Source organism: Ambystoma mexicanum, chromosome 6q (genome assembly GCF_040938575.1).
Source record: "Ambystoma mexicanum isolate Mex_15411 chromosome 6q, UKY_AmexF1_1, whole genome shotgun sequence".
Lineage (NCBI taxonomy): Eukaryota > Metazoa > Chordata > Amphibia > Caudata > Ambystomatidae > Ambystoma > Ambystoma mexicanum.
The window spans coordinates 912,463,926-912,536,014 of NC_090937.1; positions in this window are offsets into that span (position 1 = coordinate 912,463,926).

The following is a 72,089-nucleotide window of genomic DNA, read 5'->3' on the forward strand; positions in this document are numbered from 1 at the left end:
AGCCAACTTGTCATCACAATCTAGATCCCTGGTCAGCCTCCAAATGCAAAACACCCACCCGAGTATTGCATCCACCCACTCATAATTTGCAATTACATCACAGAACACCAATTGGATGTTCCGAAATAAACACATTTCCCTCACATACACCCAATGGGTGTCAGTGAATCTCAAAACCCATATCATGAAATGCATGAAACCAATGAGATACCACACATTGAAGTTCACCAAAAAAAATATGTATTAAAGGAAACATAAATAGAATCAAAAATGAAGAAACAGAAATGTGAATGTACAAAATTTAAAAGAAGCATGTCCGTGAAAAAAAGCAAAACCAAAAATAAAATTCCAAAGTAATGTTGTCCAAAGTCAATGTCCACAAAACAAAATCCAATGGGAAATAAAACAGAAAGCGTTTGCTCCATGGTTAAAATGTGAAAAAAAATACAATCCAACAGTGAACTATGTACATGGGAACAAGCCAGGGTCCATTATCCCAACAAAAGAAAGGAAACCTATCTAACTACACTAACTAATAAAATAAACTATATACAAAATGTGGCCAATGTCCGAAAGGTCCAAATAAAATCAAAACAAAAATGAAACCTAACGCTACCTACATAACTATGTACAAGGGCAGCGGGCTAGTTTCACGGCTCACTTGTGGATGTCCCGGGCCAGGGCATCATCGAACTCCTCCTCAATGTCCCGGAGGTGGTCATCTTCCATGGCCCCGAGGGTCCGCAGGGCCAGCGACGTGTCCACCTCCAAACCCCTGCGGATTGCCTCCAGGCACTCGGCCCGCCTCAAGGCCCTCCACATGGGGTTCTCCGCCCTGACCATTGTGAGCCATGCCTCTTCTGCACGCTGCCGCTCCGCATCTATGGCGTGGCCCAACCGCTGCCACACGGAAGACACTCTCTGTCCTGGGTCCTCCTGCCCTCCGGCCGATGCCTGCCCCTCCGATGTTGAAGGCCCCGAGCCTTCATGGCTCCCACCATGTTGCTGCTGCTGCTGTGCCTCTGCCCGTGCACTGCCTCCTGCTGCCTGCACATCCTCCACCGGCTGGGGTGCAGTCGTAGATGTGGCCACCCCTGCTGGACGTCTGACTCCCGACTGTGGCAGGGATGCCTCCTCCACCAGCCTGGCCGCACCGTCAGAGGCAGCTCCACAGGGCACCCAGGTGACTGATGGGTGGGAAGATGGCACGGAGGACGACTGGCGCGTAGGGGGACCAGTTGAGGAGGGGGTCGTAGCAAGCCCCATCAGACGGAGGAATCCGGCCTGGGTGACCTGTCCCAGCAGGCTGACGTGGTCAACGAGCCATTCGAGATGACGTGCAGTCTCCTCATGAAAAGACTGCAGGTCACCTCGCATGGCCCGTTGACGCAACGCCACACAAGCCAGGACAGGCTCAACCCGGACCCGGATAGCCACGTCCGCAGGCAGAGGAAGGCCAGTTGATGTGAGCTCATCCCCTGCCTGAAAACTGGTCTGGACGTAGGCATCCCTGCTGGTGCAAGATGATGCAGGGACAGGATCAGGGACAGGATTGCACACAGGCACCTCTGCGGCGGTCCTGCACTACTCCACTAGCACCAGTGGGATCCCCACCTCCAGACCCCGTCTCTGGTGCTTGCACGGCCTCCTCCTCCACCAAACCCCCCACCAACCTGGATGACTCTGTGCCATCTTCCCCTGTTGGGCCCTGTGGGGTCCCAGCTGCCCCTTCTGCTGCCGAGGAGTCCAACTCCAACCTCCGCCTCTTGGACCGCCCCCCCGGCAGCTGCGGCCTGGGACGCGGCACCGGACTCCTCCCTCCCCGACGAGATCACAACATGGGAGGGGAGCCGGGCCTTGCGTCTCCGGCTGGCGGTGGGATCCCCACCGCTGTGCTCCACAGCACCTTCTCCGCCCTCTTCATCAGTTGACGCTGCAGACAGGGAGAAACAAAACACAGGCATCAGGGCACTGTACAATGGACACATACACACATGACAGTTGTACATGAGTGGCATTGGCAAACCTCAGACATGTCATCACAATCCCCAACACACATGTCATTTCAACTCGCACACATGAGCCATACCACAGCCATATCGCAACTGCCAGCACCATCCATACACATACAACAGCATGAGCAGCCAAAGGTGAGCCAGACATCACATGCAACACAGGAAGTGCACCACACATGTACACACACCACCACACTTGCATGCATGTGTACACCTCTGCTAAGTGTCGCAGTGTTCAGACGGGCATCCATGTCACATCTGCCAATCAGGCTTCCACATACCGCTGTCACATGCATCCATGTTGCATCACTGTTGCACCCTTGTCAAATACACACACATGCACATGTACACAGTGCTGCTACATGCAGCCGAAAAAAACATACATGCGTGACATCACGGACATGTCTACTTACATACACATTCATCCAAACATCTGTGCCCACACAACTGTATTTGACATGCAAGCCTACACACACAAGCACCATCCATGTCTCACACATTCCAGCCCTTGCATGTGTTAGCCCCACGGCCCTGTACACCCCCACCCATACTCGACCCCATTCAAACAGATGTGCAACCTGCACACTACTGAAAAATCACCACACGCACTGCTCACAATCAGGATGCATGTACACTTACCGCTCGACTCCAGACGGGTTTGCCTCTCAAGGACCTGGACGTGGAGCGCTGGGGATATGCGTTCCAGGACCCTTATCTGTTCTTCCGACAAGTGGCCCCGGCGCCCCTTGGCATCCGCTGCCTTCAAGAGGCGCCGGGCCTTGTTCAGGGTCCTGGACCTGAAGTCCTCCCAGCGCTTCTTGACATGTTGTAAGTCGCGGACTGCCACCCCCTCCGCGTTGATGGCAGTCACGATGTCAGTCCAGATCCGAGTACGTCCTTCCTTGTCGGCGCGGGAACTTCCGAAGAGGGCATCATACTGCCCCAGGACTTGCTCCACCAGGACACCAACTTCGGTGGCACTGAAGCTGGTGCCCCTCTGCCTCTCTGGCCGGGGGTTGTCAGTGGTCTCAGATGGTGTTTGCCCCGACATGACAACCCTAGAGGCAGGAGTGGATGGGCAACTGGGTCCTGGGGCTGGGCTGTGGAGCGATGGAATCCCAGTCGGGAGTCTTCGGTTCCAGCAGGGGTGGTCACAGCAACAGCACCCCTGGCTGATGTGGAGGCAGCAAATGGCAGGGCACGTGGGCAGCAGGCAGTCAGGCAGCAGCAGATGGCAGGTGGGAGCGTGCTCGGGGCTCTGGGGGGCAGTAGTTCGGCCTTCTGGGCAGGAGCGTGGTCTTCCGTGTGCTTACGCGTGGCCAGCTTGATACGGAGTGATTTGGCACGTGAAAAATCTGCACGTCAGCGTGTAATTCGAGGAAAGGCCCTTAGCGCGTAAGCGCGTTGGCACACATACGCATTTTCATTGGACAGAAGGACCCTCAAGCGCAAGCGCTCCTGTGACGTGACGCGTACAGACGTGCATGGGCATTTCAGCGCGCGTGAAAAACTGCACGTCCGCGTGTAATACGAGGAAAGGCCCTTAGCGCGTATGCACGGCAGCATGCATATGCGATTTCATTGGACCAAAGGCCCTTAGCGCGTGAGCGCGTCTGTGACGTGACGCGCGCGGGTGTTTCCCTCATTGCACGTGATGACAGAACACACGTGGATTTCCACCAAACGCGTGTGAAAGTTCCCAGCACCCCGGAACACACGTACCCAGGCTAATCGCGTGTGGAACTTCCCGCGCACCCCGAAACACACGTACCCAGGCCAATCGCGTGTACGCTCACTCCCTTCCGATCACACGCGATGACACTCGGACGTACAGTCTTACCACGTATCCGAATACGGGAAACCCGCGCACGGCAAAAGACGTGCACAAGCGTCAACGCGTCCGCCCACACGAAGGCAGGCGGAGGCGTCCCCGCACACAGCATAAAAGTGCGCGCAAACAACAAACGCGTATATACAGCTAAGATGAATGCCCCATTTGTCGCTGCACTGATCGTGGGACACCGCAGGAGGAGGAGAATAGCCAGGGCACCATTTTCGCACCACGGACAAGTCTTTTTGGGATGCCTGACGACCAGGTCTACGGCAGGTATAGGTTTCCACCCCATATCATCCTAGACCTGGTCAGGGAGTGGGAAGACCTCACATCCCCCACCCTTTGCTCCCAAGCATTGAGCCCCTTGGAGAAGCTGCTCAATGTCCTGCATTTTTTGGCCCCTGGGTCATTTCAGCGGACCACTGCCATAGTGGGGGGGGTCTCACAGGCCACGCAGTCACGCTGCCTACACCAGGTACTGGCAATCATGACAGCACGCCCCTCAGTACGCAGGCACATATACATGCCCAGAACACCCGTAGAAAGGCAGGCCGTTGTCCTGGATTTTTTCAGGGTAGCACACTTCCCCAAAGTGCTCGGTGCCATAGATTGCACCCATGTGGCCCTACGTCCACCTAGGGCCACTGAGCACATCTACCGAAACCGCAAGCACTGGCATTCCATCAATGTACAGGTGGTATGTGATGCAAAGGGAATCATCACCTCTGTCTATGCAAACTAACCTGGCTCCACCCATGACAGTTTCATATACAGAATGTCCGCCCTGAGCTGGGCCCTGGAAGCTGGGCAGCATGGCGACACATGGCTCCTAGGTCAGTACAAATGCCCTTGCACATGCATGCAAGTCACACACAGACAAATATTCAAACCCTAATAATCTCAACTATTATCACCTCCCCAGGGGACAGTGCCTACCCTCTGAGCAACCACATGATGACACCAATCCGGAACCCCACCACACCACCCCAGGTAAGATACAACGCCGCCCATATTGCAACCAGGGGCATAGTGGAGCGCACATTCGGAGTGCTCAAGTCACGTTTCCGCTCCCTTGACCGCTCTGGTGGGCAACTACTCTATGCACCACCAGTAGTGTGCAGGATCATTGTGGCAGCATGTGTCCTGCACAATGTTGCAACACGGCAGGGCGTCCCGGTGGACATGGTGGTGCCCCCACATCCCCAACCACAGGCACAGGCCCTGCCCATGGGAGGGGACAGGGCACGTGGCGAGGAAGCCCGGACCCAGCTTGTGGCCACATTTTTCACCTAAACTCCCACCCCTGCGGAGTGCACACAGGCCTGGCACATACCAGGTGACAATCGATGATGACAAAGAGACAGTCAACTGTCACAACCCTACCACCCTGAGATAGTTGCCATGGAAGTGCCACATCGTCTGCATCCCTAGCTACTTAAACACAAGCTATCCTGTGTGACCAAAAGGCACACATATGACATATGACATGATATGGCCCATACACAAGTATTCCAAGGCGCAATGAGGCAGGGAGGGGGAAGAAGGGAACACAGAGAACGGTACTACTAGGCCAGGTGTCATTGAGATCGTGCAAGTGCAGGGGTAGGGGGAAGGGAAAAGTGCAAGGGGAAGGGTGGGGGGGAGTCCAGTACAGGGGAAGTAGCCCAAAAAAATAATACATAGGTCGGCTGGTGGCAACTGCAAAGGTAAGTGCAGACAAGTGCTGGGAAGGGAGGGCTGTAGGGATAGAGAGACAGTACTGCAGTGCAGGGGTTGCCAGGGAGGCAGTGCACGTGGAGAGTGGCTGGGCCAGGGACTGAGGTCGGTGAGAGTGGCCCAGTTGCAGCTCCTGTGCAGTTCCAGTGAAGAATTCTGCAAGGGAGAGGCAGAGAGTAAGCAGAAGCAAAGAGGAAGGTCTTGAGGTGCTTCCAGAATTGGAGATGGTTCCCCTCAAGTTCAAGTCAGGCAGGAAGTCTGTTCCAGGGGGAGGGCCCTGCTGCGGAGAGAAATCTACCCCCAGCTAGTTGCTCTGAGAAGCGGATGACCCTGACATGCAAGGTGTGCATCACACACACCTGCAAAACAGGCCATGGCCATCACTGTCATGTCACTCAAACCCCCCCAAACATCAACATGACATGGCAAGCAATACCCATACACCAACACAGTAACGATAAGGTACACATTGCCATGTCCTAAATGTACAGTGGCATCGGACAATGATGCCTGACCCGGAATCAGATGAAATGACAGACCAACAAAATCTCACACCCAAAATAAGTCATTTCCAAATGCATTACAACAGTCGTAGACGTAACATAACAATGAATGCCTGTCTACATGCACATTATGCATTGCAAAATCAACACTGCAGCTCATGTGTGCAGTGTCCTACTCCTGCATCACACTGCTCAGCGCACAGCACAGTGAACAGCCAATGTGTATGATGCACACCCTGAGCATCACATCTAAGTGACAGACCACATCAAACATCAAATTAGGCATGTACTGGATCCATAATCGGTCACAGAACATGTGCTGCAGGGACACAGTGGGCACCAGAAGGCAAACAGTGTACACGTGGATATGCAAGGGTGGGAGTACATGTAGTGCATCAGAGTGCAAGTGTGTGGTTCTGCAAGGACATGCACTCCACATATGCATGTGCACTCAAGTGACCATCAGTGTTCCCTACACATCACATGTGAACATTCACCATGTGTACACCCCAGCATGTCAAACCACAACTATCCCCTCGCACCTGAAAGGAATACACAACACATGAACAGGCATTGATCAGCAGAACACAACATGTACATAGGATACCACCATTACTATGTCAGAGTTCCCATCACACTGCAGGGCAAGGCAACTATCAACAACAACGCCCCCCCTCCCTCACAAATGACCATGACCCACTGAACAACTGCACCTGGGTCATGGAGCCTCCAACCCTCAATTCCACCTGGCCACAGGATCACCTTTACCCTTCATCACCATCTCCCACCTTGTGTGCAAAAAGATGCCTGAACCCTCAGAATCCACACTCATTTCCAAAATCACAAAATCCAGGGGATAAAAACGAACCCGAACACCCTCCAGTAGATGACTTGACGTAGCAGTACCTCACAAAGGCCAAGTACTACCACAATGATGCAACAACCAAGGTAGCACAGCAAAACAAAGTCACGACAGGATGTGAGACATATGTGGTACATGACATAGGATGATGCACCATGAATGGATGTGTACTGTAACAGGTCCCCTGTACAGGTGCGGGAGTGTCACGAAACAACCACCCCCACCATGTCCCAGGTGCCTGCAAGGTCAAACTCACACAGGCCCCTGAGACCTTGGTGGGGAAGGAGGTTCAGGGATATGCAGTCGGGACAGGTGTTGACACACTGGATGACTGGAATGAGTGGCAGGAGAGGGGAGGAGGAATGACACATGAAACTAGGGAATGCACGAAAATGTACAACCGGCATGAACACATACGCAATCCAAACAAACTTGGACATCATTGTCATGGCCTTCTGTAGTCCAGGCTCAGGAGTGGTACGAACCAACCACCCCCTCTAGGGTTTTGGCGCCTGCAGGTTCGGGGCTTACACAGGCATCCGCAACTCCAGCGGGGAAAGAGGGTCAGGGAACGTTGCTTGGATAGGTAGGGGAAGCAGGAACACCGGGTAGAGGGTACAGGTTTCAAAATTGCATAGGATCACGGGTGATTAGGGAGAAAAAACATACCAAATTGAACCACACATACATCCATGCATCAGTACACTCCCCAGCAAGCCTATGCAGAGCAGTTCGAAAGAAAAACAACAAGACACTTAGCTCTGGTTTTGAGTGCTGGCCTCCTGCCTGCGCACTCTCAGGTCCGGTTACAGGAGCACTGCAATGCTGCAAAGAGAGCCACAGTCAACAACCTGTACGTGCCAATTACACAAAAACACAACACCAAACATGCCCCATAGCAACAAACTACTCTACAAACAGACAATCTGTGGTCGATGCTTCCTACCCATATATAACATCACCCCTGTGACGAGTCATACACAGTCAATGCAGTAAGTCAGCCGCTGGTGGGTGCGTGGCAAATGGAACACCAATGTGTCACAATTCACAGAACATGCAATGTTCCCTGGGTAAGCAGACAGACCCATATAGCAAGCCATGACTACAGAGCAAGTTGCGTACCACCATGACCAAAACAAAGTTGGCAGTGCATTTATCATAAAGTACGTGGAAAAGACATGCACTGCACCCGAGTATTTCCCTTGCTGTATGTCCCTGTGAGCTGCCCCTTTCCATGTCTCGGAAGGCTACATGGTTGATACAAGTGTCTCAATGGACCTTGGTGTACCGGAGGGTATGTGCCACTGCCCCTGCATGTGTCCCGGACAACCCTACTATCAACAGCCATCAGTCCACAAACACATCTGAGCTGCATTGTGTGCTTCAACACCAATATTCGTCTGAGCTCACCCTCAGTGCTGTGACTAAGCCTGCATGTGCAACTCGCCTGGTGCAAGCTTTGCTGTGTCGTGGCCCCCCTGTGATGCTCACCTTGCCTGGAGTTCCTTGGAACATGTCAGCAGTTCTAGGATGTGGGTCTGCAATCACTGTGCCTCTGCTTGTGCACACATGTGCATGTGGGCACCAACAAACAGGTCCAGAATTCCGTCGTCCAATGGGCCATGTCTGCTGGCAAAGGTGCTCTGGAGGCTCATCCCCCTGCAGAAAGGGCATGAAACACATGATTAATGCTTCAAAGTCATCTGTGTGTGTCTCATCAGGCATCTCATTACTTGACCATGTCAGAGAGTCACATCACAAATCACACCATCAGTCCGTCTTTCACATCCAAAGTGTGGAACACTATCTACAGCATGAATTGCAACAAGCATGTGTACAGGAAAGATATGAAACATACTACACAATGCATAGCAATCAATGTACACATTAATCATGACACACCCCATCTAGCAAAAGCTGAACGGTGGACAATGACACCTAAATCATCCCCACTAGGGGTGTCAACACAAGTCACACAGCACCAGACATGCCACAGATATGACAGTCCAAAGCCCTTATGTAATATTCTGTAACACCGAACCATCCTTGCGAGCCCATGGATAAGGGAGGCAGGAGTGGCATATGTGAGTCAAGGACCCCAAGCAGCAAACACATACACAAGACAACCATGAAGGGCCCAGCTGGAACAGACAGTGGATGCCTTCAAAAGCCACAAAGCACTGCACCGTCACATGAAAGCACAATAGACTAGCAATTTTAAACTAAATCAAATATTAACTAATTACACTAACAATGGAAAACCTACATTACCTATTTAAACTAACTATCAAACAGAAACTTAACTAACTAAACTAAAAGAAAAATCAAAAATGGCAACATACGACCCGGGGGGGAGGGGAGGCACCCAGGAGGGGGAGGTACAGGGTGCTGCTCAACATCCACATGCGATGATGCTGAGCCAAAAAAAAAACCTCCATGGGCTCAACGCCTGCACAGCCCGACCTATGTGGGAGATAGATGGTCGTCCGAGTCTGGCTGATCCTGTAAAGGAGGACGTGGCACAGTAGCCTGGCCACGCCTAGCCGCAGCTTGCCCCTCGTCGGCAGCAAGTCTGCCGGATGGGTGAGCCTGGTTCTGTGTGGCGATGTGACGTAGGTCTGCATGCAGAACCTCACGTGATACACGTGCTTCCTCTTGCAAGGTAGCACGTGTAACACAGAGTTCCTCCTGCAAGGCCTGGCTGGACAACCGCTGCACCTCCCGGCAAGCTTGTAGCTCAGCTGAGATGGTACGCTCAAGCTGTGCAAACCTCTCCTCTGTCTGCTCCCTCTGGGACATCATAAGGACACCCAGAGTGGATCTGAGGGAAGCATACTCCTCCCTCAGGGCATCCATGTGCGCCTCTGCGTGAGCAGCAATTGCTTGACGAAGAGACGACATTTCAGCCTGGCGTGCCCTGTCTGAGGCTGCCATGCCCAGCCTGAGCGAGCGGGCCGTGGACCGTGCCGCCTGGTGCTGGAGAAGCACCTGCCTAGCAGGGGGGAGCACAGATCGGGCCACACGCTCCATGCTCTCAGCGATGTTCTCCATTGCTGCCCCCTGCCGTTCGGAATTGGCAGTCATGTCTTGCTCCCACTCAGTATACTGCGGTTGCGCGTGGCGACCGCGTTGCCGGGCTTGACCCCTGCGGGACCCAAGGACCGGGGGTCCTCGCTGTGTTGGCACCGCCTGCGGCTGCACGACTACATGCCCCCGTCGACGTGATGTCCCAGGCACATCAGTGACTGGTGTGGAGGGTGACCCTGCGTCCCGATCCACCACGGGCGGAGGAACCAAGACTGTCTGATCCCTCAGTGCAGGTGTCGTAGACAGAGGAGTGTCCACATCAGAATCACTCACCCCTGACACATGGACTTGATGCTCATCCAACTCAACATGGACGTCAGAGTCGTCATCAAGGCTGGACTCATAGGCAGCCAGAGACAAGATGGACTGCAGCACTTGGGGGTTTTCGTGGCCTACCACCCCACGACCCCCACTAGTGCCGGGTTGATGTGGTGTTACCAACCCTGTGTCTGGTTTGACAACACCATCCTCCGCCTCCATTGCGTCATCACCTGAAAAATAGAGAGAAAAAAGGTCACTATACATGTCAGAAGCACACGAGACACACACACACACCGACAGCAAAGGCATCCGGCAGACATGTGACACACAACATATGACCTGGCATGCATGCTGGGTCTACTTTGAATAGCTTCTGTGATCAGACCTGTTGAAAGGTGACAGTTTCCATGTAAGTGGGTCTATGCAGTGCAGAAAATGTGTACGCCACTCACTACCTACATATACATGCACTCCATGGTGTGTGCCAGGATATGTGAAGGCAGTGCAATGTCAAATTCAGACATCACGTGTATTGTGCATTCAATGTGTACCATGTCTAGAAGCCAAGCACCCCTCCACCCCAGTACCAAAGCAGGGATGCCTAGTATGGTATCAAATGGCTGACCATACACCTGTGTATTGACAGGCAGTGTTGACTGGCATCAACAGCTTAATGTGATTCAAATTACAACACTGCAAATGATGCTGGGACAGTGGGCAGGACACATGATGAAAACTCCGGAGGCGGCCCACGTGTGAAGAAGACACAACAAGAGTTGGACAGAGTCATTGGCCATTGAACAGGCTGAGGCCTGCGAGCCACGCAGATTGTCAGAGCCTAAACATGTGTGCAACGCAGGACTGAGCCACAGTTGACATGGGGAGGCCGATGAGATGGCAGGCAATATATGTAACCAAGGACTCATATTACAGTGATCATCCAGTCAAGGACACATAGGGGCATGCGTGCAATGCACATGGAGCATGAATAGGCACTCATGTCCCTGCGGGACATCTGACCCATGCACAGTACAAGTGAGATACTCTGCATCCAGTACTAAGGCTGTACCACATGGCATATGTCTGGCAGTTTCTACGCTGGAAGTTAGCATCTACACAGGACACATGAACAGGAAACTACACATTGGCAAGATTGAAGCAGACCAGTGCAAAGGTGGAACTGGGGTGCAGAGTGATGGAGGAGGGGCAAGGGAGCATGCCCACATGGAGTCCCGCATGCAGGCAGAGGAAACATGCATGACGGAAGCATTGCATTACTTACTCATCAGAACAATGTACACATCACATGTAGCAGCAATCATGCACAACACATCCCACAAGTGAAACACACACGTCCTCAACAAACACGCATCAACACTCACTGGACTGGATATCAAAGTCCGGCATCTCTCCCACTCCTTCGACCAATTCAGGAGGTATGAACTCCGCAACGAGAGCCTCATGCGGAGTGAGTTCTTCCTCCTCTGGTGCAGGCCTACCGCCAGTCACCAGAGTCAAGTTGTAATTTGAGGCACGCTTAGCCTTAGTGCTGCGCTTGATGTCATTCCAACGCTTTTTGCACTCCTGCGCCGTGCGCACCTCATAGCCGAATGAACTGACATGTTCTGCAACGTGCTTTCAGTGGGTGTCACGTTGGGCAGCCGTAGTCTGACTATTGGCACCCACTAGCATGTCACGGCTGTGGCCCCGCATGTAGTCCACGAGGAAGTCCAGTTCCTGCTTACAGAAAGGCTTCTTCCTCGACGTGCAGGAGGTTGTGGCTGCGTGTGGGGTCCCAGCCTGTGCTGCAGGTGCAACCTTCCTCCTCTTGGACTGTGGCGCAGACCCTGGCTGGATAATGCCGCCCTGACCAGTATGGCCAGTGGGTTCGGTGGATTGAGCCAAGGGAGTGGCAGGTGGAGGGATGACCAAAGGCCTGACTTGTGTCAGTGGCAGCTGGGTGCCCACTAATGGACCCTGCGCAGCAACATCAGCTGTGGCAGGGTCATTGACCGCAATGGTCCTGGTTGGCAGACTCACAACCGGGGTGCTGTTGGGTGCATCTGCCCCTGCACTTGCCAACACCCGGCTGTTCGGGGCAGCAGATGACATGACTGCCCCAGGGACACGTGTCTTGGTCTGAGCAGCCCAGCGTACCCCTATGGTTTCCCCCCTGGCCTGTTGGAGGTTCTACCAAGGGCTCTTCAAGTGCCAACGCAGCCTGCGCTGGCAGACCCTGAGCCTGGGTGGCGGTGTCCACAGCTGCACCTGAGGCTACCACTACCCTTGGGCCCGTGGCAGTCGATGGAACGGACTACCGGGTCGTACGGCTGCCAGTGCCAGATGCAGGAGCTGCATCCCCCGGAACCACAGGGGGTGGTGGCATGGCTGCACCGACACATGGCACAACATTGTGCTCAAGTGGCGCACCCCTGCCTCTTCCCCATCTGTGGCTGCCCTGGACACCCTGGAGTCCCCCTACCCCCTGGTCACCACGGCCACATCCCCGACCACGCCCACCACGAGGAGGACACCCAGCTGAGGCGCCCCTCACCTTTGGTGCCCTCCCAACCATGGCACAGATGTAGAAGTGCTGGCACAGATGGAGTGGTGCCAATGGGAGGTGTACACCACAATTGACCTGGGCAATTGGCGTGAAGGGGTGGGAAGCAAGATGTTAACAGCCCCCCTGCACCTGCAAGGTTGTATGTGACCCCGGTGATGTGGTGAAGGGTCACGCAACGCTCAGGCACCCCAAAACTGCAGTAAAACCGTGCACGCAACCCTGCAGCCTACGTGCGTGGATTCAACCTCCCGCAGTACGCAGTGGCACCCAGTAACATGAATAACGCGTACGCGTGGGACACGCAGGCTACTATGACATCGAAAATGGGTGCGATACACAGGGGCACCCGCAGTGGGAAAAAGAGCGTGTGCGACTCACCGTCTGACTAGCGCGATGCAGAAAAACACGCGTAGCCAATACCCCTGCCAAAAGAAGAGATACGTCCTTCATAGCTGTGAAATTGTGATGGCGCGCGAAACAACAGGAAGCAGCAACACACGTCGCTCTCCACGAAAGGCACGTACAGCGAACTGCTGGGTCCGCTCACCTTTAACCCGTGCTGAGTGAAGCGCACGCGCGCATCACGTCACTAACGCGCATGGGCCCTTTCCTCGTATTACACGCGGACGTGCAGATTTCCACGCACGCTTACACGCATGGGCCCTTTCCTCGTATTGCACGCGGATGTGCAGTTTGTCACGCGCGCTTACGCGCATGGGCACTTTCCTCATATTACACGCGGACGTGCAGTTTTTCACGCGTGCTGAAATGCCCATGTACGTCTGTACGCGTCACGTCACAGGGGCGCTTGCGCTTGAGGGGCCTTCTGTCCAATGAAAATGCGTATGCGTGCAGACGCGCTTACGCGCTAAGGGCCTTTCCTCGAATTACACGCTGACGTGCAGATTTTTCATGTGCCAAATCACTCCGTATCAAGCTGGCCACGCGTAAGCACACGGAAGACCACGCTCCTGCCCAGAAGGCCGAACTACTGCCTCCCAGAGCCCCGAGCACGCTCCCAACTGCCATCTGCTGCTGCCTGACTGCCTGCTGCCCACGTGCCCTGCCATTTGCTGCCTGCACATCAGCCAGGGGTGCTGTTGTTGTGACCACCCCTGCTGGAACCGAAGACTCCCGACTGGGATTCCCTCGCTCCACAGCCCAGCCCCAGCACCCAGTTGCCCACCCACTCCTGCCTCTGGGGTTGTCATGTCGGGGCAAACACCATCTGAGACCACTGACAACCCCCGGCCAGAGAGGCAGAGGGGCACCAGCTTCAGTGCCACCGAAGTTGGTGTCCTGGTGGAGCAAGTCCTGGGGCAGTATGATGCCCTCTTCGGAAGTTCGCGCGCCGACAAGGAAGGATGGACTTGGATCTGGACTGACATCGTGACTGCCATGAACGCGGAGGGGGTGGCAGTCTGCGACTTACAACATGTCAAGAAGCGCTGGGAGGACTTCAGGTCCAGGACCCTGAACAAGGCCCGGCGCCTCTTGAAGGCAGCGGATGCCAAGGGGCGCCGGGGCCACTTGTCGGAAGAACAGATGAGGGTCCTGGAACGCATATCCCCAGTGCTCCACGTCCAGGTCCTTGAGAGGCAGACCCGTCTGGAGTCGAGCGGTAAGTGTACATGCATCCTGATTGTGAGCAGTGCGTGTGGTGATTTTTCAGTAGTGTGCAGGTTGCACATCTGTTTGAATGGGGTCGAGTATGGGTGGGGATGTACAGGGACGTGGGGCTAACACATGCGAGGGCTGGAATGTGTGAGACATGGATGGTGCTTGTGTGTGTAGGCTTGCATGCCAAATGCAGTTGTGTGGGCACACATGTTTGGATGAATGTGTATGTAAGTAGACATGTCCGTGATGTCACGCATGTATGTTTTTTTCGGCTGCATGTATCAGCACTGTGTACATGTGCATGTGTGTGTATTTGACAAGGGTGCAACAGTGATGCAACATGGATGCATGTGACAGCGGTATGTGGAAGCCTGATTGGCAGATGTGACATGGATGCCCGTCTGAACACTGCGATACTTGGCAGAGGTGTACACATGCATGCAAGTGTGGTGGTGTGTGTACATGTGTAGTGCACTTCCTGTGTTGCATGTGATGTCTGGCTCACCTTTGGCTGCTCATGCTGTTGTATGTGTATGGATGGTGCTGGCAGTTGCGATATGGCTGTGGTATGGCTCATGTGTGCAAGTTGAAATGACATGTGTGTTGGGGATTGTGATGACATGTCTGAGGTTTGCCAATGCCACTCATGTACAACTGTCATGTGTGTATGTGTCCATTGTACAGTGCCCTGATGCCTGTGTTTTGTTTCTCCCTGTCTGCAGCGTCAAATGATGAAGAGGGCGGAGAAGGTGCTGTGGAGCACAGCGGCGGGGATCCCACCACCAGCCGGAGACGCAAGTCCCGGCTCCCCTCCCATGTTGTGATCTCGTCGGGGAGTGAGGAGTCCGGTGCCGCGTCCCAGGCTGCAGCTGCTGGGGTGAGGTCCAAGAGGCGGAAGTTGGAGTTGGACTCCTCGGCAGCAGAAGGGGCAACTGGGACCCCACAGGGCCCAACAGGGGAAGATGGCACGGAGTCATCCAGGTTGGTGGGGGGTTTGGTGGAGGAGGAGGCTGTGCAAGCACCAGAGACGGGGTCTGGAGGTGGGGATCCCACTGGTGCTAGTGGTGCAGTGCAGGACCAGGGACAGGAGCCAGCACAGGCCGCCACGGAGGTGCATGTTTGCAATCCTGTCCCTGATCCTGTCCCTGCATCATCTTGCACCAGCAGGGATGCCTACGTCCAGACCCGTTTTCAGGCAGGGGATGAGCTCACGTCAACTGGCCTTCCTCTGCCTGCGGACGTGGCTATCCGGGTCCGGGTTGAGCCTGTCCTGGCTGGTGTGGCGTTGCGTCAATGGGCCATGCGAGGTGACCTGCAGTCTTTTCATGAGGAGACTGCACGTCATCTCGAATGGCTCGTTGACCACGTCAGCCTGCTGGGACAGGTCACCCAGGCCGGATTCCTCCGTCTGATGGGGCTTGCTACGACCCCCTCCTCAACTGGACCTCCTACGCACCAGTCGTCCTCCGTGCCATCTTCCCACCCATCAGTCACCTGGGTGCCCTGTGGAGCTGCCTCAGACGGCACGGCCAGGCTGGTGGAGGAGGCATCCCTGCCACAGTCGGGAGTCGGACGTCCAGCAGGGGGGCCACATCTACGACTGCACCCCAGCCGGCAGAGGATGTGCAGGCAGCAGGAGGCAGTGCACGGGCAGAGGCACAGCAGCAGCAGCAACGTGGTGGGAGCCATGAAGGCTCGAGGCCTTCAACATCGGAGGGGCAGGCATCGGCCGGAGGGCAGGAGGACCCAGGACAGAGAGTGTCTTCCGTGTGGCAGCGGTTGGGCCACGCCATAGATGCGGAGCGGCAGCGTGCAGAAGAGGCACGGCTCACAATGGTCAGGGCGGAGAACTCCATGCGGAGGGCCCTGAGGCGGGCCGAGTGCCTCGAGGCAATCCGCAGGGGTTTGGAGGTGGACACGTCGCCGGCCCTGCGGACCCTCGGGGCCATGGAGGTGGACCACCTCCGGGACATTGAGGAGGAGTTCGATGATGCCCTGGCCCGGGACATCCACAAGTGAGCCATGAAACTAGCCCGCTGCCCTTGTACATAGTTATGTAGGTAGTGTTAGGTTTCATTTTTGTTTTGATTTTATTTGGACCTTTCGGACATTGGCCACATTTTTGTATATAGTTTATTTTATTAGTTAGTGTAGTTAGATAGGTTTCCTTTCTTTTGTTGGGATAATGGACCCTGGCTTGTTCCCATGTACATAGTTCACTGTTGGATTGTATTTTTTTCACATTTTAACCATGGAGCAATGGCTTTCTTTTTTATTTCCCATTGGATTTTGTTTTGTGGACATTGACTTTGGACAACATTACTTTGGAATTTTATTTTTGGTTTTGCTTTTTTTCACGGATATGCTTCTTTTAATTTTTGTACATTCACATTTCTGTTTCTTCATTTTTGATTCTATTTATGTTTCCTTTAATACATATTTTTTTTGGTGAACTTCAATGTGTGGTATCTCATTGATTTCATGCATTTCATGATATGAGTTTTGAGATTCACTGACACCCATTGGGTGTATGTGAGGGAAATGTGTTTATTTCGGAACTTGCATCTAGATTGTGATGACATGTTGGCTGGGGAACATGAGTTGCACATGGGTGTGGGCCTGCTGGCAGGTGCCCCACAGTGCTGGGGGGTGGGGGTGGTCGGGAACATGAGTTGGACATGGGTGGGGGCCTGCTGGCAGGTGCCCCACAGTGCTGGGGAGTGGGGGTGCTGGGAGACATGGGTGGGGCATGGTGTGGGTGCCCCACAGTGGTGGGGGGTGGGGGTGGTGGGAGACATGGGTGGGGGCCTGGTGGAGGCTGCCCCTGGTGGCTGGGGGGTGGGGGTGCTGGGAGACATGGGTGGGGGCCTGGTGGAGGCTGCCCCTGGTGGCTGGGGGGTGGGGGTGCTGGGAGACATGGGTGGGGGCCTGGTGGTGGGTGCCCCTGCACTGCTGGGGGGTGGGGGTGCTGGGAGACATGGGTGGGGGCCTGGTGGAGGCTGCCCCTGCACTGCTGGGGGGTGGGGGTGGTGGGAGACATGGGTGGGGGCCTGGTGGAGGCTGCCCCTTGTGGCTGGGGGATGAGGGTGCTGGGAGACATGGGTGGGTGCCTGGTGGAGGCTGCCCCTGCACTGCTGGTGGGTGGGGGTGCTGGGAGACATGGGTGGGGCCCTGGTGGTGGGTGCCCCACAGTGCTGGGGGGGTGTGGGTGGTGGGAGACATGGGTGGGGGCCTGGTGGAGGTTGCCCCTGCACTGCTGGGGGGTGGGGGTGGTGGGAGACATGGGTGGGGGCCTGGTGGAGGCTGCCCCTGCACTGCTGGGGGGTGGGGGTGCTGGGAGACATGGGTGGGGGCCTAGTGGTGGGTGCGCCACAGTGCTGGGGGGGTGGGAGGGGTGGGAGACATGGGTGGGTGCCTGGTGGAGGCTGCCCCTGGTGACTGGGGGGTGGGGGTGGTGGGAGACATGGGTGGGGGCCTGGTGGAGGGTGTCCCTGCACTGCTGGGGGTGGTGGGAGACATGGCTGGGGGCCTGGTGGAGGGTGCCCCTGGTGGCTGGGGGTGCAGGGGGACATGCATTGGTGGGCAGTAGTGCAAGTTGACATGTGGGTTGGCTGGGGGGCATGGCCATGGTGGATGGGGTGCCTGCAGGACATGTGCAGGGTAGGCCCCTGTGGTGTGAGCCACCTGCAGGGGCCGTGGAGGGTGTAGAGGGAACACCTGGCCGGACCCACACGTGCAATTCACGTGTGGTGCTCCCCGCGCACCCCTGTAATACACGTACCCTGATGAGATTGCGTGTATAACTTCCCGCGCACCCCTGTAATACACGTACCCTGATGGAATTGCGTGTGGAACTTACCGCGCACCCCTGGAATACACTTACCCTGCTGATGTTGCGTGTGATACTTCCCCCGCACCCCGAAATACACGTACCCTTTTGAGATTGCGTGTGTAACTTCCCGCAAACCCCCGAAATACACGTACCCTCATGAGATTGCGTGTGTAACTACCCGCGCAACCCCGAAATACACGTACCCTGATGTGATCGCGTGTGTAACTTCCCGCGCACCCCCGAAATACACGTACCCCGCTCAATCCCGTGTGTAACTTCCCGCGCACCCCCGAAATACACGTACCCCGCTCAATCGCGTGTGTAACTTCCCGCGCACCCCCGAAATACACGTACCCCGCTCAATCGCGTGTGTAACTACCCGCGCACCCCCGAAATGCACGTACCCTGATGTGATCGCGTGTGTAACTTCCCGCGCACCCCCAAAATACACGTACCCCGCTCAATCGCGTGTGTAACTTCCCGCGTACCCCCGAAATACACGTACCCCTCTCAATCGCGTGTGTAACTTCCCGCGCACCCCCCAAATACACGTACCCCGCTCAATCACGTGTGTAACTTCCTGCGCACCCCCGATGTACACGTACCCCGCTCAATTGCGTGTGTGACTTCCAGCGCACGCCCGAAATACACGTACCCCGCTCGATCACGTGTGTTGCTTCCCACGCACCCCCACAATACACGTGGCCCGCTCGCACAGGCCCAATTGCTGTATGTTGCCACTTTTGTGATGCGCTGGGACTCTACCGCCTGCCTTCGTGTGGCAGACGTGTTTCAGCTTGTGCGTGTCTTTGGCTGTGCGTGGCTTTGCCCTATTCGATTCCATGAATACGTGTGGTTCGAGTGCGTGTGGGCGTTCCGTCTGCTTCCCTGCAGTACATCCCCAGTTACGCCCTTATTTTCGTGCGTTGTTCCCCATTCCGCACGTTACGCCCTGTGTCCCACCCACTTTCTGGTGTATGCGCCGAGGTTGTGCGCTTTCACTGTGCGCGTCACGCACGCCTTTCGGGATGTTGCAGTGACTTGTGCGCCATGCACGGGTTTGGCGCCCATCCCGAGGTGAACACGCGCAGGGACTTCCATGAATCGCACGCGTGCGCGTGCGCCTGTTTTTTTGCACTTGCGCCTGCTTGCGCCTGCTTGCGCAAAGATTTTCGGCGCACGTTTGTTCCATGAATCGGCCCCTTAATGTCAATACAACAACGGTGTATCATACACTAATATAGTACCAAATATGGTACATAGACTGTACTGTTTATGAGGGTAAAAAAAAAGTAAATATATATGTAAAATTGTATGCAATCAAAGTTCTTAAAATATCCTGATTAACAAATGATACTGTTTTTTTCCACATAAAATGAACCAGAGATTTCAGCTTCATTACTGTGTGCAACCAAGTACCCATACCAAGCATAAACAAATACATATTCCATAAGCAATATCCTCAATTGTTCTACAATCATAAACAGCATATACAGTTCAATTATATCATTCAACCATATTACAAACACGTTATACTCCCACTACATTACCTATAACTACTATACACATATTTCTACTGTGGTGGTTGTGGCCAGTCGGCAGATTCTTGGGGGCATGGCCTACAGCCTACGGCCATGCCCCCAAGAATCTGACCACTGGCCACAACCACCACAATAGAATAAAACCATATAACAAGTATGTGCAAAACACCTTCAAATAACAAAACTCACCCTGGACCCCCTGCAATTGAGACAATGGGCCTCATTATAAGTTTGCCCATCCGGGAACTACGGTACCGGTAAGCTTGCAGGTACCATAGTTCCCAGAATGGCAAACTAAGAGTTGTGCTTGCGGGTGCCTTTCTGCCCGCCAGTTTAGCAGAGCGGCACCTGCAAGCACAGCATGTCGGATGCACCGGCACCGTTCAATGGGAATGGGGAGCATTTCGTTCCGGCACCCACGAATGGCCAATTACAGGGTCCGGCAGGGCCATAATGACACGGTAAATGCCCATTTGCGGGTGCTGGAAATTTTTGGAAGTTTTGGTGCAACCTGCCGGTTTTACCGGCAAGGCTACTGCCAAACTTCTAATGAGGCCCAGTGTCCGCAGACACTAAAATTGACCACAGAGTGGCATTTTCAAACCCTTTTTTCACCTAGAAAAACAGCTCCATAACATCTTCATTGCACCCCACCCTTTCCAGCCCCTCTTTCGATCAATAAATCACCCCAAATGTGTTTTCCAGACTTTTTCCCCACCGCGCTATCCGCAGAAACTGTGGATGGTCCGCGGATCAAACATGGTGGCCGTTTCAAATAATATTACGCAGCTCATGCTTTTCACCAACCAATCAGCAGGCGTGTCCGATGTCCGCGGACATCACTTCACCCCCGGATTGGTTCAGGGGGCTGTCCGCAGAGTGAATAGGGAAGTGGGTCCATGGACCAAACCCAGATATCACTAATTTCTCTTTACTAACATTTTGGCCATTTAAAAAGAGAAATACTGGCCAGATCTATACCAAATTGACAAAAGCACGCTTTTGGGACCAAGCCGTTGCTGCTGCCGATGAATGTGGTGAAAATCCATCAAGCAGTTTGGGATGTAGGCTTGAGCAAACTTTTTTTTTACCCATTGCGTCTATGAGGATTTCCACACATTTTGAGACCGCCCCTATAACTTTGTGCCCCCTGGACAAAACCACACCAAACTTTGCAGAATCATTCGAGGGGGCCATACATCTTTTTTGCAATGTTTCGTGAGGTTTTGTCTGGGGGGTCTAAGTTATAAGCCACCCAAAAAGTGTTCTTTCTATGAGTTCAGCAACTTAGCCATAACTATACGGCCACTACTACAGGTCGTGTTATAAATATGGATTCTTCAAATTTGGCCTATGAACGTTTTTAGGGCTCAATTAGTTTTTTTTAGTGTATAGATTATTCTATTGTGTGTGTTTTTAATTATTAATAATGAATTGGATGCATAATGCGATTGTAGTGTACGATGGATGTTAAATAATTTGAGATGTTTTGTTGTTGAATGTTTTATCTTTTTAAACCATATCACAATAATAAAACAATAAGAAAATGCATTTTTTGCACACCAAAGAGCCCTGGCAGCTCTTTAGTGTCTTCATTCACCTCAGGTTTAAGCACAAGAGACATCCATATTTCTGTAGATTTTAGAAGATAAATTAACACTTTTCAGTTAAAATCAGCTACAGAAAGAATTCGGAATAATTTCTTTATTTAATCAGCCCATGACAATGTCACTTTAACATGATAATCCCAACCAAACGCATGCGTCTCATGGATGTTTGATAACCACTGTCAGGTTCCACCGTTGCAGATCGTCAGAGTTGAGTTATTGGTATTCAGCCAGAGTTTTCATTTTCACAGCATGGGTAAAAAACAACATTCTCAACAACGTGGCAAAAATAAACCCGCACACAGAAATCCCGAATAGTGAAATGAACAATGGTTACGGTCATGTCAGAGGTGCGAACAAATCACGACACTCACAAACACTGTGAATTACCATTAAAGTACCATTAAAATGTGAGTTATGTGTTGATGCAATTGTAGAATCATTGTCACATTTTGCATGTAAAAGCTATTCTGTGCAGGTTTCCTAATCTGAGAGTTTTTGTAATGTTCTGCTCATGACAACAATCGATACAATTCTCTTTTCTGAAGTGCGCTTGATTGGCAAAATAAACAGATCATTAGAAATCTTGCCATACTTGAAAAGGGCCGGTTCCAGGGTACATAAGAAGGCCATCTATTGAAATGGCACATTATTTGGAAAGTGCGATGGCTTGTTGTTTAATTAGAATTCTTTATCTTTGCTTACTACTAATTATTTTCATAAGAATTCTAGAGAAACATGTGTGACATGCCACTTGAACATGCCAGAAATAAACGCTTTTGCAAATTCAGTAGAACGTAAACCGTAAGGCATTGCCACCCGGCCATACAGGGCAGTGTTTCCTTTCCATAAAGGCACTTAACCCTATCACTGGCGGAACGTCACTGCTATCCAGTGGAAATTAGGACATATAAATATGTCCTTAGGGTAAATCCACCAGGGGGGCACAGCTTGAACTGGCTGTTTCATTATCTCCGAAGTCAAAAATCTGGCAAGTCAATTTATAATTCAATTTTTGCTAAATCCATAACACCTAATATATATGTCAGGCATTTCAACGGTGAGGTACTTTGGGGAAAGGTGATAAATGACACCGATTATAAGTTCAAGCTGTTCTTCCCAAACGTGACTCCAAAAAGAGGGCAAGCTCTGTGAGAAACAGTAATGTATCTCGAGACTCTGCAGAAACATGAGAGAAAATTACATTAAAAAAATGTATTCGCCCCTGAGTTTTATTAGCTAAATATTATGGGTTGCACAAAGTTTTCAGAGCATTCAAATTGTGAACAAAATATGAATCTTTCACAAAAGCAACATTCTTTAATCCTTGAAGTTGAAATATGTCATTGATGTCAAGAATGTTGGTTTGCCTGTGAAACCTGAAACACTAGCTTCATCCCTCATTGGCTGAGACAGTGAATGCGAAAACACAGACTTTATCGTTTAGTATGATCTTCCCTGATCTTTAAATGCCCTTTAAATTGTTAGACAAGTTTGCCTGGGAGATATTCACAGACAAGCTGTTTATCAGTGGTTCTCAACAAAGCCAAGGATCTTTCCAGACTCAGTGGAACCTTATAAACAAGTTGAAAACCGGAAAGCAGATCATACGGGAAGCAAACCAAAATGCAAGAAATACCCGGCTCTCTCAACACATTGTCCAATATTATGTAGCGGTTACTTGGCAAAAGCAATATGTATTAGGAATAGGCTTTTTGTAAAGATGTTAACTTGAATGTTGTCAATATGATGGGATATTCGATGGCGTTGAAAGACCGCATTTGGAATAAATAAATCAATGAAGGCACAACTTCTATATAGCTGCTCTGTATATTGAGATGGCAAAAGGATATTCGTGATTGGAGGAGAAGATAGCTCAGCGGGTTGAGCGCTCGCTGCTGCGAACTGAGCGTGATCTGCAGGTTGCAGGTTCGGATCCCGGCAAGGCCAACTCAGCCTTACATCCTTCCGAGGTCGATAAATGAGTACCAATTTCGGTTGGGTGGTATTGTATGTAAATATGTGCTCTGTAAAGCGTTTTGGATAAAAGCGCTATTTGAATAACACATCATTATCATTATTAACTGTATTAGGTATGGGTGTTGCATCCTAAATGCAAATATCCAAATTCACCAGTGTATGAATGCTCGGATCGAACAGGCAGCGGGAGAGAAAAGACCACAGGGGAAAACCATGCTGGTAGTGGAAATGACTGCTGTGTCAAGGTAATGGCACCAGCAGTGGAGATGACAGTGGAGAGGGATGTAACATTCGGATGTGAATCCACATGGACTTGGAGGTGTGGCACTGGGGTAAAGAGAACAGCTTGGTGCAGTCTGATGTGGGACACTGGGCCTCATTACGAGTTTGCCGGTCTAGATACAATGGTAAGCTTACCGGTACCGTTGTATCTGGACCTGCAAACTCTGAGTTGTGCTCGCCAGTGCCTTTCATTCTGCCAGGTCTGACCTGGCAGAATGAAAGGCACCCGCGAGCACAGCATGTCGGATGCACAGGCACCGTTGATTACGTGCCCTATCGTGTTCAAATGGGAGTGGGGAAGAATTTTTTCTGGCACCCAGGAATGGGCAAATACCGGGTCCAGCAAGACCATAATGACCCAGTAATTGCCCGTTTCAAGGGCGCCGGAAAAAATGCAACTCCAGCGGCAGCCATGCCTATTTTATAGGCATGGCTATCGCCAGGGTTGTAATGAGGCTCACTGTGTTGACCATCAAAAGGAAGGCAAACTGAGGGCACCTGGCGCGTCTGCCTCTCACCTGCCCCCCCCCGAAAAGAATATAAGAATATTGGGTGGGTTCAGGGGGACCCCAAAGAGAAATGAACCAGAGGGATAGAGTATGCTGGTAATGCACAGGAAAAGGAACGGAATGGCAAAATACTGCCAACATGAACATGCTGCACTGGCGCAGACCTGGGTTTAGCTTGTGACAAGGCGACTATTTTCATATCATGTAGTATTTAAAAATGATCACAAACAAAAAATACGTATTCTCTGGATAAATTGTATTAAAGTGACTTAAAATCGTTTATTCAAAATGTACCAGTTACTCTAACTCGTATGTCACAAAAACGATGGCAATACTCATTACTAAAAAATCAATTAACAGAAGAGGAAAAAATAATATGCTTTAAAAATAATCACATTGTTTTAATCCAACATATAAAAAAATATATTAAGTCACCCAAAAATATGTGCAACTTAATACACAAAGGAAAATACAAAAAACAACAATGTTGATTGCAAAATAAATATAGTCATATTTTTTCATAAATAAAAACAAATCAAGTATATATACTTCGTCCTAATCATCTCAAATTAGTATCCATGTCTATTCATCAGTGCACTGGTTTCTATTCCAGACCTCACAAACTAGTGACTGTGTGTTACATAGGATACAATTTAAAGGACATGTCTGGCAAGACAATAACACAAATTAACCCAAATACTGGGAATGCATTTTGGGGACATGGTTATTCATCTCAAGAGGGTGTGAACTTAACAAACAAGTTAGAATTGTGCCTGTAGTACAATTAATAGTAAGAAACAGAATACAAATCAGATGTCCTTGCAAAACATGACACAGGAACATATATTAACTTTGAGTAACGTGTTTTGCAAGGACTCCCTACAATAAACTACCGCCACACCTCTAAGCCAACATATCACCAAACTCTCCAACTAGCTCATCTGAAAACCAAGTCAAAGCATATGAACCTCCAACAGTATCAAAATATGTCTCTGTAAAACATAAAAATGTCCAATAATCTAAGAAAAAAGGGTCATTTACAGTGCCGTCCAATATGTGACTGAAACAGACTCACAAATCTAATTCCACAATCTATGAATTATATGGAGGATATAATGTAATCTCTTTGATTCATAATCCACTCTTTCAAATCCACTATTCATATTATAACGTTCCCAAGAAGGGGAATAGATAAACTGTATTACTTTAAAGTACATAGAGCCAGGAAATAGATAGAATCAGGAAAAGATTTCTCACCTCATGGTACTTGCCCTGACAAATGCCTGACAAACACCTCGTCGTACATCGACTGTCCATTCTCCCTCGATAAGTGTTGTTTCCCCAACATAGGCTTTACCAGATGGACACATAATTACATAAATGATGGTCTGTGTTCAACATGTGGTGTGTGCATTATGTTTTCACATTTTATCTATGTACACGAAATAATTAAGAAAGTTTTCCAATGTGCCACATCATTAATGATGCCTAAAAAAGGCAGATTTCACAATTCATTACCAATGAAGGCAGGGGTATGTATGATGTTTTAATCGTGCAACAACTAGTTTTGGGGGGAATTGTCCAACCAACCCGAATCGGCACAGACAATTTTTATGTATTTAATAAAGTTCTTATTATGAACCTGAGACCTCCAATTTAACAATATTGAATTACTACATCCTCCCTCCCCTTTTGGAACAAGTAACACACACAGTTCCAAATATCTATTTATTAACAAAATTGAAAAATTAGAGTCAATTTATATAAATGATTTGGCAGTGGGTTTTTCAGACCCCACCTACATTGGTTTGTGTTGAGAAAGGCAGACAGAATCATTGGGATGATACAAGAATCATGGATTTCTGTCCCTCCTCCACTTACAGGCCTGTGTTGGGGAAGCTGAAGGGTAAAAATTGGTATGATTTGAGAAGTTTGGATTTCAGACTGCCCTCCACTTAAAGGCCTGTGTTGGGGAAGCTGAACAACAAGATTGCCCATTTAAATTACATAGGGCCTCATCAGGGCCTTGGTGGTATGCCAGAAGTAATTGCGCCAGGATAGTGCCAATGCTATTAGTGTTACCGCAGCTCGGTCCGGCGCAATTTGCGCTGGTTTCCTGCGTTACGGTAGCGATGTAATTCCCCATTTGTTTTCAGTCCATAAGACTCTACAGGGCTTTTCAGTGCTATTACTGGTGGCAGTAATCGCGCCGGCAGTAATAGTGCCAAAAATTGGCCAAAACTGGAGATTTACATCCAGCTCAAAGCTGGAGGTAAATCTCCAACTTTCACCCAAACTTGTGATTGGGCAGAGCAGTAAAGGGGTGGTAATAGCATTACCGCCACATTTTTACTGCTCTACCCAAACCCCTGATGAGGCTCAAAGTATAATTTTGAGGGCATACTGGTAATGAGGTTTGTTAATTTTGAACTTTAGCAAAATTCACCCTGTAGTTTTCTGCCAAGGGGAATTAATGAAATTAATAGTTTTAGTTAAATAGGCTAAGGATCTACACAGTTTTCTGCCCTGCCCACTATAAAGGGAAAGGATTTAAGGCCAGCAGATTCTCCAGCTTTTGGTTGCAAAGTGTTCAAGTCTACTTACATTGAAAACCTCTGTTTAAAGTTGAAGAAAGCCAGCTGCATTTAAGGACCATCTGGGAGGGAAGGATTAGGGTCACTCCACTCTCAAGGATGATCCCCAGCTCTTCACCATAGGACCCAGTTAGCTTTTAGGCCTTCCCAGCAATAGACCACTTCACCCAAATGCAATTTCAACAAAATATTCTTTTGGTGTTTCCTTGCGGCTGTCAGATGGTACATTTCAGCAGCTCTCTCCCTTCCACATAGTGCATTCACTTTATATACCAGTGTTGACACCATTAGTTTACAATACTGGGCAGTTCCCTGCAAGATATCTCACAACAAGGATTGGTCAGTTACCATTCTCTCTCCTACCAAGTCCAGCCTCCCTCTATGGAATGGTTTTGGAGTCTGGAGCAGACATACAGCAATTCCCATTTGCAATCCCCTTTTGTTTTGATGTCAAATTTGAGCAAAAAACTTGTTATGTGTCAACAACTTTGTGATTTACTAGTAACTGTATATATATATATTCAAGAAAATACTCGGTAAGTATGCGGGATTGCAGATAAACATTAGCTCCAGCTTCAGCCAATGAATGCCCAAGCACTCACGACCATTTACTAAGTTTAAAATTACTTTACTAATCACAAGTAGTGCAAAACAATATTAAAAAGCATACAACAGCAGTAACTGGTCATACCAGGTGTGAAGCAGCTCTCACCCCAACGGGTGGAAAAACGCCACACGTTCCGCTCGACTCGCGAGCTTCCTCAGGCTTGTAGTTGTTCCCAACTAGTGTATTCTCATACATCAGTTTTTTCATTGATTTTCATAGGTTTTTATAAGTTCAATTTAACCATAATGTCCCTTTAACAATCTTTTTTCACAGAATATACAAATAGTTGTTTTCAGCTTTTTAGTGAGTCAAAAACACACTCAATAGTCTATAAGTTTGTTTGTTTGTTTGTTTATTGAATTTCTAATGCGCACCAGACCCGGAGGTAACAGGGCGCAGCAAAGGAGATGCAAGGCTTACAAGATTATATAATGACAAGCAATATAAATTGACAAGTGAAATACAATATAGGTAGGGCTCAGATTATCCAGGTACTAGATTTCAAAGAAAAGTTATTTGCATCATAATGTACAGTAGTATACAATAGTTTACAATATTGGGCGGTCGAGTGTGCTAATGTGCAGTAGTTTCAGTTTGGACTAGTCTTCAGTCAGATTGAGGTGGGTAATGATGTTCTTTCTAAAATGTGGGTAGGGTTGATCAGCTCTCAGTTCGTGTGGCAAGGAGTTCCAGAGTTTGGCGGCCTTCACAGGGAAGCTATTGCCGCCAATCTTGGAAGATTTGAATCTTGGTACCACCAGGCAGTTTGTATTGATGACTCTGGTAGGCCTGCTGGAGGTTCTTCTTAACAATTTGTCAATTAGGTATCTGGGGGCAGCATTGTGTAATGCTCTGTGTGTCAGGGAGGTGATTTTTAGTTGTATTTTGTTGTGGGTGGATAGCCATTTTTTTTTATATATGGCGTCTGATTGCGGTCATGTGCACTCTTTGTTAATGCCTAGTCCGGCTCTAAGAGCGTTATTTTGTAATATTTGTACTTTTTTGGATACTGGCTTTGTTGGCACTGCTGTAGTGAGCATTGCAGTAGTCTAAACTGGAGAGAATTAAAGCTCTGGCCAGTATAATGCAACTGTCGTTAGAGAGGAAGGGCTTACCGGCTCTGATAAGCTTCCACGTGCAGGCTGTAGTGGAGGCCAGGGATTTCAGTTGTTTATTGAAAGACATAGTGGTGTCCAGCTAGAGACTATGGTTTTGTTGCCATCAATGATAAAGGAGGCGTATTCATGACCTAGTTTAGAGATGTTAGATGGGGTGCCAAGAATTATCAGCTCTGTCTTGTCATCATTCAGGCATAGGCCGTGTGTGGCCATCCATGCCTGAATGATGAGATAAACCCTATTCACCAACGCCAAGTCCTTGCCATGATCCCCGGAAAGGGGGAGGAGAATCTGTGTATCATCTGCATAATTAGTGTAGGTGATACGAGAAGGTCCAAATCATCAAACAAAGGTTTGGTGAATATGTTGTATAGAGTTGGAGACAAGCATGAGCCCTGAGGGACCCCGCACACGATTGGGGTAGGATCAGCCACCGCCGATGGGGAGAACACTCTGATAGTTCTGTCACTCAGGAATGATTCTATCCACTTGACCGCATCTGTGGAGAAGTGGGCTGCTGAATCAAGGTGCCTGCAGAGGACCTTTTGATCCACCAGATCGAATGCAGCTGAGAAATCAAGTAGCAGCAGTAATGCTGCCTTCCCTTCGTCTATCAGCTCATCGATTTGTGTTTTCAGATCTATCAATGCAGTTTCCGTCCCATGTAACAGTCGGAATCCTGATTATCTGACCCCTAGGAATTTATGTCGCTCCAGGTATTTTTGGATCTGCGAGTCAGCAACTTTGTCCAAAGTTTTAAGTAAAAATTGTACCGTCGTGATGGGGCAGTAGTTTGTGGCAATGGGTGTGTCTAAAGTGTGCTTTTTCAGAAGTGGGAGAACCCAGGATTGTTTAAGGTTGGCTCGGACAGTGCCAGAAGCGAATGAGGCATTGATCAGCTTGGAAATTAATGAAGAGAGGTCTCTCGCTGCATCTTTTATGATGTGTGCTGGGCAGACATTTCCTTTACAATTGAAGGTTTGAGTGATAGGATAGTTGTTTCAACTTCTAGGATGGAAGTTTTGGTGAAACGGAATCTATTATTTTGATCAATGGTTTTTTTACTCAGTGGGAGAGAGTTACTTGGCTGTGGTAGGTTCAGAGCGTTTTTCTTATTTTTTATTTTGATTTGTAAGGTGTTTCTTTTATTAGTTAGGGCTTGTTGGATCTCTGAGCACCATGTCTTGTTTTTGATACATATATCAGGTGTGGAGATAGGGGACTCTAGTTCTCTTAGTATTGTAAATAGTTCTTTCATACTAGAGTTGGAGTTGGCAATGCGTTCATTGTATGAGTTTTGTTTTGCCAGACAGATTTCATTTTTTATAGTGTAATGCAGTAGAGGCTAACTTCTTTTTGTTCTCACTAGAAGGGCAAAGCCACCAGACGGTTTCACATTTTCTTTTCAGTAGTCGCAGGTCCTTTAGTTGTGGAGTGAACCACTTGTTAAGGTGTGCTTTAGCTTTGCTTGGTCTCATTTTGAGAGGGGCAACTTTGTCCAATGTGGAGAGCATAATCTTGTTATATTCCTGTACCAAGGTACTTGGGTCAAGATTATCCAGCAGAGAATTTAGGGTAGGTAGAACATTAGGAATCACATTGTCCACTGTGATATTCTTTTTCATTCTGGTTAGACAAGGTGGCGCTTCTTGAGGAGCTATGATTATTGGTCTGGTGGTAGATAGAGTCATGGACACGAGGGAGTGGTCAGTCCATGATAGAGGGGAAATGGAGGTAATGGTAGCTGTGCAATTGTAGTCGGCTACCCAGTCCATGGTTCTGCCCTTGATATGGGTGGGTTCATTTACTTTTTGCAATAGTCCTAATGCATTGAGGGCGTTGACGATTTGTAAGGCCTATTTAGCCGAAGGATCGTTAAAACCTAAGTTAAAGTCGCCAAGCAGCAGTACTTGGGAAGTAGGTTTGAGATTACTGGCAAGTATATTGTACAGGTCCTCTTCAAATGTTCCAATGGGCCCAGGAGGTCTGTATATTACATGCATGGTAAGTGATTGGGAGTTATTTAACGGGAGTTTGATAGAGAGGAATTCATAAGATGGCGAAGTTTGTGGAGAGACTATTCTCATTGATAGGCTCACTCTGGATATGATAGATATTCCACCACCTCGGGTTCCATCTCTATCTTGTCTGGAAATGGTGTAACCTTCAGGGATGGCTGGCATAAGTGCGGGTCCTGCAGCATCGTGTAGCCAGAATTCCGTTATGGCCAGGAAGTCCAGACTGTCTTCTGTGATTAAGTCGGCTATGTCAATGTCATGAGCCACGAGGGAACGCACATTAAGGAGAGCTTCTTTGAGTGGCTGATTGTCTATTTTGGCTGGGGTTGAGCGTAGAGTAAGGCTGGTATGAGCCGTGGGCTTGGAGAAGGGTGTAGTAATCTGAATTGCAGTGGCACAGAGGACAGATGAGGAGGTAGGCCATTTCGCAGTATTGGAGGTCATGATGCGGTGGTAGTTTGTCTTCTTGTTGGTAGGAGGTAAAGATCTGGTCAGAGTCTCGTATAGTTTAAGAAGTCTGGAACGCAGTTTGAGATTTCTGTTGATCATTGTACATGGGGCCATGGTGTAGTCTCCTGAAGACTTGCAACGGGAGGTGATTAGAGAGGGCAAGGCTGCTAGGATTGGAAGCCTTGATTAGCAAATTGAGTGGGTGTGATCTATTCTCCTCTAGTATGGTTCCGTTAAGATGGACTACGATGCTGGTGGCAAGGAGTTGTAGGGGAAATAGTACCAGGATGGGGTAAGAGATACTTTGGTCTGGCATGTTTAACAATGAGTCAGGATGTGGTAAAATTTGCTTGTCGGGCTTAAACACAATATGCAGAGTAAACAACGTGTCATAGGACACAGTAAATCACAGAGGGCTGATTCGATGTTTGCTAGGTGGGCCTAAAAACACAGTATGCAAAGTAAGCAAAGTGCCATAAAACATAGTAAATCACAATGGACAGATTCGATTTTTGCTAGGTGGGCCTAAGAACACAGTATGCAGAGTAAGCAAAGTGCCATCAAACTCAGTAAATCACAATGGGCAGATTAAAGTTTTGCTAGGTGGGCCTAAGAACACAGTATGCAGAGTAAGCAAAGTGCCATAAAACACAGTAAATCACAATGGGCAGATTCGATTTTTGCTAGGTGGGCTTAAAAACACAGTAAGTATAAGTAAGCAATGTGCCATAGGACACCACAAATCGCAGTGTGCGGATTCAAATTTTGCTATTGGTCATATCACATATCACTTAGTCGTAGGTAGTTGTATCAATAGGGGGTTATAGGAGGCAGCTGTGAAAGCAAAGCGTAACAATGTATAGCTAGAGGACATTGGTTGAGGGATATGGTGGAGGAATAGGGATAAGTCTCATCAAAGAATGGTTGGTGCCAGGAGTAGACTGTGAACCAATGGATGCACTGGAAATAATGTTCAAAGTGACCCCATAGTACACACTTTGAGCTACCTCAACCCTTTTCCTATGCTACAATGTGGAAATAAAACACAAAATAGGCCCAGACTGCAAACGGACACTAGGAAAATCTCCACAGTACCCTGTAGGTCAGTCCAGCCATGATTGTTACCCTTTTCGCTCACCTCATCCCCATCCATTCCTCCTCCAGTATCAATAGCAGTTCACAGCTATGGCCCTGTGCTTCAAAGGGGGCTGGGTGGACAGGATCACTCTAGTTAACAAAGGCCATGTGGACCTTAAAATAATCTTTCGCACAAGATCCATTGTTCGCATGGCATCCCTAGATCCTCTGTCTCCAGACTTTCCTCTTTAAAACCCATGCAGGCTACAACGCGTTTGTTTCTCAGCCGTCTCTAAATTCCAGCGTGGGTAAGCTTGACTCATCTATCCATGTAGCGAAGATCAAGTCTCTCACTCTCTCAGGTTACATTATGTAAAGTACGATAGTATGCAAATCCGACTATTAAATCACTAATGAATGCACTGGGATACTGCAATGGTTAAAAAGTGGAATAAATACAGTCACACTGACCAACCCCTTATGCGCTTGGTGCAATTAAACAGTGCTAGTCGAGAGTTGGCTGTGCTTTCTGTTCAATTTTCTTGCAGGGATAATATATCAACGACCGTTTCAGCAACACACAACAATCGGGAATATTCATATGCACATATTTGAGGTCATGGGTGTTAGTCCTTGCGGTGAAAGTTAGGGCTGCGTACCTTACCATAACTGGCAAATTTCTGGGGGTTTTGGTTTTCTCTATAACCATAACATCCCTGTAGCAACGTTTTTCATTGAATTTCATGTTTTTTAGTAGTGCAACCTAACCATAATGTCCTTTTTACAACATTTTTTGTTGGTTTATTTGATAGTTTTTTAGTAGGGCAGTGTATCCAGAAAGTTCCTTCAGTAAAGATTTTTCAGTGAAGGTGATAGGTTTGTAGTAGCACAACTTAACTATAACGTCCCTTCAACAATGTTTTTTGTTGGTTTATTTCATAGGTTTTTAGTAGGGCAGTGGATCCAGAAAGACCCTTCAGAGTACATTTTTCAGTGAATACTGATGAGCACAATAACCACAAACTGCACGTCTGTGCGCATATAGAGGCTAGCATTGAACCTGCTGGAAACAGCATGAGTTCTCTTACATACTGCTACCATTCACCAAAGTGTACTTGCAAAACAAACATACCAAAGGCATATGGTATGCACCATAATGGAATGCACCAGTACACAAAGTGACGTGTGCATCCAACAATATTACCACACTGCCGCTGTCCATGGAAATGAAGAAGCAAATAGCAGAGTAAGGAATGCAAAGTATTGAGAGCAGAACGTAACTGCAACATGGTAACTGCACTGAAGTCTCTCCTATGATTGCAGAATTTCTGCAGTGTACCACAATAGCAAACCATGGTATTTGTTTTATTTACGCAACAATGTCAAGCACCCTTGAATGGCTGGAAGAGAACATCCATCTTCACTAAATTAGTAACGATAGTAACTGCATTGGCAAGCAGCACAGTCTAAAAAGTAATGTAGTTAATATTTATTGCTTTATGTACACTTCAAACATAAGTTTGTGTGTAACAGGACATACTTTACATTGAAGGAATGCATCAGAAGTGGCACCTCTTCTGCAACAGGATAAAGCCACACAAAAACAAAGAGACGCTGTAAAAAGAAAGTACATGACCTGTATGTAAAAATTGAACAATTGCTAAACAATTACTAGTACCCCTACCCTGTCCTAATACTGGCAATGTTTCTTACAAATTAAACGTGAACATGTAAATTGTTTTTGAGTGTCTGCTTTGGTGCTGTAATTGCATTGTGAGTCTGTAGCGCACAGTGCTGCCCGAGATTCCTGCAGGTAAGCAAATGGAGGTTTCCTATTGAGTGCACCTGCCCGGCGTATGCACAATCACAATGGAAGTGTCCATAGGACTGCAGGACGGGCCTCAGATCCGCATCTTCTCATTCCCTTTTAATTAGTCGTGGCACCGGACGTCTGTCGGTTGCACAGCTATACATATGCGTATGTCATCCTCTGTCTCCTGGTAATGCCGCCCCTGTCGGCAACCTTACCGATTCATGCGACAGGCTACAGCATTTGAAACAGTCCTGCTGCCTACAGATTTCATGTTGCAAAGCTACCGATTTATGGATACGTCACACCTGGCTGCCTGAGGTCCATTTGGAGCAATGCTCCAGTGCACACCGGGGGGCCTGTTAAATGGCCCATTGATTTGATTGATGAGCTGCTTGCCCTTCCATGACCTGTGAAATGGACACACCGTCTCTGTACTTAGCACTGTGAGGTTGCGTAGCAAGTTCTTCACTGCAGTTTGTACAGGCGCATACAAATTTGCACTGCACATATGACAGTCCGTAGTGAGTCTGGAAAATATGAACGGTGTTGCTGCTTGCTAACTCAGAGACAGTTAAATCTAAGCACAGCTAAGTAAACAACAAAATCTTCAGATCTAAAAGATTATCAGTGCATTTGCAAAGGTACTGTGGCTGTGTGCAGCTGCCTGAACGACTGTCTTGTTGCTCTCCCTAAAGAAACTGCGTGTCTCCTGATGAAAAGCATTCCTATGTGGCAAAATGTACTCATCTCCATGAATGCCACATATACGGCTAATGGCATGCTATCAAGTGAGGGTACTTTCACTTCGATGCACAGATTGCTATATTTGAAGACGTACAAACATCAGTTTTGTTGCGTAATGCATGTCATACAATATGCTGCAGAGCAATATATGCGAGAACACATTACCTATGGTGAGACATTCAGACATATGGCAGCACCACTGCACAAGCTGTTTAGGACTTGTGCATCAGAAATTTGATATTTACATTCGCTGTTGTATTGTACTGTTCATAGCAACCTGTAGCGTGGCCCTTTGTTCACAAGCAAGAAGAAAGGAACGCAGTGGTTATTGGGACCGAGTTGCAGTTGACGGCTTTCATTTGCAATGTGTATCCAAGTCCCTGCCCACCCTTTTCAGTAGCTATTGCAATTACCTGCTAGCAAGATTATATACAGTGCTATAATACTTAATTGGTGACTATTTTTCAAATTTTACGCTTCGAAAACGTTTTTGCTCACACCGCACCCAGAAGCCTTATTGCACAATCTCTTAGCGTCCACAGACCCATTTCCATGCGTGCCATTCTGCAAATGGGCTGGATGTGGTACATGGCATCCTGGAAGTAATGTGGTGTCCGCATACTTTTCGTGCTGTGTAAGGGCGTGGCGGAATACATTTCAACCAGGTCAGCGGATTTCATATGTAGTGGTGGCTTCTTTTTTAGATGCTTTTAAGGAAACACTCTTTTTGTGGATTTTATAGAGATTTTTATTTTTCTGCACTCTGCCCATTCTTACAGTAAGCACTTCACTGCATCCTGTAGATGGAACAACAAAACACCATTGCCAATATTGGACAAAGAAATGCCATTGTCATGGAATAAGTCTGCATTTTTGGAATCAATGATGTCATTGTTGCTGAAGAACATTGCAGCATCATACAAAAAAGTAAACATGCTTCCATTGATGATACACCTTCCGCCCTCGCTCTGTGAACAAACTGCATTAGAAGAGGCGCATACTCTTCTTAGTGGTATGGATAAGAAAAGGATTTTTCACTTTTTATACAGATTTTTCTTTTTCTGTACTCTGCGCATTCTTACAGTAAGCTCTTCAATGCAGCTTGTAGCTGGAGCAACAAAAAACCATTGCCAATGTTGGACAAAGAAATGCCATTGCCATGGTATAAATCCGCATTTTGAGAAGCAATGATGTCACTGTTGCAGAAGAACATTCCAGAATTGAACAAAATAATAGCCATGTTTCCATCGATGATACACCTTCCGCCATTTGGGTGTGAACAAACTGCATTAGAACAGTCCCACCCTTTTCTTGGCAGCATAGATGAGAATAGAATTTTTGGAGTGGGAAAAAACCACTTCACTACTTTTATCAATCTCTTGAGTTGATGCAACACATATGAACAAGGTGCGTAACCCAAATGCTGAGCTCCGTACTGTACCACGAGAACATGAAAAGACACGAAAGTGAACACTTCTTTTCAAAGGTCAATAACAATGCCGAAATTGCAGACATCGGCAGCGCACCACAATGCCTCCACTCCTTCCAACCCAAAATTGCCATGTAAGTCTCTTTCCTGGCCATACCTGTGCAAATGTACCACAAAGTTGTTACCCAGTAACAGCACTCTGCGTCTCCTAATTTTCACCAGTCTGAGTACACAAAGTAGAGTAAGAATTTGTTACCGCCCCTTCCTGTGAGGCGGACCTAAGCAGCTAATTGGATAATCCCCACAGTCACATTCCCATTGGCCAGCATGATTAGAAGGGCAGAATGTGGCACATACACTTTCCGAACTAGTGAAAGGTCCACGCCTGAGTGAAGCAGGAGGAGTCCTTCTGCCTATTGGTGTGCTTTCCTGTGACGCACACCCTGAGCACCTGATAGGACAATCCCTACAGTCCCATTTCCATAGGCCAGCATGGCGAGAAGCGCAGAATGTGTCACGTGTGGTTCCCCAAGTACAGCGAGGGCCGGGCCTGAGTGAAGCAGGAGTCCTTCTTCCTATTGCTGCACACCCTAATCATCTGATTCGACAATTCCCACAGTCCCATTTCAAATAGGCAACATGGTGGGACGGGCAGATTGTAGCATGTGCGCCTCAAAAAAAAAAATGCGAGGGCCGCACCCCTGTAAAACTGGAGAAGTCCTTCTTCCCTTTCCACTATCTTCTCTATAGCACTACCTCATTGGATTATGCGTAAATAGGGACACATGCATCCATGAATCACATCAAAGCCACCATCATCCAACACTATCACTCCTGTACAACACTTCAAATGTGCTGTCACACAATTACAGTACAAGTGTCGTTCCATTACAAATCACGTCCACTGCAAACTTCAGTAAAAGTATGCATAATTTCTCCATCCGCAAACATCCACATGGCCACCCAGGATGTGGCACGTATAATCCTGAAAGTACAGCGGAATCCGCTACCTTTTTGTGATAGTGAGAGAGTGTGTGGAGTGGCAGGGGAAGCAATATCAAGCTGGATAGGGGATTGAGTCTTCCATCGTAGATGTATAAAGTTTCTTTTTTCCTTTTTTTACATGCAAGCAACTTTTTTATTTTTTCTCTTTATATGCATTTCGTTTTGCCTCTCCTCACATTTTTACCACATTCTGGTCTATGCCTCTTGCACAGTGTAAAAGAAACGCCCTTGCCAATGGCGCTCAAATAAATGCCATTTCTACAGAACCACTGCATATTTTGCCACCTCATGATCTCATAGTGGATGGAGAACATGCCAGCAGTCTGCATAAATTCACACATGCTTCTATTTATAACACACCTTCTGACCGCTGGCTGGGGACAAATTGCACCGACATGGGCCCATACTCCTCTTGGCAGTAGGGAAAATCTGCATCACTGAGTTCAGCAACCTCTTCAGGTTACGGATTAAATGTCCACATGACATGTAATCCAAATGTAGACTTCATAGTGCACCACAAAAAAGTCTACGTTTGTGACCGACGCCACATATCTGCAAAGCCGAACCATCCCTCCGAAACTACAGTCACCCTGACAGCCCCAGAAAGCGTCCAGTCCTTCCAACCCGAAATTACTAGCAACACCTATTTGCACACAACACCTGTGCAGATGGCGCATAAAGGTGTCACCGACGATGAGCACTGTGCGTCTCTCCATCTCCACCAACCTCAAAACACAGTATTGGGAAGATATGGTACCTCCGCTTCCTGGCAACCACACCCTAAACACCTAATTGCCTATTTCCCACAATTCCATTTCCATGGCCAGCATGCTCATAATGGCAGGATGTGCTACGTGCGCTTTCCCATCTACACTGAGGGCCACGGCCCAGTAAAGCAGACCCAATACCTTTTCCCTTTGCAGTGTTATTTTTGCAGCGTTCCCTCATTGATGCTGTCAAATTATCAAACATGCATGCAGCTATCACATACAAAACCTCTGCATTGCACACTATCATTTCTGTACACCACTTCATATTTACTGTTACACACTGTCAGGCACGTTCCGTTTCATTCCAAAACCCCTCCACCAGAAACTTCTGCTAACGAATGCACGATTGCAGCCTCACCAAAGATCGTGCGGAGCACCTAGCATACCTTTAGCCATGCTCACAACAGCTCAGCCCTTGCCCACACCCACCGCAACACTATGGATACACGGATGCAACCATGTGGCAGCTACCAATATGCACAAACATAACATACGTACTGGAACTTCTACCCACCTCCCCCACACCATAGAACATCCATTCAAAAAACTGTGCCACAGTTAGCAGAATCCACAAACATACCACAACCTACACCAACCCTACCCGCTGCCATTCACAAAGTCTTGTGTCACTGGCAACCTGAGCACAACAGCTTCACAACTTTGGGCCTACTTCAATAAATCTGCACACAGCACACTAACTAAGCACATATAAGCTGCACTTCAACCATACCCTCTTCCATACTTACATTATATACACACTGCACCCTGTGGCCACACTGCACACCTTCTCACTTCACCATCTCTTTCTGCACACCAAATACTGTAGCATGTTGCAAATATCACCACAACCATGGAATGCACAATAAATGCTTTTGAACTCTCTTGTGCTGCTGTAGCACGTATACAATGTGCTCCACACCCATTCTCCAAAAATCACTACCCTGTGCCTCATGTACTGTCAAGCCTGCATTGCTGCAGTGGGTGTGCTCCTTGCAAACATTCCCCACACCGTAATGCATCCATGCATGTCAGCATCTCACCAGCTACCACTGTGCACATACGCACCACTCGCACCAGCACTCCTACCCAATCTATGCAACAGTTACCACATTCTACAAACATTACACCGTCTCTGGCATCCCTACGCCCTTTCATTCACATACTATGGTCTTACCCACTTCCACTCAGAAAGTATTGTGTCACTGCCATCCTAACTGCGTGATGGAGATGGTTTCACTGCACCATCTCCAACTACGCATGAAAAACTTTAACATGTTATAACAGTGACCTCACCTGCAAAACCAAATGTACATGCATGGCAGCTCACTTCTGCTGCTCTATTGTGTCTGAAATGTGCTCCACAACCATTCCGTACAAGTTACCACCCTCTAACTGCTATGTGTTGGCAGTCAGAAGAGATGGAAAGGGTGGGGTGTAAGAAGTTGTTTATGTGACATTTTTAATGAGGTGGAAGAAGACAGAGGTGTGTCTGCAGTATTCGTGCATATAGCGCCAATTGTCGGGTACCTCGACAGGCAACTGGCTTGTGTGGTGAATGGAGGCAGCTGTCGTAAAGGGCTGATAGCTTGTGCAGCAACCTGTTTGCATGGTGAGTTGCCACACCTACATATTTAGGCAGTAGGCTACTGATTTTTAAGCAGTGTTCCTGCCTACAGATTTGGGTGACAGATAGTACTGCTTTTTACAGTGGAAAGTGCTTTATGTGACTCTACGGCAGGTAGCAGTACAAAGCATTGAACAAATTAAGTAGTCTGTCTGTACATTGGCCTGGTAGGTGATTACATTGATTGGGTTCAGACCAATCCACTGACCTGACAGGTATGTGACCCCTTTAGGTGATCCACCAGTGAAGGCAAGTGGCAGAGCATACCACCATCACACAGCATCTGCCTATCAGACTGAGGGGTGTATCAGTCTCCATGTCATTCAGTGGTGAAGTTGCACTGCAGCAATACATATGTATTGACCAGGCTTCTGCTAAAGAACAGTGGGAACGTGGCCTATCAGCTCTGTGTGATTATCTTCTGCGAAGTTAGGTAATTTAATTTGGTGTTAACTTACCATGTAGAAATGTACATGTGTAACATTTGAACATCATTTCATGTTGCACTGTTTGATGGCTTGTACATTTTAGAATGCTTCAATGGTACCAACAGTGTATGTTTTGCATTTTCCCGTGATGTCATGGCTATGCAAATTTCTTTTCAAAATGTGAAAACACCTACATCTTTTTAGTCACAGAAAGTGGGTAAGTATGGCAGTGATGGCAGGTGATTTTGAGAAGGGGAGTGAATTGCACATGACATAGCTTGGGTGGGAGCGAGGGTGGCTGTGCTATGTGGGTGGAATGCAGTAGTAGGGTACATGGTGGCATGCATTTGTGCATTACGTTGTGGTGGGTGTGTTGAAGGATTAGACTATTGGGTGCATGGCCGAAGGTCGCAGGCCATAGGCCATGCACTGAAGAGTATAGGGGGTCAGCACACCAACTGCAGCAATGCATGTTTCAGTCTGCAATAGGTAGAGGGTGGTGCGTGCATAGTCTGGTGTGTGTACAGTGGTTGGAGTAAGGCCATTGTTGTGAACATTATGTGGTCAGGCTGGGAGTGACACAATAGTTTGTGAATGGAAGTTGGTAAGACTATAGTAGGTGAAGGAACGTGCATAGGGTTGCAGAGACAGTGCTTTGTTTGTAGATTATGGTAACTGTTGCAGTTTTTGCTGCATGCCTCAATTGTGGTGCACATGTTGGGTAGGAGTCCTGGGGGCAGTGGTGTGTATGTGGAGTATGGTAGTTGGTGACATGCTGACATGCATGGTTGCATTACATTGTGGTGGGTGTGTTGAAGGCCTATACTATTGGGTGCATGGCTGAAGGCCTTGGGCCGTAGACCATGCACTCAAGAGCCTAGGGCTTCAGCACTCCCATGGCAGTAATGCCTTTTTGACTCTGCCTCAGTTAGAGGGTGGTGATCTTTGGAGAATGGTTGTGGAGCACTTTGTGCATGTACAACAGCAGCAGAAGTCAGTACAAAAGTGTGTATTGGTCGTTCCATAGTTGAGGTGATAGATGGAATATGCTACAGTATTTGGTGTATGGCTGGAGATGGTGCAGTGAGAAGTTGTGCAGTGTGGCCACAAGGTGAAGTGTTTGTATAATGTGAGTATGGAAGAAGGTATGGTGGAAGTGCAGTTTACATTGTAAAACCATTTTTTCGCATAAATAATGAACATTGGCCTAAGCCATTCGCATTGCACTGAAAACCGCATCCGAATGAACCTGAATAAAAGCTGACTATGCCGCCATTTTAAAGTCTGCCATTTTGTTTAACTCCTGTTTTTGCCTCATGTTAAACTTTGTGTTTTCAGCTGCAGCAGGGAAAAATGAAATTTGCACTGTGTCAAAGCAGATAAACATGTTGTGGCTGCTGAGAGTGGATTGTTTGTCCTGAACTAAGAAACTTTATAGCTGAACAGAACTTCAATTTAGATGTTGTCTGTACTAATATTATCATCCATATTCATACAGTGGAACAGAATGCTGAATAGCTGAAACTGTGTGCCTTTGCAGAAATCCATTGTGTTCGTTTTTTTGAAACTGGACTTACTTTAAGCTTTAAAACAAATGTTACCATTGCATTTTGTGTGCAGAAAAACATGTGTAGTGTTTAAGGAAAACATTGAACAAATGTTTAATTATTTGATTCTGTGTTAGCAATGTGAACTGGGTATGCACGCTAGTGAATTGTTAACTTGAAGAAGGGCTGGACGATGTAACCAGGATTGTTGCCAACTGTATAAATACCTGTGTCGTTGTAATGTCCAGCACTCTCTGCCCTCATAGTGTCTGCTGGTACACACTGTGAGGTATTTGGGAGCCAGATAGCTATCTGCCAATAAAATTGTACCTGTACCTCTGAACTCATGACTGGCGTATTTCATCTTTGGTGGTATTAAGCCTCAATATTTCTTTGGTCTTTCAGATGGCTCCCGAATAGGGACCCTCAAGATTGATGTCACATCGCTAAACAAGAGACGCGGCTACGGGACTGGGATTGGAGAGTGAAGGGGCCCCTACAAAATGAGATGCAACTCCTCAGGTGTGCTGCATGAACCGATCCCTGGACGGTGAGCAAGCGGTTTAGGAAGACATCTTGATGAGGGTCTCCATGTTGAGGCCAGTTTCAACGAAATTGCCAGCCACGACGATCCTTTGAAATCCGATCGGACCCCTTGATTTGAAATCAGGTGAGTCGTGCCCTGATTCCTAAGAATCCTGATATTGATTGCAGATTTGTGGTCGCATAACAATTGACGCCAGGTAGCACCAGTAATCTGATATGCCTGGCAAATTGTCATCCTGTTTCAGGGTATTATTCCGCAGAGATAGGCAATCTTTGGGACAAGGCCAACCGGCACCACCCGAAGGGTGGCCTAATTGTTTAATGTACTGTAAGTACAGCCTAGGAGTTATTGTATTTAATATTTGGCACAGACAGATTAGACATGCTTCCGAACTTCAGTGGCCAGTTTATGGCAGTTTTTGTCCGCCTAGAGCATTTAGAATCTGTATTGTTGCGGAGAAAGGCTAGGCCTGCAGCATTTGATTCAGTTAAAGATTGGAGAAAGGAAGCTATGCAACAACTCAGATGTAAAGAAAAGCATGCACGTAGACACATGACGAATGCTGAAAAAGCACTATTGCATGATCAGCAGAAACAGTCAGAATCTATTAGAAGTATGGATAGGGCTTTCCAACTTGATGTGCAAAAAATATATCCGTCTCAGGATTTTCATACCTCAGATGAGTTAATTAACAAATTGTTGAATGAACGTAGAACTGTTTCCACTGCTCCACCTCCTTATGTTCCTCCTCCCGTTGTAGTTCCTCCTCTTCCCGTTTTCTTTTCCAAGTGGTTCTGCTCCACCCGTAGTAGTTGAAGGGGTGGGAGTTGATTCAAGAATAGTGACTCGTGGTACAGTATCTAAAGCTAGAAAAAGAGCATATTGTATATGCAGGCTAAAAAGTACATCAAAGAGGATGACGAATTGGCTGTTTTAGTTGCGATTTCTGTCCAAGGGAGTATTCCTGAAAAGACTATTTTGATAGGACGGATGGGAACGCACTTAGCTGATATATGGAGTGATTTGATGGACATGAATGTCCCATAGGGGTTGAGGGATTTGCATTTCCTAGCCTGCATAAGGGAGACTGCAGAGAAAGTATATGAGCATTTAGAGAGGGTATTTGAGTTTAAGAGGGAGCTAGATCAGTTACAGAAAGATGAAATGGATGGTAATAGACGAGAAGCTTCATATGTGCAGAAACTATTTCTTCCTCCATTGAAACCAATGAGTGAAGAAATGCGCATTTGCAAAAGAGACGCTCTTCGATGGAATTCAGATGTTTCAATTTCTCCCATTGAAGTGCATGACACGTTTAGTCAGTATGCTCCGGCAATGCAAAGGAAAGTGTTACAGGTGATGGTAGAGTATCTACAAGATAAGTTTATGAAGAGAAAGGTTTGTTGTCCCACAGATTTGATAAGAGAGCATTTTCGCCCGATACTGCTTAAACTACTTTGTCACTTGATTTAGCCTTGTTGCTTAATAGACACTCAAATTTGCCTACTTTGCAATTGCCTATGAGGGAGGTTCCTCCGACATTTGTTCCAAAAGTAGAAATGCCAGCTGATGCCGCAGCAGGGATACCTGCTACTACTATTGAAGCACATTATGTCTCACAGTTTGTTCATGTCCCATTCTCTAGACAGGAATTGAATCCCATTAGAAAAACAATTCCAGATATTAGGGAGAATCCAACAGGATTTTATAAAGAAATTGAATCTGTTTTGCATTCGTAGTTTTCACACTGAGTGATATAGATTTGTTGTTTCCCGAAATCCTTCCTGCAGATTTATGGAAGCAGATTAGAACTGTAGATGATCAGGCATGGATGGGTGATACATGGGATAACTTAGTACAAATAGATGGAGAAAGGAATGCTGGTGAGAAACCGCTACAAGTGATACTGATGTTGCCAGATAGAGTAGTAACTAAATTAAAAACTCTGGTTCCTGAGAAAAGAATCATATGGGACAAACTTATGGCTTGCGTACAATTGAAGTCAGAGGGTGCAACTGAATATTTTAATAGATTTGAGCAAGTATTTTCAGATTTTAGTGGTCAGCACTTGAGTACAGAGTCAGGAAAAAAGGCTGTTTGTAGACAGGTTTGTGCGCAGATTGTTGCCTGAAATCCAATCACAGATTATGACTTCTGAAAGCACTTGGCAAGCAAAATCAAACTCTGAAGTATTACATATGGCTCAGTACTATGAAAATAGAGTTAATACAGAAAAGAAGAAGGCGGAAAAGAAGAAGGGAGACTTGAAAACGAAAGTATTATTGCAGCAGATAGCTAGAGGAGCCAGAGGTGGGAATACACAGTTTAGAGGCCAATTTACACCACAGGGTAATGCGCAAATGGGTCCTGTACACATGAACCAGTGTGCATATTGTAGGCAGGAAGGCCATTGGTGAGCATAATGCTCAATCCTTCAGCAGAGATCAAATAGCGCATATGTTACCATGGGTAGACAATTCAGAGGCTGTCCTGGGATAGGGGGTCCTGGTAGAAGTCAGTTTGCACAGAATAAACAGGCACCTTCACAAGATAATCAGCAACAAAGTGTTAATGGTGGGAACATTTTCTATGATCCTTCAATAGCCTATTTGTCTGAGGATCTTACATTTGATGATATACTGTTCCGTTAGGACAGCCCGAAGCAAAGTCTGGAACCAGTACATATTCCCGTCGATCAAAAATAGCCCTATGTTGAAATGAAGGTGGGGAATATGGAGCATCTATCTTATAGATACAGGGGCACAGAAGTGTTCTATTGATCATTAATGGGTTCCAGATATTCCACTGTCAAGGCAGAACAACATTTCTGTAGGGTTTTCTGGTACGCCAGTGATTAGTCCGTTCTCTCGGCCGGTACCGATTTCACTGGGGCCATTTACTGATTCATGTCCATTCCTTTTGATGACAAATTGTGGCGAAAATGTGTTGGTATTAAATTTATTAAAAGAAATGAATGCTGTAATCTACTGTTCTACGGATGGAGTGCATTTAATGATTTCACCTCAACAAACTTCTGTTCCACAATTTCTGTCTAGACCTTTACCAACTGAATTGGCTAAGGTTCTGACGTGTTTGTAGGCAGTTAATGATAATGATGTCAGCATTTTACAAATTCAACCAGTTAAAATTGTGTTGAAACCAGGTGTTAAATTGCTGCCTATTCCGCAATATAAGATTTTGGTTGAAGGTGAACGGGCTTTGAATAGTATTATTTCTGATTTTACACACATAGGTGTGATTGAGGAAATTCCAGGGAGTGTATGTAACAGTCCAATTCTTCCAGTTTACAAGAAAGGGGATAATGCAATTCCTTTTCAGTTTATCATTGACTTGCGTGCAATTAATAAGGTTGTTGCTCCACAGTTTCCGATTGTACCTGATGTTACTACAATATGGACCATGATTCCAGCCTCAGCTACAGATTTTAGTGTTGTGGATTTGAAAAACGCTGTTTCAGCATTCCTGTACATGTTGAAAGCAGATATGTGTTCACGTTCACCTTAGGGGGATGCTCGTTCCCATTCACTTGTGTGCCACAGGGGTACACTGAGAGTTCAAGCATTTATAGTAGAGCATTGAAAGAACAGTTTGATATGCTTGAGTTACTGTCTACTTGCATGTTGTTACAGTACATTGACAATCTTCTTCCAGCTGCTGATTCTGAAGTTGGTTGCAAGGAGGGCACATAAGGCTTCATTCAAAAGGTTTCAGTATTGTCAACAGGAGGTCACCTATTTAGGCTATCTCCTGTCGAAGGAGGGAAGAAGACTGACACCTGATCGGATAAAAAGCATCTCTAGTATCTCTGTCCCAAAAACACAGAAAGAGGTCAGAGATTTAATAGGCATGGCTTCATACTGTGGACAATGAATCCCAAATGTTTCATTAATGATAAAACCTATGTTGGCACTGACAAAGAAGGGCATTTCTTTGCCTTTACCATGGAACATGAATTGCCAGAATGCTTTTGATCTGCTCAAGGCTGCGTTGTGTTCAGCACCGGTTTTGGGCACACCAAATTATGAAAAGATCTTTGTGTTGTATGTGCATGAATGTGATAGATGCGCTTTGGCTGTTTTGACACAGGAACATGGGAGCAAGAATAGACAGTGCAGTTATTTTTCTTCCACGCTAGACCCTGTTGCATGCGCTTTGCTAAGATGTTTGAGAGCTGTAGCTGCTGCCGCTGCATCCATGAAACAAAGTGAGGGTATGGTTTTAGGTCATTCTTTAACCGTGACGGTACTCCACTCCATAGATGTTCTATTTAACAAAACGCAAACGCAACATCTCACATCAGCACGATTAAAAAGATACGAGCTGAGCCTATTTGCTCTGCATATCCAAATTAAGAGATGTTGCTCATTAAATCCGGATGAACTATTATCTCTGCAGCAAGAAACGGACTGTAGTGACAAGATGTCACATGATTGCCTCTATACCACAGAACAAGAAACTAAAGGCAGAATTGATTTAAGTGATACACCCTTAAAGAATCCACAAGGGGAGCTGTTTTGTGATGGCTCCTGCTTTGAGCTTCCGGATGGTACATTCACTGCTGCTTACGCAATCACCACATTAAGCACTATTGTGGAAACCAAACCAATTCTGCATAATTATGCACAGCCCGCATAGATTATTGCGTTAACCAGAGCCTCTGAACGTTCTGAAGGGCTTAGTGTGAATATATACACAGATAGCCAATATGAGTTCGGGGTGGTTCACAACTTTGGTCGACTATGGGCTGAGAGAGGTTTCTTGACCTTGTATGGTACAAATATTCAGCATGGCACCGTAATAGTTCAGTTACTTTCAGCACTTGTGCTTCCTACACAGTTAGCAATAATGAAGTGAGCTGCACATCAGAAAGTGACGGATGATGTAGGAAAAGGAAACACATTTGCTGACAGTATAGCTAAACAGACTGCCACTGATTTACACTCAAACATGTACGTGTTAGATCCAACAAAAGGGGTCACTGACACTTGTATGATAGATGAAGGAATTGGTTATAAAAGAAATTCAGGCTGACGCTATTCCAGATGAAATTAAGCAATGGGCTGAGGGTTCAACGGGTTTGGATGATGAGGGTTGTTGGGTAGATAGTGAAAAGCAAAGATGGATGCTACCCAATTCCTATGTTACTGGTATGGTGACAATGGCTCATGGTCCAACATACATATGTGCCAAAACGATTTTCAAATTATTAGATCCTGTCTGGTATAATACGAATATTCAGAAAACCGCTGACTGATTTGTCCAAAGTTGCATGATATGCTTGCAGTATAATATTGGGAAAGGCACACCAACACCAAAGGGTAGTTTTGGCCCTCCCTCCATGCCTTTTGAGGTTATATATTTTGATTTTATTGAGATGGAACGTTGTCAGAACTATAAATATGTTTTAGTTTTCATCTGTGCTTTCAGTAAATGGGTTGAAACTTTTCCACTAAAACATGCCACAGCAATGTCAACGGCGTAAACCATGCTGAAGGAATATTTTCCTAGGTTTGGTCTGCCGAGAGTCATTTGGTCAGATAATGGTCCACATTTTATCGCTGGTGTTATCCTGGACGGAGGCATCCCTGCTGGTGCCAGATGATGCAGTCAAGGGATCGGGGACAGGATTACACACAGGCATCTCCGCAGCGGCCTGTGCTGCCTCCTGTTCCTGCCCCTGGACTGCCTGGACTGTACCACTAGCACCAATGGAATCCCCCCTTCCAGGCCCCGTGCATGGGGCTTCCACGCCCTCCTCCTCAAACAAACACCCCACCAACCTGGATGACTCTGTGCCATCTTCCTTCATAGGCCCATGTGTGGGCTCAGCTGGCCCTACTGCTTCCGAGGAGTCCACCTCCAATCTCCACCTCTTGTACCTAGGCTCGGCAGCTGCGGCCATGGATGCGGCACCAGACTCCTCACACCCGGAAGATATGATTAACTTGGAGTGGAGCTGAGCCTTGTGTCTCCGGCTGGTGGTGGGATCCCTGCCACTGTGCTCCACAGCACCGTCTCCACCCTCTTCATCAGTCGCACTGCAGACAGGGAGAGACAGAACACATTGTACAGAGCATCAGGGCACTGCACAATGGTCTGATACACACATGACAGTTACATGTGAGTGGCAGTGTCACACTTCACAGATGGCATCACACTCCCTAACATCATTTAAACCTACACACATGCACAAATTCACATGAATCATGCATCAGGCAGCAGCATCCATACACACACAACAGCATGAACATCTGAAGGTTGGCATGATGTCACAAGTAACATGGGGAGTTCCAAACACATGCACACACTCCACCAGACAGACATGCATCTGTACATCTCCACCACCTGTCACAGTGCAATCATCAGCAACTATGTCACATCTGCCAATCGGTTCCTATATGTCTGTGTCACATGCATCCATGGCGTTTCACAGTAGCACACATGTCAAACACACACACGCACATGTACGCCATGCAGGTACATGAAGGTGGTACCAACATCCTTGTATCACACCACAAACATGGCATAGTACAAACACAGAAATGCTAACATGTGTGCATCTCCACATGCAGTTGTGCATCATGCTTTGGAAAACATACACCATTGATGTGCATCACACATGACTGGACTCACATGCAGCACGGTCATGTCCCTCCACAAACACATCCATACATGGGCCATTTCAGACATATATCCAAGCTGCACACTCCTGGCACACATCAACATGCACTGCGTACGATCAGTATTCATGGACACTTACCGCTCGACTCCAGATGGGCTGCCTCTTGAGGACCTGGAGGTGAAGGGCTGGGCGAATGCGTTCCAGGACCCTCATCTGGTCGGTGGTAAGGCGGACTTGGAACCCCACTGCATCTGCTGCGTCCAAGAGGCACTGGGCCTTCCTGAGGGTCCTGGACCTGAAGTCTTCCCAGCGCTAATGGACGTGTTGCAGGTCACGGGTTGAAACCCCTTTCGCGTTGATGGGAACCATGATGTCCATCCAGATCCTCTTCCATCCATCCTTGTTGGCGCGTTGTTGTGTGAAGAGGGCATCATAATGCACCAGGATGCCAACTTCTCCTGCAGTGAAGCTGGCAACCGTCTGCCTCTCTACCGGGGAGTCGCCACTGGTCCCAGATGGATTTTGGCCTGACATGGCAACCCCCAAGGAAGGTGTGGGTGGACAACTGGGTCCTGGTGTTGGGCTGTGGAGCGATGGAACTGCAGTCGGGAGTCTTCTGTTCCAGCAGGGGTGGTCGCAGCAACTGGACCCCTGCAGATGGCTGACATGCAGGCGCCAAATTGCAGGGTATGTGGCCAGCAGGCAGGCAGGCAGCAGCAGATGGCTCGGGGCTCTGGGGGTCAGGAAAATGGCCTTCTGCGCAGGAACGTGGTCTTCCGTGTGTTGTCGCATGGACAGCTTGATGCAGAGTGAATTGGCACGTGAAAAAATAGCACATCAGCATGTAATTCGAGGAAAGCACGTAAGCGCGTAAGTGACATGATGCAAGCAGGCATTTCCCTCAGTATGGGTGAATAGGGAACCCGCACGTGCAAAAACAGCATGTCCTCGTGTGAATGTGTGTAATTCAAGGAAAGGGCCTTAGCACGTAAGCGCGCCAGTGACGTTACGCACGCGTGCATTGCCTTCGGCACAGTTTTTAAAGGTACAGCGGGGTAGCAGTCCACTGTACGTGCTATTCGTGAAGACCGACGTGTTTGTTTACTCTTCTGGGTTCACACGTGGTCACTTCACAGCGTTTGAAGTTCTTACCTCTTCTTTTGGCGGGGTGTTGCCTACGCACACAAGCACGTATGTTTTTCTTTTTCTTTTCCATGCAAGGCAGGTGGTGAGTCACGCACGCTATTTTTCCCACTGTGGTTCCCCCTGTGCATCGTGTACTGTTTTCGAGGTCATAGTAGCCTGCGTGTTCCATGTGTATGTGTTTTTTGTGTCCCTGGGTGCCACACCGTACTGCTGGAGGTTAAATCCATGCACATGGGCTACCGGGGTTGCGTGCACATTTTTCTTCTGCAATTTTACAATTTTTTTGTTGCTTTTTTTGTCAATTGTTTTTTTTAAATTATTTTTTCAATTTTTTGGGGGCCTGAGCATTGCATGCCCGTCATTTTTCCCCAAGGGTTACAGACAGCCTTGCAGGAGCACAGGGGTACCTATTCCATCCAGTACCCTGCCCCCTTCAACCCAATTGCCCAGGACAATTGTTGAGTCCACCTCCCATCAGCTATTTACCATCTGTGCCATGGTTGGGAGACCACCAAAGGCTAAGGGTGGCAAAGCTGGGCATCCTCCCAGGGCTGGGCGTGGTCAGGCACGTGGGCGCAGAGACCAGGGGTACAAGGAGTTCAGGGTGGCCAGGGTGGCTACAGAAGGGGAAGAGGCAGGGGTGCCCCAATGGGTCAGGATGCATAGCCACGTGCTGGTGATGACATGCCACCACTCCCTGTGGCTCCTGGAGATGCAGCTGTTGCATCACAACCTGCACCCATATGACCCAACAGCAACTTTCATCTGCTGGTACGGGCCCACCGGTGGTAGAAGCTGCAGGTGTAGCTTTGGGGACCACCACCTGGGCTCGGGGTCAGGCAGCGCATGCTGCATTGCGTGATTAGGACTCCCAGGACAATTTCCATCTTGTCAGGAGGTGCATGCTACACGTGTCCAGTGTAGCTGTGACCGGGGCACATGTATCTGGGGCAGTTATGACATCTTCTGCCCCAAGCAGCCGGGTGGTGGTAAGTGTATGGGCAGATGCAGCCAACACCACCCCGGCAGTGAGTAAGACCCAGGCCAGACCTTCCGACCTCATTCAAACACCCGCTCCCTTGGTCCAGTCCACCAGCGCCACTGCCCCCACTGATCAGGGCCACATTGGCCACTCAGAGTCAGTACCACCGCACAAAAGGAGGAAGCGTGCTCCTACACCAGAGGCTGGGACCCCAGACATGGTTCTGGCCTCCGGCACGTTGAGGAAGAAGCCTTTCGGCAAGCAGAAACTGGACTCCTTGTGGACTACGTATCGGCACACAAACACAATATGCTTGTGGGCCCACAGTGCCATACAATGCCTCCCCAGTATTGGGTCCACTGGCAGCATATTGCGGATGGTGTGACAGCCATGGGATTCCAGGTGCGCATGGCTCAGGACTGCTACAAGCGTTGGAATGACCTCCGACGCTGTGCAAAACAAAAGCGTGCCTCCAATTATTCCATGTCTCAGGTGACTGGTTGCGGGCCAGCACCAGAGGAGGATGAACTCACTCAGCAAGAGGAGATCACTGCAGAGTACATTCAGGAAGAACAAATCCATGGAGTGGGAGAGAGGATTGATTATGATGCATCGTCCAGTGAGTTTTGATGCATGTTACTCAATGGCATGTGTTTTTGGCGTGTGTGACCCTAACAGCTACAACTTGGATCCTTCCTTTCATGAATGTCCCTCTCTACCTGTGGTGTTCACCAGGGGTCTTAGCTCTCGGCCTGGCTTTCCAAACAGCACCTGGCGGCTCTCGCCTACTGCAGTTTCATTGTCTGCTACAACTTCCTGTGCTTTGCTGATGACACTCAACTCATTTTCAGGCTGCCCTCGGCCACCTCTTCTCCCTCCCTCATTTCTGAGAGCCTCATTGCCATTTGAAATTGGTGTACTGCCAACATCCTCTGCCTAAATGCCAGCAATACTAGCATCCTCCTCATTGGTACACCTTCAACATCCTTTCCCCTCACTCTCTGGCCAACCTCCCTTGGACCTTCTCCTACCCCCACCTGCAAGGCCAACAACCTCGAGGTAACCTTTCACTCCACGCATTCCTTCTCCGCACACATTTCTGACATCTCTTGAGATATATTAAGGTCTTGCTTACCCTCCTCAGGGGTACTGTGTCTTTCCTCTTGTTCACCTACAAGCTCACTGTCTCTCAAACTCTGGTTGTCTCAAGGTTGGACTACTGTGAAAGGCTCTTTCAAAATTCTACCTGCCTCCACACTCCACCCTCTACCACTAATCCAGTAAAGGGCTGCAAGACTTGTTCTTGGCTTCAAGCCCTTGGATCCTATCTATCCTGCTCTGAAATCCCTTCATTGGCTACCAGTGGATGCAAGGATTACATTTTAGACCATCTGCATTGTGCAAAATGATTTCTGGGACCTGGGTCCAAAATTGCTCCTCTACCTCACACTCCCTCCAGGTCAGTCGTTTATCGAAGAAACAAGCTGGGGGCAGATCTATGTCTACGACTGGGACCTCCCTTTGGAACAACCTACCTGCCATGTTGAAACTTGAGCAGAAACATCTTTGCTTCTGGAAGCACCTCAAGACCTTCCTATTTGCTCCTGCATTAGCCCCTCTTCGCCCCAGTTGAACTGTTTCCTCTCTTGGCACTGTGCACCTGGACATCCTCTGTCCTTCAGTCCCAGGCACCTGCTCACACTGCCTCCCTGCTGCACTGCCACCAGGCCTCCCATTGCAATGGGTCCTGTATGTGTACCCATACAGTCCCCCACTCTCCTTCTGCACTCATTAGTATTGCCTGATCCAAATGATCTTGCACTTGCCACTTGCAGGCTGCACTACCACCTTTTGAATGCCTGTTCTATCATTGGACTTCATTTTCATTCTTTTGTCTCCTTTGTTTGGCATGTTCCACTTCTCCCCCTTCCAGGGACTTCAACCCTTTATCCCTTCTCCATGCACTTGCATGTTCTCAATGTCACTGTGCCCAGTATGATCATTGTTTTTATTTCCTTTTCTCCCTTGTTCCCCTCCCTTTGCTAGGTTGCGCTCTGAGCCACTTGTGTACGAGGGCAATCTTGATGAGATGTTATATCATGTCATATACATCCTTTGTCCTTGGTGCAGTGTGTCTCACTCTGACTGTGCTGATGGCAGTGGCTCCCTGTGCACATGTGTGCACATTCATGCTCCATGTGTATTCCATGTATGCCCCTAGGTGTCCTTGACCGCCTGCTCATTGTAGTATGTTTCCAGGATGATCCAAGTGTCATGTTATTTGGCCATCCATTTCATGCTCACTGTGGGTCTGTGTGTCATCACACACAACTTTAGGGTGCGCACATCTGTGGGTCGTGCACATGGCTCCCCCTGTTACAGGACCCCTGCCTCTTTTCAACTTGTGTTGTGTCTTCTGCGTGCATGTGTGTACTACTGATGGCTCCTCATCTGTCCTGCATCATGTCCACCTCTCATCGGCTGTAGTGACATGTGACTGACGACATCCAATAGATGTATGCCAACACTGTCTGCCAATGCACAGTTCTGTGGTGAACATTTCATTGGCATGTAGTGCCTCCCTGCTATTGCCCGGAGGGTGGGTGTTTCACGGTATCCATGCTACATAGTGCATGCCATTTGCACATGATGGCTGCAATTGCCCTTACACTGCCGTCACATTTGGAGATTGACATCACTACGTACGTGTTGATGTTGGAATTTGAGGGGGTACACATGCACTGCACACACACACCCACTCTTGTGTCAAGTTCAGCCCTTTAACATGCCAACACAATGCTGCTGTGTGATAGTGACCTGCAATATATGTACCCATGTCCCTCCTTTCACTGTATCGAAACGCAGTAGTGTAGGTGCCTCCTGTGACACATGTACTCTGCATAGTCAATGGTTGTTGAGTGCTGCACGTGAACATGCATGTTACATGTGTCATGGTGTGTTTGGTGTGATTGCTAGCTGTGGCTATTTGTGTGTTCTCACATGCTTATGCTACGTGCCATCTCTTTGTTGCGATCACTCATTTCTGCCTTGGATATGTGCCTGCTAGAGGTTGTGTGTGATGCAGGTGATGGGCAACATGCAAAACATGTGTTGGCTTCACATTTTTCACACATCCTTTTCTGCTTTCAGGATACCCTTGCATCGCAATGCCACTGGATGCATGTTGGGCTTTGAGTTGAGTGTGACATGTCTGCTTCATGTGTTGGCTGTCAATGATGTGATCTGTATGTGTGTGGTATGTGCTACTGACATGCACGTTCATGTTTCTTTTGTTTATGTTGCAGGTGATGATGCACTGGAGGCAGAGGATGAAGATGTCATCCCAGAAACGGTGGTTAGTTCACATGACCATCCAAGCACCAGTGGTGGTCGTGGGGTGGCAGCCCACGAGAGCCCACTGGTGCTCCAGGCCATCGTGTCCAGAGCAGACTCTGAGTCAGGCTCTGATGTATCCTCTGACCACTATGTTGAGCCGGATCTGCATTATGACGTGTCGTCCCCGGTAAGTGATCCTGTGTTGGATGATCTTCTGTCCACGACACCTGCAATAGAGGGCCAGACGGGGTTGCAATGTCCGCCTGTGGTGGTTACGGGTGCAGGGTCACGCTCCACACCAGTTGGCCATGTTCCTGGGGCATCAGGTTGATGGAGGGCTGCAGTCCTGCAGCCGCGGGCAGCACCAACCCAGAAAGGACCATGGCTCCTTGGGCCCGGCAGGTGTCATGTCCGGCAATGCGGTAGCCCTGCGCTACCGGGGTCAACTGAGTGGGAGCATGGAATTATTGCCATAGAATAGCAACATGGAGGAGGAGTTGACATGATGGCTCAAGGTATGGAAAGTGTGGCCCGTTCCATCCTCCCCCCTGAAAGGCAAGTGCAGCTCCAGCAGCAGGCTACGCGGTCCACGTGCGGCTCACTCAGGCTGGGCATGGGGGCCTCTGACGGGGCGTGCCAGGCTGAAATGGTAGCTCTGCATCAAGCAATTTCTGCTCAGGCAGAGGCACACCGTGTGGCACTGACGGTCAAACACCAAACCCTCTGATCTACTCTGGGTGCTCTCATGATGGACGACAGAAGGCGGGCAGAAGACAGCATGGAGCGGCTTGAAAGAACCATCACAGCTGAACTCGACGCAAGCCGGGAGGTACTCTGTATGTCATGTGAGGCCATGCAGGCAGAACTCTGTCTTACACATGAGTCCTTGCATGAGGAAGCACGTATGACACGTGAGGTAATGCATGCAGACCTATGTGTCATTGCCATGCAGGACCTGGCTTACCAGACCCGCATACTTGCTGCTGCTGAGGGGCAAGGCGCAGATAGGCATGGTGAGGCAACTGTGTTGCGTCCACCTTCTGATTTCCATCCAGAGTGTGACTACGACAACCTATCTCCCACATAGGTCGAGCCGTGCAGGCGCTGAGCCCAGTGAGGTTTTTTTTTAAATCTCAACATCTACACATGTGGGTGTTGAGGTGCACCCTGTACCTCCCCCTCCTGGATGCCCACCCCACCCCCCGGGTCATATGTGGCCATTTTTTATTTTTTTTATTTTTTTTATTTCCTGCAATTAATTTATTTTTGTCTATTGTGCATTCATGTGACAGTGTGGTGCTTTGTGGCATTTGAAGGCATCCACTGTGTGTCCCAGCAGGGCCCATTGAGCTTGTCGTGTGAATGTGTTTTGCTTGGGGTCCTGAGAAATATGCTACTCCTGCTTCCCCTTTCCATGGGCTCGCAAGGATGGCTCAGTGTGACAGCATCTGAAACAGGGGCATTGGGCTTCCATCATATCGGTGGCCAGCCTGCAGTCCTACTTGTGTGTACAACCCTAGTGGGTATTCCGGATGGCATTTCATCCTGTTACTTATGATTTTTTTATGAATTGACCGTCTATGTTCATGCACTTCCTGCTGTAGGTGGTTCCATGTACCCTTTGGCTGTGTAACACACACTGATGGTGGGAGGGGTCCGTGTGCTGACAATTTTGCATTGGGACACTTGGCCTACAGTGATTGAACGCTGCACTCTGAGTTATCCTTGTCACCACACATATCAACAACCTCCAATTCCTTGCTGCCCCTGCTTTGGCCATCTTGCAGCCCTGCCTGGTGTTTTGTTGTGCCATTTGAAATATGGCTGCATTGATTTTGACTTGATTGTCATGTTTGTGGCCTGGACCTGCTCCCCCATCCCATTGGTTGCACTTGGCCCTTGTGACAATCCGGCCAACCAGGAGGCTGCAGCCTGCCACCACTACCAAGGGCCCACAATGGAGGCCCTGTCTACCTCTGTCCGCCACCCTTCTGGGTCCCTTGATTGCCCCCCTGTCTCCCCTGCCCCCTGCCTGTCTCCACCTGTTCCCTGCCAGTCTCCCCTGTCTCTGCTACCCCCAGCCTGTCTCCACTGGCCCCCTGTCCGTCTCCTCCTGTTCCCCTGGCCCCCACCTGTCTCCCTCTGTCTCCCCCCTTCACCATCACACCCCCTCCCCTTCTGCACCGTCTTCTTTCCCTCTGCCCACCGTGTTTCCTTTACACCTTGGTCCACTCCTCCCTTCTCTCCTCCCTCTCCCTCCCCACCACCCTTTCCCCTCCTCCTTGTCCCCTGTCTGTCTTTTTCTAGCACCACCCCAATTGCCGTCAGGCATGGTGATATGTAGCCGCTTGTTTTTTGCAGACACTTCCACCTCTGCCTCCGTCTATCCACCCCCACCTTCACCTTTTTGAGTTTTATTTTGGCACTTACTTTTATCATCAGTCCCTCCACCACTGATTACAGGTCGTCTGTTCCCCCTTTCCCTTCAGTGTTTCTTCTCCCCCTCACCAGCACTATCTTGATTATTCATCGCCGTTCCATAGTTTGTCACTTATTTTGTTACTCTCCTCACCTCTTCCCTCCTATCCCCTCACCCCCCTCCTTATGTGTCACCTGCCCTGCAACTATTGCCATCAGGCATAGCAATGTTGATGCTAGTTTTGTTTTCCCACATTCCCTCCCTAGACTCTCTCTTATTGTTATAAGCACTTGTACTATGTACTTTGATTTGATTGTTCATTTTCACATTCTGGACTGTTTGAAGGACTTGTAGGAAGGTACTGCTATTCTCCCTTGTTCCCTCCCTCCTTGAGGTGCTTTGATGCACTTTGTGTGTAGGCCCTATAAGGATTTTCAATGAATCAGTGATTGCTCACTGTCTGCCATTGTCGATGTGGGGTACTCTGTACGTGGTATGTTCTGCTTGTCAATGGCTGATCCTATGTTCGGTTTGATTTTGAGGTGTCAGGGGATTGGTGTGGTTGAACACATGGGGGCTCCTTGAGTGCAATGTTCACATGTGCTCTGTACAGGACACCAAGGCTCACTTCATTTCACATTCATGTATTCGATGCATATCCCTACTGATACAAACACTTAGGCAACACGCCCACACCAACTACGGCGACACCATGCACACACATGCACCCAGATTGCCTTCTCAGGCATGCTGTGTCCCTACAATCCATGTTCACTTCCGATTCATTGATCGTATACATGCATCAAAGGCTACTATTTATTGATTGTACTTATTTTTCATGATGCTCAAGGGGTTTCCCCAATGCAATGCACTCTCACTGTGCTGTCCGGTGAGTGGTGTGTTGCAGGGAACACACGCAGCACACAGTGTTTGTAATACCAATTTGCCATTGTCCAATGAGCATGGCAACAGTAATTCTGACTTTTGTTGCTTGCACCACTGGTGGCATGCATTTGTGCCACAGTTTTCAGGGTGTGAGATTTTGGTCAGTCATTTCTTCAGATTCCATGTCAGGTATTATTGTCTGGTGCCCATTTACATTTCTCACGTAGCACTTCATGACTATTGTGTCATGTGTTGTGCTTATGGTTTGATGTTTTGCCATTGCATACCATGGCATGGTGTGGCAGACGGGGGTTATGGGGGTTGGCAGGGTTTGGGTGGCATACCAGTAATTTCATGCCGTGTTTTGCAGGGGGATCGGTGGGATATGCACCTTGCATGTGTTCCTTTTGGTCACATGGGATTGGTTGTGTTTAAGTAGCTAGGGATGCACACAATGTGGCACTTTGTAGACACATTCTCAGGGTAGTAAGATTGTGACAGTTAACTGTCCCTTTCTCAACATCGATTATCACTTGGTATGTGCCAGGCCTGTGTGCACTCCACAGGGGTTGGAATTTAGGTGAAATATGTGGCCACAAGCTAGGTACAGGCTGCCTCGTCACATGCCCTTTCCCCTCCCATGCGCAGGGGCCATACGTGTGGTTGGGGATATGGGGGCACCACCATGTCCACCAGTACGCCCCGTCATGCTGCAACGTTGTGCAGGACACATGCGGCCACAATGATCCTGCACACTACTGGGGGTGCATATAGTAGCTGTCCGCCAGAGTGGTCAAGGGAGCGGAAGAGTGACTTGAGCACTCCAAATGTGCGCTCCACTATGGCCCTGGTTGCAATATGGGCTGCATTGTATCTTACCTTGGCTGGTGTGGTGGGGTTCCGTATTGGCGTCATCATGTAGGTGCTCAGAGGGTAGGCACGGTCCCCTGGTAAGGTGATAATAGTTGTCATTAGTTGGGCTTGTATATTTGTCTGTGTGTGACATACATGCATGTACACAGGCATTTATACTCACATATGAGCCATGTGTTGCCATGCTTCCCAGCTTCCAGGGCCCAGCTCAGGGTGGACATTCTGTATATGAAACTGTCATGGGTGGACCCTGGATAGTTTGCATAGACAGAGGTGATGATTCCTTTGGCATCACATACAACCTGCACGTTGATGGAATGCCAGTGCTTGCGGTAGATGTTTTCAGTGGCCCTAGGTGGACGTAGGGTCACATGGGTGCAATCTATGGCACCAAACACTTTGGGGAAGTGTGCCACCCTGTAGAACTACCGGACCACGGCCTGCCTTTCTGCGGGTGTTCTGGACATGTATATGTGCCTGCAGACTGAGGGGTGCGCAGTGATGATTGCCAACACCTGGTGTAGGCAACGTGACTGCGTGGTCTGTGAGACACACCCCACTATGGCAGTTGTCCCCTGAAATGACCCAGTGGCCAAAAAATTCAGTACATTGAGCACCTTCTCCAAGGGGCTCAATGCTTGGGAGCACAGGGTGGGTGTTGTGAGTTCATCCTCCCACTCAGTGACCAGCTCTAGGATGATATGAGGTGGAAACCTATACCTGCCATAGACCTGGTCATCAGGCATCCCAAAAAGGCTGGTCCTGGGCAAAGAAATGTGGGCCTGGCTATTCTCTTCCTCCTACGGTGTCCCACGATCACTGCTGCGAGGAATTGGACATTCATCATAGCTGTATATGCTTGTTTGTTGTTTGCGCGCACTTTTATGCTGCATGGGTGCGCTTCCGCCTGCTTTCATGTGTGCGTGTGTGTGTGTTTTGACGTGCGTGTGTTTTCCCTATTCGATTCCATGAATACGTGTTGTTCACTAGCGTGTGGGCGTTGTGTGAGTTTCTCAGCAGTACTTCCCACGTTACGCCTACATTTTCACGGGTTGTTCCCCATTCCCCATATTCCGCCTCCTTTTTAGGTTTGTGCACGAGAAGTTGTGTGCTTTCCCCTTTCCTGTTGCGCACGCATTTGGAAAGTCGCAGTGACGTGTAAGGTAAGCGCGGATTTGGCACACATCCCAGGAAAAACACATGCAGGGCCTTCCATGAATCGCACGCGTGCGGTTCGCATGTGTAGGCTAGCTTTTTCACACTTGCGCAACAAATTTCGGCGCACAATTATTCCATGAATTACCCCCTTTGTTTTCCAATATACAGGCTGCACTGAAGACCTTACTGTAAGCATGTGAGCTCAAGTACAAAACAGAAAAATACTTATAATAAATCACAAAAAATCATGCTTCAAAGGAATCACCTTTAAAAAATATAACAAAAAAAAGGATTGTTTCAGAACCACCACTACTGACGAGGACCCCTACCCTGGTTGAAATGGATTCCCCACTCCTGCACGCTCACAGTTCGAAAAGTCTGTGGACATTGCAGCAGTTGCGGGGTTGTACGTGTGACATACGCCCCTTTTACATATGGCGGCCATAGCATTGGGCCTGTGGAGGACACGGGATTGGTAAATAAGGTTTCTGGGTGTGGATGGCACGCACAGACTGTGGTACACAGTGTATTTGTCGAGCAAAATGCAGAGGGTGCACTTATGGCTGTGTGTTGCATGAGCCACAGTGTATGCTTTGTGGGGAGTTGTAAATACATTGATTGACAGTGAATGGAAGACAGTGTGTAGTGGCAGGTCATTGTGGATTGTATTATGTGGATTTGTACTCGTATGGAGTACCTACAATGGAGTGATTGATTTTGGTTTGTCTGTGTGACACTTTGGTGACTCATTGTGGAGGGAAAATTGCAGACCATGTAACACAATTTTTAGTGCTGTTTGTGCTGAAGGAGACACTTGGCCAGGTCATGCAACTGTTTGCGATCTCCTGAATACATTTTTATGCCACTACCCTACCCATGTTGCTGCGTTGTTGTGCATTTGGTCCGTAAATTGAGAAAGCGCGGGTCATTGCGTAAAAGTCTATTTGTGCCTTTTTACAACTTGTGCCAATGACGTACTTTACAAATGGGAATGTGATGTTTCACTGCACAAAGCTTTTTCACCACAAATAGCGTTCCTCTTAACCCGGTAACCTAAGGGTCTGGTGCGCAATATAAATAAATAAACAAACAAACAAACAAACAAACATTACTGAATTGCCGATTTAGCACGCCCTACATAAATTGCATTGCTGCCCTTTTTGGAAGTATAAGAAAACATTTTGTGGTAGGTGTTGCGCACTACAGCTCTTGAAACCGCACTGTCACACGCACAATAATCTCTTTTGACAGCAAGGCTTTTGTACCTGAATCCACTACAGTGTCTTCCACAGTACCCCAGCTCCTTTTATGTAGCGCTCAATCTGTGGAGGGTATACGATGCGCAGTGCCCTGCCTCCCCTCATTGCCACTTCCATTGTTGAACTCTAAAAGGACCTTTTTTTACTTACCTTTTTTCCTTTTCCAGTGCATTTCTATTTCTTTTGATCTTGTAGCACACGTCACCGAAGGAAAAAAAGGCAAGCACCTGTATGGAAGGGCCAGCGCCTACAGGGATACAGTAGGGGACGTGCAGAGAAAGGAACATGTTGGGTGGCAATCACTTCTGTAGACACCACTCATTGACATGCTCCCGGACGGAGTACACCAAAGCACTTCAAAGTAACATCCATCTGTAGAGTATCACGTAGCAGTACATATACAGTACAATGCCCTTTTTGCAGGTAAGGGTCCTTAGTGGAGCATATGGTCTACAAGGGTGTTGTAAAGCTCTGGTGCCATACAGGAGTGTCCATGTTGTAGGCCACCACCTATGTGGAGAATGCTGTACATGAAATTACCCTACTGCATTTTTGGCAGGGTAGTACCCTGGCCACTGGCCTCTTATACTTGCATGGCTGTTCTCCTCACATGCGGTACGGATACTTCATTGTACGCTATTAGCCGTAGGACTAGGATGCACGGACTTGACTGATTTATCAAATAGAAGAATGCTTATAACAAGGGGAAACACAGCTTTCATACGGGCAGGAGGAAGGTAATTCTTAGGCACGACCCATGCAGCTACATTACTGTATTAAGCAACAGTAATATATTGTTTAATATTGTTTAATCTCCGAAGAATGTGCTGCTTACGTACTTCTGTTAGAAACATGCACTTCTATGTTGGTGGCCGAGCCACAACAGCTTTGCCTTTTTGCAGAGTCACTACAAACTGTCACACATGCAGTTAAACGTTACCTCCAACTGTATGACCCGCAGGCGAACCCTTCACACTTTCCGGCACAGTGCTCATTGTAGACACGGTGTGTCTTTTTCACGAGTCATGGAAAGGCAAGCAGCACATCAATCAAACTATTGTGACATTTAGCATGCCCAGCGTACACTCGCGATTGCTGTTGCTTGTTTTCAAGTGGGCCTCATACAGACAGCCGTGGTGCAGGGACCAATTGGTAGGCTTGCAGAGCAACCTATGTAGACGTGCGCAGCACTTGAAATGTGGTAGACTACCATATGAATCGTAGGGCTGGTGACAGGGACAATCTTACCAGCATACAGAGGATGCCCTAGGCATGGACATAGTTGTACAATGGATAGACATTAGCTCCAGTACTGTAGTCCTATGAATACCTGCATTGTGATTCCAAATACGCCGGCCTGGTGCAGTCTGCATAGGACACCTCCATGTTGCTTACCTGCAGCTATGTCAGTTAATTTGCGGCACAGAATCACCATGCTATGTTAACACAAAATGAAACACCACGCACAGTCTCACCAACACTTAACATGCACACCTTTCCTTTGTCAGATACACCAACACTAAGTTTATGAGGACGGCAGACAAGCTATCACTGACAAAACATTCTTAAGGGGATGTTATGGTGAAGGGTTGGTACTACAAACATATAACATTTACTGCCAACACTATGCTAAAGCAATGTTCCCCTTACTGTACCCTACTAAAAACCCATGAAATTCACTGACAAAAAGCGTTGTTAAAGGGATGTTATGGTTAGGTTGCACTAGTAAAAACCTATGCAATTCAATGGACAAACGTTGCTACAGGGACGTCATAGTTACAGGTAAAACTGAAAAAACCCAGAACTTCGTCAGTAATAATAAGCTAAGCAACCATAACTTGCACCACCACTCTGCACTGCTAACACTAACACCCATGACATTGACGACATCACTGATGTGGAGTAATTTTTTTGTAATTCTGGTGATTGCAAAATGCCAAATGGGTACATTTGGCAAAATGCATGAAATATTTAGGGTAGGCAAACAACGTATTTCTTATATGTCACACTTGCATCCCTCTAATAGGAACCGTGCTGGGTTCTCAATAACATGAGTAGGCAAGGTCAGTGTAGGTAGGATAATTATAAATGTCAATTATGTCTCAACAGAACAAACACAGCAAAGAATGAGGAGACTGCGGTCCCACGCTAGCAGGAGAACGTAAAAAGTACAGAGAACATTTTAAGCATGGTTGAAAAATCTAAAGAAAGACAGGCCTGACTGCAACATTAATAACATGTCATTTTAATGTGCACCAACAAATCTTTGGGGACAGAAAGGTAAGCCTATATTTCAGTGGGCTGAGAGGGTTAGAAAATGACTACAGTAAACATTTTTTGATTGAAAGGAAGGAGCAAGAGTCTACGCTAGGGAAATACCTGACCAATTGCCAGTCCCAATCTGACTTTGCCTCTATTTCAGTTCCTGCATGGAGCAAGAATCCAAAGAGGCGTCTTCGTCTTCTTCAGCTACGGATGCACCAAGAAGAAAGAAGGGTATGATTGAAGAAAATGCACCCTTTTTTAAAAAGTGTTTGAATTTGTTATCTTGTCCGTTTGTCATATATCATTTTTATTTTAAAGAAAGTTTTAGAATGTCGTCAACAGGGGAAATGTTTTTTCTTTTAAGTATACAATGCAGTTTTTGAAAATAGAAGCCAATGAAAATTAAGGCAATGCCAGAAAAATGGCAAGGATGCATGTTGTTATATAGTCTCAGGTTGTAGCCAACCCCAGGTATCAGCCAGTATGCATTAATTATAAAGTGACAAACACGATGTGCAAAAAGAGGGAAAGGAGTAATCATCCTATTGTATTAGATAAAGAGAAAATACAGTGGCGATTTTTTATGTGGCAGGATTGTTTAAAAGAAATGTATAGGTATTTTAAGGGTTGGGTTTTGAGAGGCAGTACTGATGATAAAGATACACTTATTTTTCAAGAGACTCATTCAGTTTTATATTACAGATGGACGAGAGATACCCACACACCAGGTGATTGATGGCAAACCCATTCTGCGAGCAGGGAGAAAAGGTCGAGGAACCAAGCCAGATGGCCAGTTACAGTTTATTTCCTTTCAAATGGATTGTCCCAATAAAACTCCCCCATCCTTGTGTTCGTCAGAAACAATCCTTCGAGGATATGATTATCCAAAAAGTTTAAAGAGGGTGAAACTTTACAATAGGTCTGTTAGCAAAAGGAGATACATATATGTCTTAGATGAAGAAGGACAAAATGATTTAAATCACTGTTGATTCTGTAGAAATGTTTTATGATACCTCCCATTTTGAGACAAAGCACCACACTGAGGGGGGTGACTGGAACAGGGATGCAAAGGTACACTGAATATGGGGGAGGGTGGACACTGGGTGTAGTGGTTGTGTATTGAATAGGTGTCTATATACAGACCGGGGGGTGTATTAGACGTTCTAGACCCCTCCCCCTCAAACTGAATATAGGTAACATGATAGGCTGATTAATGGTTCTAATATTGCAAAAATCAGAATTAAAGTGCTTTTTGAAGATAATGCATGCATATAGGGCAAAATATATTTTTGGGGTCACAATGATTCAGGAAGTGGAGGTTGTCTCCAATTCTACTCATGTATCATGAATATGCAAAAATCTAATCCGAAAACTGGATAGAAAATTAGTTATGCTCAAAAGTAAATTGGTTTGCCATTTGGTAAGCAAGGCTGAACATCTAGGCTGAACAGACTGCGATATTCTCTAAAATTGATGCCAAAATACAAAATGGCTTCAGGACCAGGTGTTACAGGAGCTGAATCATTCTGATGTTGAATTTACTTTGGCAGCATTTCAATGGGAGATACGTTTGGTATGGTGTATTTAGAAATTCTGGCAAGGAAAGAAGACAGTGATTGATAGTAGATCAGATGAAGGCTTGGGAAAGCTACCAAATAGACAGAACAGCTGCTTATTTAACAAAAAAATAAGATGAGCTCTTGGGGTTTTCACAGTATGAGCTGCTAAATATATTTGGCAGGACCTCGAAAGCAGATAAGGACTGTTTCTTGGCAGGATTTGAAGGATACACAATTATGTTTAGCTGAAACTGAAATGGGCTATGTGTCAGACAGACGAAGCTGCCAAGATGAACTAATGTGGGCTTGGTGAGTGGCAGTTAAGCCAACCAATCCAAGACAAGAAGGGGTTTATTTCTGGCTGAAGGGACGAACCAGATTTGTATGCTGAAATTGTATGAAGTGTTGCGTCATCCTTAAAAGAGTATAAAAGGCAGCTAATTGTAGATGCTCAGTGCTGCTGTTTCTGGTGTCTTTTGAATCTGTATTAAAGATGACTTTGAACCTGTGCCCGGGCATCCGTTTCCAGCTCTGTCTTTGTCTTGTCTCCAGTGCCAGAGTCTACAGATGTCAAAGCTGATGGAGGGCCACCCTTTACAGATTAATGGGCCATTAGTTATGGTCTTCAGTCATGCCCACTGTATATTTTAAAAACCTAACAAGCCACCAACCACAGACTTGGCCATGGCCAGTGGCCACTGTTGTAGGCCATGCCCACTGTATATTTTGACATATTAATGGGCCATGGCCTTTGACCACGGCCAGTGGCCACGGCCTTTGGTGTGCCCACTGTATATTTTACAATGCTAACAGCTTACTCTCCATGACCTTCTTCATGGCCAAGTCCACAGCCTAAATTTATATTAAGTAGGTATGAGCTAACTTATGAATGATGTTATGTCTGATGCCAATACTGATATAATCTGTCATATTTTGTGTAATTAGTGTTGTCACCAGTGATGTAATCATTGTTGTCATCTGTAATGCCACCATTGTGGTCATAGGCAGCGTAACAGGGGGTGTGAAGTTAAAGTTGCTTTAGTTGAATGTCTGGGAATTTTGTTGCATTAAGTTCTCATTTTAAAGTCCCTGCAACTAAAGTTCTTTCCATATATATATATATATATATATATATATATATATATATATATATATAAATATATATATATATATTCAGTAAAAAAACTTTGTTAAAGGGAGGTTATGGTTCAAAGTAAAACAGAAACCCCCCCGAAATTCGCTAGTTATGGTAAGCTAAGCAACCATAACTCATGCCACCACTGGGCATTGCTAAGACTAACACCCAGGACATCAAAGATGACATCACAAATTTCATTGATGACATTCCCACGTGAGAAAATGTCTGAAGACAATGATACTAATGGTAGACACTTCTCTATATAAGCAAATTAATAATCATTAATTTATGCATACTTAACATATATATATATATTTTAACAGACCGTACAAACATTGAAAATAATACAGCAAAAGAGACATTGGAAAATACTCTGCAGTACATGGAACAAAATATGGATATGCTTATGGAAAATTTCAATATTTTAAAACATTTTGTGGAGGACCACATAAAAGAAAAAAAAATATCATTGTCCCACATGTACCTGTTCCCCCTCTCCATGTCCCAGTCAACTATCCCCAAACCCTCACCACCAAGAAAAACGTTATGATGAGACTTCCATCCCTTCATCCCCTCCCATGCATCCTCTCCAAACCCCTAATTCCCCTGTATTTGTGTCAGTTTCTGCTTCCCCATCTCTTTCATAAATTTTATATCTGTATATATATTTTTTTTTTAAATGATGTGTGGTATAATTCAGTCCTTTGTTTTTTTTTTTTTTTTTAAAAGGCAGTTAAGGTGTCCGCGGACAGCGCAGGTGTCCGGAATGTCCACAGTTAACCAAAATGGGGGTGTCCTGAGGACACTATACCTGTCCGTACTGTCTGCAGGCAAGATGAAACTGTTAGAACACACTCGGTGTCCTGAATGTCTGCAATTAACCAAAATGGAGGTGTTCTAAGGAAACTATACCTGTCTGTACTGTCCGTAGGCAAAATGAAACTGTTCTTAGAACAGACTAGGTGTCCGGAATGTCCACAAGTAACCAAAATGGAGGTGTCCTAAGGAAACTATACCTGTCCATACTGTCCCAAACACGATGGAACTGTTCTTAGAACACATTCAGTGTCCGGAATGTTCGCAATTAACCAAAACGGAGGTCTCCTAAGTACACTATACTGTTACAGGAATTGTTTGTTTTTTCAGTGCGTAATTGTTTTTTTTTTGTCTCAGTTGCGTATTTATAACGCGCTTAAACAAGCAGAGGCTTCTAAGCACGGACCCAGGGATCGAACCTGTGTTGCTTCATGTTGTCTTGCTTCCAAGGTGCGCACATTGCCGTTAAGCTATCCTCCCTATCCTATACCTGTCTGTACTGTCCACAAGCAACATGGAACTGTACTTAGAACAAACTCCGTGTCCGGAATTAACCAAAATGGAGGTGTTCTAAGGACACTATACCTGTCCGTACTGTAAGTAGAACATCTATGCATATGTGCACCACACCCATAAATCCTACGAACATCGCGCCAGTCCCTAACTGTCTGTCTCACAAGTGTCGCACTTTTAATTAGTTTGAGGACCCGAACATTGTCCGTAGAACACCCACGCGCATGCACATGACCGTTCCTATGCATTTAGTGTCCTGCAGACACCCATCCCATTCGCGGATGTGTTTGCGACGTCATCATGTGACCGCACCCACGCTGAGCATGTGTTCTGATTTGCGGACACTGTCCAGGTCTCCGAACATTTTAAAGTATATTTTTGGACAATTAAAAGTAGTTTACAGTAAAAATTCACCATTGCACATGTCCCAGACAATGACCTTGGGTTTCTACATACCTTGTGGAACTTTTTGAGCCTTTTTGGGGTGTTCGATCTGTCCACGGACAGCGCTGATGTCCGCAGAGCGCACACATGCACCCCTAAAAAAGAACACACCCCAGAGCTCATCCTCATTGTGCTTCTGGCTAACTGACAGCATTCTCTATATTCATGTTTGCTGCTCTTGCTGCTTCTCATCATCAGACCTGATGGCATCTATGCTTGCTGCTGCTCCAGCTGGTGCTACTAGTGCCTCAGCATCACCCCCACCCCCTCCGCCACCAACACATTCACAAGGGCCTGCAGAGGGGAACAGGCATGAGGATGTAGAGGAGGAGGATGAAGAGGATGAGGTAGTGGAAGTCCCTACTACCAGCACTCGCTGTGAGTCTTGGGTGTGGCAGTTGTTTACCATTCATGGTGACATACCAAAAGCATGTGCGAACAAGGTCACCTGCAACCAGTGCAAAATGGTGCTGAGTCATGGGAGGCCTAGTTCATACACCTTTGGTACGACATCCACGAAGCGGCACCTAAGGTCGTTCCACGGTGGAGCTATTCACAAGGTTGTACCTTGTGATAAACGTAGTAGGTTGAGTTCCTCTCCAACATCCTCCGTTTCCACTCCTGGCACCACAAGAGACACTCATGTGGGGCAGCACATCCCTCCAGCTGCCTCACAGGCCACCCATGATGCTATCGACCCTTACCTTTCGAGGGTCACAATATTGTGTATGTACTGCAACGCAGTACTCTGCAGGGGTGAGAGTCTTCGGAGTGCTTTCGAGACTGCGGTCGAGGAGCATGAGAAGGTCTGCTACCTACCTAAATAAGGCCCACCCTACATCTTCCTCTATCCACCTGACCTTTCATATCCCCGTGCTTGGTGTCCCTTCCTTAGCATCCTTTCCCCTCCTCTCCTAGTGTGTCATGTGTAAAAAACCAAAAAATAATATAAAACAACAAAAACCCCAAAGAAAAAGGCTCTTTTCAGAGCCGCCTTTCACAGTTTAAAAATAGAAGTGGCAAATTAATGGAGCAGGGCCCTGTGTATTTTTTTTAGAATTCCGCGACAGTTCGCGTACATCTAAAACTTTGGGGTGCTGCCCTATCATAACCATTGCCCTTTTCTCTGGGAGGAAGTGGTGGCTCTGAAAAGAGCCTTTTGGCGGTGTTTGTTTGTGTTTGAAAAACTTCAGATGGTCAACACCTACTGCAAAAGGGATGGCTGTAATTCCAAAAAGGTTGCAATGCATTTTGTACATTTCTCAGAAAAATCTGATTGCCAGCATAAGTAAGATGTACTCCATCTCTGCGAAAAATGTATGTGCTACGAAACATAATATTTTCATTGTGAAAAGAGGACATGCCAACATCTCTTAAAAAGGCACAAACAGCCTTATTGACATTGTGCCTCGCTTTCTCCATTTGTGGACCAAATGAAGAAGAACGCAGCCACATTTGTCTCTGCGCAATACGAGAAAAAATTACTTGAGAATTTGGAAACATGTCCATGACCTTCCCAAGTCCTTCTTTCATTGCAAATTGCAAAGTAATTCAAGACACATGTCCTGAACTGTTCCCTACACAATGAATTATAATTATGTGTGTATGATGCTGTACCTCCAAAGTAGCACAGAGAGGTACCAAGTCCAGCCACTTCATTCCACGCACTCCATGCCAATGCACTTCCACATGAGGGAATCCAAGATCTGCAGCTTCTCCACAGCGTTCTGCGTGCACCTCCAACCAATATATCCATGAGTGGCCCAAAATACAGATAATCTGTTTTCTGAAACACACGGCCATAGCTATCTGTTCTTCTCTGAGAAAAAGGACTTTATGACAAGCTCTCTCCTTACACAACACACCCAGTAAACTTTATTGACCAATCTCTTGTTCTACTCATTCTCATTTGCATGCCCCTTCACCCCAAAATCCCTGTATGTAATACGCAATGTGCACGGACTACCGCAATGTCTGTGGACATATCGAAAATCTGAGCGTGGTGAATTTGAAATTTAAACAGTGTGCCCCATTTCCACTTTACGGTTCGCTCTGGAAAAAGACGTTTTTTTGGTTTTTTTGCAGATGCTTGACAGACACCTGTTATTTTGTATTTTATTTCTTTACTCCTAAAAACTTCACATAACCTTCTCCAAAGCAACCCTTACTTTCCAGTACAGCATGGCATTTGCCATAAAAGATAAAGAAATGCCATCTTCTTTAAAATAAACAGCATTACTGGAATCAATATTCTCATTATTACAGAAGAACATACCATCTCTAAACATGAAAGCACACATGCCTCGGTTGATTGCACACCTCGCAATGTTTTGCTGAGGACAAAAAACAGAATTATTGTCCCATATTGCCCTAGGTACTAATCCAGAAAAAATAAGTTTGGCATTTGGAAGGATGTTCATTACTGCTTGAACCAAGTGTTCCAAATCTGCCAACAAAGTAGGGGCACTGACATAGCCCAAAATGAAAGCACCACAGTGCAAAACTACCACACGGGGACTGTTCATCCTGTCCATATCTTCACAAACTTGTACAATTCCCGGTACATTGCAATCAGGCATAGTGTGCCACACCACCTCCACTCCTTTAACATAAAAATTATTTGCCACATGCCTGCATTGAGCATACTGCTGTAAACCATGCACAAACATATCTCCAAGCACCAACACCCTGCCTTTCTCCACTTTCTCCTTCCATCTTCACTACACACAGAATCTTTCAACACAAATCCACAACCTCAACACCTGATTGTGTTTTCCCTACAGTCCCCTTTCCATGCTGTATTTGCTGGAAAACCCTGGATGTGTCACGCCCTGTCCGTGGACCGCGTACCTATTAGAGAGGGCCTCTACCCTTTCCACTTCACTCTCTGTGCCGTTCCCTCTTTGGATACAGCTAAGCAGTCACACAACCATCCACCAATCACATCCAAGACCTCTACATCTAACTCCATCATCAGAGTTCAGCACTTCAAATGTACTGTTGATCACTCAGAGTACAAGTCTCATATCATTGGAAAGCACCTACTACAAAAAATACTGTACACGTCTCCAAGATTTCTACTTGCAGCTGTGTGCATATACACATGCATGAATACAAATCACAGGTATGCATATTTTATGCACAGTACATGTACAACTCTTATAAATGCATATAAACAGAGTAACTACCACTTAACCTGCATAACCTATCAAATTAACGTACTATTATTTTTCGCATCTGCTATAATCAACTGTTACTTCCAGACCTGTCTGCTACCTAAATTCTATTTTTACACACACAACTATCTAAAAAATTATGATATTAAAAGATGGGAGAAATAACAGTATAATTGTAAAAGAAAACTTAGTACTGTATTATACAATTACACACAGCCAGGATAAGTTCATGCATCTTTACACACTCACACAGATAGACACTATCATTGAAAAGCTCACACCTGAAATAACACCACTCCCTATACATCACATCTTTCTGCTTTATTACCCACACCTTCACAAACGCATACATTCTCTGCTTTTCTATACAGTTTCTGCCATTTACCTTACAAAAATTGCAAAACAAGTACATCATTATTTCTTCTATCTCCTAACGTGCAATAACACAGCCCTAAGAAACCAAGTGAGTTTAATATACTTAGTATTCTACTCATTTGCAAAGCATGTTGAACTAACATATTGTAAGTAAAATATAAAGGCTGCACATATTCAAAGGAAACTGCATGCACACACTATGTTCAGTTATCAAACAAGAATACTACTACAAAAACATAAAAATCAACGTCTAAATTAACATCAGTGCTATAAGCACACAAAATTACTAACTTCTTTCTTTTACAATTGCAGTGAAGACCACTCTCATGAAAAGGAGCAGCATCTGAAGTACAAACAACAACTCAGAAGAAACCTGCTCATTCCAAACAAAAAAGGGAGTACAATACTACCATAATATTCTTACTGTTACTCAAACACACTGTGGGGTTGATTAATGGAATGTGTCCACCAAAAAACAGAGATTTGTGCACCATTCTGCCCACAAATCCCCATTTGTTAAACAAGGATTTGCAGGCAGAATGGCGCACAAATCCCCGTTTTCTGGTGCACAAATTACATAACTCAGCCCCTAGAATGTTAGTATTGCAGAACAAAGAACTGTTTTAATTCTATACCATTAGATTTAGTATCAGTGCTTCTCCTCACCACTAGCTTCCTTTCTACTGTCACCCCAACCCCAGTATACTAGCACACAAATACAAGAATATCCTTCCCAACTAGTTGTATCTGCCCAATGCACAATCACACACCACCACATACATCCTTACCATCATATTCAGACACTCATGCACACAACACACATACATTGCAGAACATCCCAACCCATACCTTATTTTTTTAACAGACCACAAAGAATGCCTACCAAAAAGCAAGTCTGTAGAAAGCAAAGCAGAAGTAGAGCAAATGAAAATAAAAGTGTCCAAAATAAGCATCCATCTCGAGCAGATTTTGTACAAAAAGTTCAAACAAAATATCTAATAGAGTCATTAAGTAAAACAAAACAAGCTTCCAGTACAAAAACTTTGGCTCTTCTTTCAAAATGTAAAACGAAACAGAAAGTGATTAACAAGAACACTGCTCCTATAAATCTTGATT